Genomic DNA, 72,089 nt, shown 5'->3' on the forward strand with positions numbered 1-72,089 from the left:
AAGGGAATAAACATCCAAATCCATGAATCCCAAAGAACCCTAAATACATTAAGTATATGGAAATCTGCACTAAGACACATTATATTAATATGCTCAAAAAGTCAAAGACAAACCCAGAATTTTGATGGCAGCAAGAGGAAAGCAATTTGTTATATGCAAGAGAAGCCCAATTAGACTATCAGTAGATTTCTCAGCGGTATTATTTCAGGCTAGAAGAGAGTGAGTGATACATTCAAAGTGCTGAAAGGATAAAACCACCAACAAAGAATACTATGCTCAGCAAGATATCCTTCAGAAATAAAGACGAGATAATAACTTTTTCAGACAAAAAAAAAAAAAGCCCAATTGCTAAAGGGAGTTTTTCAACTTGAAACAAATGAATGCTACCTAACAACATGAAAATATATGAACGTATAAAGCTCACTGTGAAGGTAAGAATATAATCAAATCTGGAATACTCTCATTCTGTAAAGGTGATACACAAATCACGTTTAACTATAGTATGAAGTTAAAAGATAAAAGGATAAATATAACTATAGCTACTATAATTTAGGTTTGGATACACAAAATATAAAGTAAGTAAATTGTAACATTGACAACATAAAATGTGAGGGTAGAAGTAAATATAATGTATAGTTTTTGTATGCAGTCAAAGCTAAGTTGTCATCAGCTTAAACTCATCAGCTATAAGATATTTTATGTACACCTCATGGTAAGTATACACACACACACCCACACACACAAAACAACAACAACAACTGTAGCCCTGCAGCAGATACACAAAAGATAAAGAGAAGAAATTAAAGCATACCACCACAAAAAAAAATCATTAAATTACAAAGGAAGATGACAAAAGAAGAGGAATGAAATGAAGGAATTATAATATAATTAGAAGACAACTAAAAAATCATAGTAATAAGTCCTTACCTTTCAATAATTACTTAATTGTTGACCTTAAAGAGTGCAAGAGTGGCTAAACTTTTATCAGACAAATTAGACTTTAAGTCAAAAACTGATATAAAACACAAAGAAGGTCATTATATAATGATAAAGAAGTCACTTCAACAAAATGATGGAACAATTATAAATATATATACACCAATCATGACACACTTAAATATACATAATGCAAATGTAACAGAACTGAATGAAGAAATAGATAGCAATATAATAACAGTCAGGGACTTCGATACCCCACTTTCAACAATGGACAGACAATTAAGACAAAAAATCAATAAAGAAACAGTAGACATTAACAATGCTATAGACCACAGGAACCTAGCAGACATATACAGAATATTTCAACCAACAGCAGCAGTATACTTGAGAAGTATTATTTTTTTTAAGTGCACATGAAATATTTTCCAGGATAGGTTATATGTTAGGCCACCAAACAAGTCTAAAAATTCAAGAAAATTGAAATAATATCAGGTGTCGTTTCCAACAACAATGGTATGCATCCAGAAAACAATAACAGGAAGAAAATTGGAAAATCCACACAAACACGTAGGAATTAAATTACACACTCCTAAGCATCCAATAGGACAAAGAGAAAATCAAAAGAGAAATAAAAACATATCTGGAGACAAATGAAAATGGAAACTACATACCTAAACATATAGGATGCAGCAAAAGCAGTTCTAAGAGAGAAGTTTATAGCAATAAATGCCAACATTAACACAGAGTAAAGATCTCAAATAAAAATCATAAGTTTACATCTCGAGGAAATAGAACAAAATAATAGATATCAGATCATCAATAAATAAAACAAAAACTAGAAAAAAATATTAAATATTAATGAAACTGAGTTGTTTTTGAAAAGATAAATCAAGAAACCTTTAGCTAGACTAAGAAAAATAAAAAGAAGGCTCACAAAAATAAAATTATAAATAAAAGAGGAGACATTACAACTGGTATCATAAAAATACAAAGCATCAAAAGAGACTGTTATGAATGATTATATATATATATATAAATAAATTTGTTAACCTAGAAGAAATGGATATATAAGTCTTAGGAGCATAACACTTACCAAGCCTGAATCATAAAGAAATAATCTCAACAGATCAATAACAAGTAAAGAGATTGAATCAGTAATCAGAAAACTTACAATGAAAAAAAGTCCACAAATTGATAGCTTCATTGGTGAGTTCTAGGAAAAAAATTTAAAGAACGATTAATGCTAATTTTTCTCAAACTTTTCAAAAAAATTAAAGAGAGGGAAATATTCCAAACACAGTTTATGAGCCCAGCATTATACTGGTAAAAGCAAGATTGGGACTTTTCAGGGAAAAAAAAATTACAAGGCTACTCTCCCAGACGAACATAGACACAAAAGTCCTCCACAAAATACTAGCAAACTGAATACCACAGCATATTAAAAGGGTCACACACCATAATTAAGTGTGATTTTCCCCTGGGATGCAAAGAAGATTGACATACTAATCAACAAATATGATATACCACATTAACAGAATGAGAGAGTTTAAAAAAATCATCTCAATATATGCAGAAAAGCATTTGACAAAATTCAACATGCTTTATATGATAAAAACTCTCAAGAGATTAGGTATAGATGAAATGTACCTAAAAATAATAAAGGCCATATAGAACAAACCCAGAGGTAACATCATACTCAGCATGAAAAACTAAAAGCTTTTTCTGAAAGATAAAAAAACAAGACAAGAATGTCCACCCTCACTACCTGTATGCAAAATAGAACTGGAAGTCCTAGCCAGAGACATTAGGCAAGAAAACCAATAAAATGTATTTATATTGGAAAGGAAGAAGTAAAATTTTCTGTATTTGAAGGTGACATAGTCTTAAGTATTGAAAACTTTAATGACTCCACCAAAAAACCATTAGAATTAATAAATTATTCCATAAATTTGCAGGATACAAAATCAACATACAAAAATTACTATTTCTATATAATAGTAACAACAAAGTATCTGAAAAAGAAACCAAGAAAATAATCTCATTTAAAATAACATTAAATGAAAATAGAATACTTAAGAATAAATTTAACCAGTGAGGCAAAAAATCTGTACACTGAAAGCTATCAAACATTGATAAAAGAGATTGAAGACACAAATAAAACAAAAGGCATCCCATGTTTATGTATTGGAAGAATTAATATTGTGAAAATGTCCATACAACTCAAAACTATCTGCAGATTCAACGAAATATTAAAATTTTAATAACATTTTTCACAGAAATAGAAAACATTATTAAATTACAAGGGAAACATAAAAAATTTCAAATGACAAAAGCAGTCTAAAGCAAAAAGATCAAAACTGGCCCCATTTCAAAATTTACTACAAATCAAAACAGCATAGTACTGACATTCCATATGTAAGCCAGTAGAATAGCATAGAAAGCCCAGAAATAAATCCATGCATTTAAGATCAATTGCTGTTTAATGAAATTGCAAAGAACAAACAATGGGGAAAGGACAGTCCTCTATTCAATGTGTTGGGAAACGTAAATACCCACATGAAGAAAAATAAAGTTAAACCATTATTTCACACTATATTCAAAAATCAACTCAAAATGTTATTACTTAAATGTAGAACCTGAAACCATAAAGTTATTAGGAGAAAATATAGGAAAAAAGCTTCTTGACATTGGTTTAGATGATAATTTTTTGGATATAACCTTTAACTCACAGACAACAAAAGCAAAAATAGACAGATAGGACTACATTAAACTAAAAAGCTGCTGCACAGCAAAGGAAGCATGCATACAATGAAGGGAAACCCACAAAATGGGAGAAAATATTTGCAAACCACACATCTGATAAGGGATTAATATCCAAAATACATAAGGAACCCAAATAACTCAATAGTAAGAAAACAACTTGATTTTACAAGTGGACAAAGGACCTGAATAGACATTTCTCAAAGGAATGAATAATGGATATACAAAAAATTGCTCAACATCACTATCATCAGATACACGCAAGTTAAAACCAAGAGATATGACCTTCCATCTATCAGAATGACTATCATTGAAGAGACAGAAGATAGCAAGGTTTGGTGAGGATATGGAGAAAATGGAATCCTTGCACACCGTTAATGGTAATTAAAATTAATACAGCCATTGTGAAAAACATATAGAGGCAAATCCAAACAATTAAAAATAGAACTTCCATATTAACCAGCAATCTCATTACTGGGTATATATTCAAAGGAAATGAAGTCCATATGTCAAAAAAAACTACACTCCTATAACCATGTAGCATTATCTATAATAGCCAAGATATGGAATCAACCTAAGTGTTCATAAACAAACGAGTTAATAAGGAAAACATCATAAATATACCCAGTGGAATACTATTCTGCTTAAAACAGAAGAAAATTCTGTCATTTGCAACAACATGGATGAACCTGGAGGACATTAGGTTATGGGAAATAAGCCAGACACAGAAAGACAAGTACCATATAATCTGATTATATGTGGAATCTAAAAATAGTCAAACTCATAGAGCAGAGTACAGTGGAGTGGTTATGAACAGTTGGAGAGTGAAGTGGGTAGATATTGCTCAAATGATTCAAACTTTTAGTTAGACTGAAGGAATCAGTTCCGGAGACTTTTGTACAATATGGTGATTATAGTTAAAACAATGTATTGATTTCTTGAAAATATTTGAATATAAATTTTAAATGTTATCACTCACACAAAAATAATAAGTGTTTAGGCAATACATGTTAATGAGCCTGATTTAGCCATTCCACAATATATACATATATTAACCCAACATGTTGCATGCCATAAGCATAAGCAATTTTTATGAGCCGATTAAAAAATACATTTTAAAAATTACAGTAAGGCCAGAGCTCCTGAAATAAAATACTATCACTAACCAAAGAAAAAAATATGGAGAATGTGTTAATTTCCAACCTCTGCTCACAAAAAGCAATCTCCCCTCTAAGGCAACAAATCCTGGTTTCCAATTCCTCCATGAAGCCTTTGCTGACCTCTCCAGTATGAATATTTTTTCCCACTAAGGATTTTATATTCAGATTGATGATAAGGATAAGTGGTATAAGCTCAAATGAATGGAAATCAAAATATGGCCCTTAAAATTTGTTTATTAATCAGCTTTTGGCTTATTCTCCAGGTCTCAAAGGATATGCTAATTAATCCAATTTAGTATGTTTGTAATGTTCAGAAGATTAAGTCTCTTAGGCTATACTTTGATGTCAATGCCAAATAAATCCTCTTAGAATTATTTTGAATAGTTGGGTCATTCTCTACAACAACATAAATATTAACATTGATCTCATTGTGCATATATTCTCCTAAATGATCAAGAAGATAGTTTAATTGCTGCATCTAATTTAAAAACTAATACCAGGCAACCAACTGGTCTCTATATAACTCTTATCAGGAATATCGAGGTGAGAATTTAACACTTATTATTAAATTAGAAACTAGAAAAATTGATATCCTGAAACATGTTTTCTTTTAGTTATTTATGGCTTTCTTTTTCCTTATGTTTCTAACTTTTCAATTTTTTCATATTCTTATATTCTTTTTCTAAATCTAAAGTCTATTGTGTAAACTCTAGACAATTTACTATCATTCATTTGTATCACTTATGAATTCAAGAGGAGCCTACACTGATCCAAAAATAAATAAGAGCATACTTTTGTAGTAATAACAGAATACATTAGGGAAGATTTTTAAACTTCTTTAAATAACGTGGTAACCTCTACAATGAAATAGTGTTGAAAATGTTTGTATTGGGCATTCCCTATGTATTAAAGAAATTATATGAGCAAGGACTATAATTTCAAACCAATCTTTTAAACCTCCAATATAATTTTAGGGAGTGTTCTTGTTTCTCTTTTGATTCTTAGAGAAATCAAATACCAATATAAACCTTATTTCTGTTTAATTTACTATAATCAACTGAGAAAACTGAAGGGAATCTTATGTTATGTGACTTTAAATTGGCAAGGGTAACCAGTTAATGAAAAAGTATTCAAATTATATTTATATACATTTCAAAGTTCATTTTAAAATAATGTTTCTAAAGATATCATCCCCCAAATAATCTGATATTTAAAAGTCAGCAATATTTTCAGGAAACTAAAATAGAAGAGGTCTTCCTATGTCTCTCCAAAACATTTTCTCAGTTCCTGAAATTTGGAGTGTACTTGTGGTCAGTAACTATCCAGAAAATTATCAATCTGTAAATATCTAGAACAGTCTCAACTACCTTTTAAAGAAAGTAACAGGATGAAAGTAATCGGATGAAACAGGCATCCAATATCAGGACAATGCATATATGCTTCCAAACGTAGCTATAATAAATGAAGGTAGATCGAAATAAAACATGCTCCAGCAGGTTAGAACTCCATGTTTAAGGACATACCTAAGGGGTTAGTAACAGAAGTTTTAAAAATATTCTCAAATTTTAAAAAATGTGATCATCATAGAATCTAGGAATACCATAGAATCATGATGTTCAAAAGAGTAGAAGTTGACACTAAGGTGATACTGCTTTCATAGGTAAAGGACTGTAAGAATGCATTACCACAAGATGCAAACATATCCCTTAATGTTTTGAGATATGTGCAAGACTGTCAGCAAACAATTATTGTAACTACCAATGTCATCATCATGAGAATGAAGCAGGCACTTGTTCAGTAAGTGCATTGTGATGTTCTCCACTGTAGATTTGTAAAGTGCAGAAAACGTTAGTTGAATCCCCAATGATTTTTATGGACTTATCAAAGTATAAAACACAGCAGATGTAAGAGTACATCACTTTACTTAAAATTAAGATTGTTTTCTGAATATGAGGAACAGTTATTATAGAAAATTTAAAATAGAGAAAAATATAAAGAGGAAAAAATGACCAATAATTTTTATTACATCGCAAAAACTAGTAAAAACATTTTGATGTGCTTCTGTACTACCTTCTATTACATTTACATGTAAATATTTATTTGGTAATTCCGGTTATACTGCATGTAAAACTTTTTATTTTGTTTTTATGCAATATTTTTATGTCTGTTTTATTATAATAGATATTATAGCTAAACACCATTTAAAATATTTGTCAGTATACATTCATATGGATGGTTCACATTTATTTAATCATACTGGTTAACTAACTGGTTACCATTTAGGTGTTTAAATTTTTCACTATTATGAGTGAGATTATAATGAACATCATTATATGTACATATTTTCTGAAGTTTTAGTTATTTCTTTTTGATGCATTTATTTTTACTGATCAAAAGGTATGAACCTTAAGAGTTTCTTTAATCTATTACCAAATTATTTTCTAATGATTACACCAATTTATACATTTACCAGGAATGCAATTAGGTTGCCATTTTACTATATTCTAGATAACGCTCAATATTATCAGTTTTTTTAATCTTATTTTCATGTGCAAAATAAATATAGCTTCATAGGTGTTTCTGAATGGTGTTTCTCTGATTAGTAATAAAATCAAACATTTTTAATTTACTTAAAAAGGTTTTTTTCTTTGAGATTTTTCTATTCCTAGGCTTTACCTATTTTCTAGTAATTATTCCTACTCATTTGTATGAGATCTTATAGCAAAGGTACAGAAACTTTATCAAATTTACTGCAGATAATCTCCCAGTTTGACATTTTATTCATAATTTTTTGATACGTAGTTAGACAACTGAATATATTTTTAACTCAGGATTTCTCCAATTGCTTTTAATAACATTAATTTCTTTATGCACATAAGTAGTTTTACTCATAGTATCATTAGTAACATAGGAGGCTTTTTTGTTTTGGTTTGGTTTTTTTGAGACAGGGTCTCGCTGTGTCACCCAGGCTGGAGTGCAGTGATGCTATTATGGCTCACTGCAGCCCCCATCTCTCAGGCTCAATGAATCCTCTCACCTCAGCCTCCCCAGTAGCTGGCACTACAGGAGCATGTCACAATGCCCTGGTAATTTTATATACTTTATTTTTTTTTAAGAGACAGGGCCTCATTATGTTGCCCAGGCTGGTCTGGAACTCCTGGATTCAAGTCATGCTCCCTCCTCAGCCTCCTGAAGTGCTGGGATTACAGGCATAAGCCACTGTGCTCACCAGACTTTTTAATGCAGTGTTTTGTTTTTTCTCCCAGCTTCCATCCATAACACTTTTACTCCCCAACTCCCAGGAATATAAATATCTTGTAAATATTCCCTTCTCCCCCAGAGCATCTTATTTTTAAGTGTATATTCCACTAGTATTGGAGATAGTAATTTGCTGAAATAGGCAGATGAAAATAGTATTTTAAAAATATTTTTATTCGGGTAAATTATACACAACATAACGTTTATCATTTTAGTCATATTTAAGTGTACAGTTCAGTAGCATTAAGTGCATTAATATTGTTGTGCAATGATCACCATCATTTGTCTCTAGAACTTTTTCATCTTCCCAAACAGAAACACTGTACCCATTAAACAATAGCTCCCAGTAGACCCCTTCCCCTGGCAACTACCATTCAACTTTCTGTCTCTGTAAGTTCGACTACTCTAGCTTTCTCATGTAATTGGAATCATAAAATATTTGTCCTTTTGTGTCTGGCTTATTTCAATCAGCCTTATGTCCTCAAGGTTAATCCATGTTGTAACATGTATGAGAATTTCAATCCTTTTTAAGACTGAGTAATATTCCACCACAATTTATTTATCCATTCACCTGTCCATGAACATTTGGGTTGTTTTTACCTTTTGGTTATTGAAGGTAATGCTGCTGTTAACATTAGCATACAAAAATAGTCTTTTAAACACATTGTTAACCACTACATATACAAACATTGAAATTGGGAACACTGGTACCAATTACTGACACTTAAATTACGAATCAGCTTTACCTATACTATATAGAGAAGTTCTGTGCTCTGAATATTTCTCTCAAGACCTCAAAAGTCATCCTTGTGCACCCAATCAGATATTTTTTCAAAATATGATAGAAACATGTTCAACCAATAGCCACAAAAGTAGTAGCCTCAGGAGACTCATTCTCGCAGTGAATTGGGCATGCACCAAATTCCAGGCAACATGAGGAGACATTGTGGAAGATGCTCTCCTTCTTTTAAGCCAAAGAGACCTCAATAATTGTGGCATATTATAAATTAGTGCCTTATTCCTCTACAATTTTTTTCAGAGAGGTCAGGAATGGCTGAAGAAAATCATACCATGAAAAATGAGTTTATCCTCACAGGATTTACAGATCACCCTGAGCTGAAGACTCTGCTGTTTGTGGTGTTCTTTGCCATCTATCTGATCACCGTGGTGGGGAATATTAGTTTGGTGGCACTGATATTTACACACTGTCGGCTTCACACACCAATGTACATCTTTCTGGGAAATCTGGCTCTTGTGGATTCTTGCTGTGCCTGTGCTATTACCCCCAAAATGTTAGAGAACTTCTTTTCTGAGGGCAAAAGGATTTCCCTCTATGAATGTGCAGTACAGTTTTATTTTCTTTGCACTGTGGAAACTGCAGACTGCTTTCTTCTGGCAGCAATGGCCTATGACCGCTATGTGGCCATCTGCAACCCACTGCAGTACCACATCATGATGTCCAAGAAACTCTGCATTCAGATGATCACAGGCGCCTTCATAGCTGGAAATCTGCATTCCATGATTCATGTAGGGCTTGTATTTAGGTTAGTTTTCTGTGGATCGAATCACATCAACCACTTTTACTGTGATATTCTTCCCTTGTATAGACTCTTCCTGTGTTGACCCTTTCATCAATGAACTGGTTCTATTCATCTTCTCAGGTTCGGTTCAAGTCTTTACCATAGGTAGTGTCTTAATATCTTATCTCTATATTCTTCTTACTATTTTCAGAATGAAATCCAAGGAGGGAAGGGCCAAAGCCTTTTCTACTTGCGCATCCCATTTTTCATCAGTTTCATTATTCTATGGATCTATTTTTTTCCTATACATGAGACCAAATTTGCTTGAAGAAGGAGGTAATGATATACCAGCTGCTATTTTATTTACAATAGTAGTTCCCTTACTAAATCCTTTCATTTATAGTCTGAGAAACAAGGAAGTAATAAGTGTCTTAAGAAAAATTCTGCTGAAAATAAAATCTCAAGAAAGTGTGAACAAATGACATCTATCCTAGCTTAATGGTTTAATGCTCAAAAAACTTCTAAATAAAATTACACAGAGGAAGTGTACTAATTGTATACAAAATATTAAAACATATCAAAATACAATCAAATTAAGCAGAAATATGTGACAGGGAAAATTCATGGAAAGGAGTGAACTGTGCTAAATATTTACTCAGAATTTAAAAGCACATGCAGACATTGAATTCACTCAAGCAGCAATGTAGAAAGCCACCATGCCTATAGACTGTGTTAGTATCAATGATGATCAACACCCAAAACAACAGCAAAACTACCAGTTACAAATATAAAAAGCCATTCCATTTACAAAGCGGGCTTTGATAACCAGCCCACTCTATAGCTTACAACATGTGCATTACAGTTAAGTGTTTAAGATCATGTGAACAGTCAACCAACGAAATCACTTATATCCACGAGCAACAAAAATGGCAAGTGAATTTTGAGGAAGAAAATGTAATAGCGTGTGGGGGACATTATTGTAGTTAGAATGAGGTAGTCAGGAAGTGATTGTGCCAATAAAAGTGAATATTATATTTCCAAATAGAAGTTGTTGTTAAATGATTTAAACATTTAAATAATTAAAATCAGAATGTCAAATTTCAAGATAGGTTACATTAAGTTTTATTTACTCCAAAACCTACATGCATAAAGATACCATATCATAAAGTTGTAGACAAACATTTCAAACTTCGTGTAGATCTGAAGAGCCTTCATTGTCAGTGAGTTAGGCTAAACTTCTCTGTGCCCATTCCTGAGAGGTGAGGAAGGGGTTAAACAATGGAGACACAACCTTTGGGTATATTATATATAGACATGTAAAAAAGTGTGATTGTTGGACTGTGGACAGGGCTTATCTCAAATATTTTCTTTTATTCCTTCACCATTGCAAAACTTAAAGTTGTTTAATATGGATAGAACCTAATAATCTTATGTGACATCATTAAAGAGATACTTTCCAATTATTCACTCTACATATATTTATTGAGATTCTGCTATGTGCAAGCACTGTTCTAGATGCTGAGACATATTAATGACCAAGACACCACTCTTTTCATCTTCTTAAATAATAGAACATTGCCATTATTTTAATTACTAACTTCTGGAACAAGGAGGACCCATAACAAGTAACAGAAAAATTCTCCCTTCCACCTCCTCTCTTGATGCTCTGTGGTCACATCTAAATTTCCAGAAGGCAGTTGTCAGATTGCAGCGGGCCTCAAGCTAGCCAGCCACCAGAGGCTGGCATCACATGGAAAATCAGCATGCTGAGTCTATATAGAAAAAGGAGTAGAAAACAGATATATTTCTAGATATAATTCCCTAAATCATGAATGAAAAACTATAAAAATATAGTGTATATTTGTAACCTCCAAGAAAACCTAACCTAGTTCATTCCAATTATACTCAGACATTTCAGTATTTCCTTGCCTGTTTCAAATTTAAACCCCATCAGTTGAGTTTTTGCCTAATGCACTTCCATCAGCATCACCAAATGTACTTGGATACTTACTATGCGTCCATGTGCTAAGCTGTATATACACATTACCTCATCTAACCCTCATAAATCCTGTGAAAGAATTGCAATTATTATCCCATGTGACAGGTGAGAATATGAAGCACAGTATGGTTGAGTCACTTGTTCAGTGACCCACAGGAGTCTGCATGACCTGAACCCCAGGCTGCCTGACTACAAAAACTACATTCTCAATTATTACATAAGAAATCACAAAAGGTCACCCAGAGATTGCACAGAATTGTTTATCCCACACAATGCAGAACAGCATAGTGTTCTTTGGAAAATTAATTTTAAGAGATTTAAATATCAGGAGAATTTTTATTTAAAATTTTTATTAAAAATTTTTATAAAAGCAAAAATTGACTTTTCTTGAAAAAGTGGCAACAATTCTTATGTCACCTCCCTGGCCCCTCTGAACATTTAAATTTATAACTTTGCATCTTTGCATTAAAAACTACTGCCTCTCATCATACTTCATTATTTCAGTGCTTACTTACAGTAAAAATATTTACCAAGTTGTAGTTGTGAATTATAAAATATGCTGATTTAAACAATTTCTCAATGTTTCAGCTTATCTTTTATAGTGAAAACATTAAAAAAAGAAATGACCAAAAAGTTCCAGAAGGGATAATTTATTAATTCGTTTGCAGTCAATATATAGTGGGTTAAGAAAAAGCAAAAATAACAATAAATAAATAAGCTAAATACAGAATTTTTTGGGCACCCAATGAAATGGTGGTGTGTTTTGGGGGTGTGTATTTCTGCTAGATGCCATTTCACTATGCATTAAGTATGCAAGGTAGGATTCAACTAGTATCAGGAGGAAAGATGGGAAATTTTGACCTGTTTGTTATACACCAGAGCAGAAAAACTGGGAAGAAATACTCAACCTACAAGAAAAATAAATAGATTTAACCAGAAGAAACTTTACATTTTAAATGCCTGCATTGACTTCTTCCCTGGTTTCCTGAGTCCAGCTAGGTCAATTTTATAATAAGAGGTCCCAATTTTCATCTTCTCAGAGATTGCATCTGTTGGTTGCATCGTCCATGAGTGGAAATTTTACAGTTCAAAGAAAAAATAAGGGTTTGGAGATCATATTCACTGGAGAAGAAAAGAAGATGAAAAAAAGGATGCAGTTCATTTTAAGTTCTGAGGGTGGAAGTAGATTTGAGGGTGATTTCAGGGAAGTAGATTTGTCTTTTCCTCCAGGGAATAATCAAGGTTCTTCCCAAATCCCTACAACCTCTTTCCTCTTCTCCTACTTGGGCTTCCCTGTTTGCACGCATGCGTGTGCAGGAGTGGCTGTGTGCTTGGACTCAGCTCCAGCTGGAAGCATGCTCTCCTTTGTCGCTGTTGGAGAAATTCAACAGTACAAAAATACAGTTGATGACTTGATGAAAGGGCTGCACCTTCAAGCCATAGATGCAGCCTTCTGTCAAGTCATCAACTGCATTTTTGTACCGAAGTTAACAAAAAAAAGAGATAAAATATTAATTGTTCCTTTAAACCTTAAGAAAACCTTAAAAGAAAAAAATAAGCCAAATACATTATTTTAAAAAAGAAAATCTTTTACAGTAAACAGTTAACTGTTGAGCTGTACATTCTTTATAAAAAAATTATTCAGTTTTACTGGGCAGGAGATATAGGTATGAACTTGATAGAAATATGGTAGAACAATAATCAGTATAATTCATTTTAAGCAAATATATTTTACTAAATATGCTTATTGACCAACCCTTTTTGTTAACTATAAACTTGCTATTTTATTTGGTTTGAATTAGCTTCATCGCTGCATTATAATTTCATGTTTTGCTTATGGTGATGAATCAACATCAATCGCAGGGAACAGAGAGAACAGATACCAGTTAGTCCTGTTTAAGGTGTTAACAATAAAGGTAGCTCCCTTTTCATAAAGGAAAGAAAGCCAAATACTAATGTAGGAAAGTATGTATTATCAAATTAGTATGATAACTTTGGAGAAATGAGTCATATGCCGATATGACTTACAGGTCTATTTTGTTTGACGCTCCCTTTAGAAGATAAGGATAAAATAATACATACAAAATAAAGGAAAACGGACTGAGATAAAAACCACAAAATTTCTACTGGGAGAATAACTTACTGGGGATTTTTTTAAACATGACTTTATACAGAGATATGCATCTATGGGGAACTAGTTCTTCATAAAACCAGAGAATTAACATGAGAAGTAAACAACAGCCTTTTGGCTATGATGCCCTAATGGGCATGTTAGGACATTCTAACCTGAATGCAGGCGTCGGAGCTTACTGGTATACCATTTAAGATGGGCGGTCAGGGGTGGGGAGGAGACATGTTTTGAATGTTTGCAATCAATCTGAATATAGACTAAATGAGTTACTCTAGGTTACCACAAGTAGGGATAACAGGGCAGGGAAAATTGATTTACTCATGCCTGGAAGGCAAATATGTATAGACTAACTCAATGTGTAGGTCAAGTAATGTAATATGAGGGGCACCTAAACTATTCTATTCAAAATATTTCTCCAACTCTATAGCAAGTACATATTCCACTATTAGAATACTAAATTGAGGCAAACATGATGAGTAGATTTTATCTTTCCTGCCAAATGAGTAAGAGGATGATTGATTGGACTCAGAAATGAAATGTGTTATGCTTCCATATTTTTTAAAAATTATTTATTTTTAAAACAAACATGGTAGCACATATTCCACGTTGTTTGTGAGGGGAGGGATGCAGTCTGTGTCTCAGGGTCTATTAAATGCATGGCATTTGAGCTGAAGTGCTCAAAAACTGTATTAAGAAAGAAAGGCAAGCAGGTAAGAAGCATGAAAGACAAGAAGCAAAATATTAAGATTAAGGTCTTGAAAGTCCAAGTGTCAAAATGGCAAAAACTTTGGGAGGTGAAACTCATTGTCTCAGTAGCACAAATCAATTAATCTATATTGCTTGCTCTTCAACAAGACACAGCCCAGATGAATGAGGCACATATCAAGGAAGCCATTAATTCTCAGAGATCAAGACCAGATAATGTCCCAAACTGAGGTTTCTGGAAGACCAGGGGCAGCTGGGTTCACAGGAAGACGTAGTTCTAAAAGTGGGTGGGAGGAGGACCCTCATACAAGCTCTATTCTTAGTTTAATGTTGGGTGAACTAGGAGTGTGACTCTCCAAAAACCCCATTACCTGAGCACTCTCAGTCTCACACTGTCACACACACACACAAAAAAAGTAAGACTGAAATGTATCATGATGAGAATTCTTGCAGAGAGGCAGGCAATGAGCACCAAAGAGATGAAATCTGGTATAATTTCCTCAGTAATCTGACAGCTGTTCTCCTTTGCTGCTGCTCTTCCTTGCCTCTTCATCCCCTCCTGTAAAGCATGTCTTCTTTCATCCCAGCAAAGTATGTATTGAGTTAGCTCCTCTTAACATGGTGTTAGTCCGTTTTCACGCTGCTGATAAAGACATACTCGAGACTGGGAAATTCACAAAAGAAAGAGGTTTAATGGACTTACAGTACCACATGGCTGGGGAGGCCTCACAATCACGGGGGAAGGTGAAAGGCACTTCTTACATGGCCATGGCAGCGGCACGAGAGACTGAGTCTCACAATCACGGGGGAAGGTGAAAGGCACTTCTTACATGGCCATGGCAGTGGCACGAGAGACTGAGTCTGTGCAGGGAAGCTCCCATTTTTAAAACCATCAGATTTTGTGAGACTCACTCACTATCAAGAGAGAAGTGCAGGAAAGACCTGCCCCCATAATTCAATCACCTGCCACCGGGTTCCCACAACACGTGGGAATTGTGGGAGTTACAATTCAAGATGAGATTTGAGTGGGGAAACAGCCAAACCATATCACATGAGTAATGATGAAGGGCTACACACACAGTAAAAATAATTACATAGGCACAATCCCTGCTTCTTAGAAATGTATCTAATCAGGCTATTAAAAAAGAAAGTAAAATGGTATAGGATATTTATAGCACATTAATATAATTGACTTATAGTAAACCTAATAGAACTTTATCCTTCACAATACTTCCCTTCTCAATTTTTTCTTCTATTTAACTTCATATTTAAATACATAACCTTTATTTAAAGGGAAATTACTGTTTTTGAGATAGAAAGATTTATTACTCTCCCTCAGAAAATATACACCAAGAAAGTAACTTATTTGTTTAAGGACTGATAGAAAACAATGAAGCTCAAAATGTAATAATTATGAGTATGACTATGTACTTTTACATTTGAAAAATGTGTATTATGGATAACCAACTAATAATTAGTTCATAGACAATGAAATGCCAGTGGCATAATCTAAATATATTTATTTATTCATCCATCATTCAATAAATACTTACTGAGCATTTTTAAAATACACCACACACTACGAGTAAAGCCAGCCAAGATTTCTTCTCTCATGGGTCTTACAGAAGTCCTGGGGGGAAGATGTTAAACTAAAATCATTACAATTTAATAAATGTTTAAGATTTATGTGCAATTTCTCCTGACATCTCAATTTAGTTTTATCAGAAGCTCCACATTCCAAATTAAGACACCAGACTCCTGTGCAGGATTTTCAGAGAGTGGTTTAAAAACTTATCTTGTGACCTTTGACTCATTATCCCCCGCAACTATTTATGAGTCTTGGGAATTAATCAGAATTTGGAGAATTCAGACACAGACATTCTCTAGAAAGACTTAACGGGTTTTCCTCTAGTCCCACCCGTTGCAATGAGGAGGCTTGGCCCCGCTCACTCTACTTACCCAGTTGAGAGGGTCTTTACTCAGAGAGTTTGATACATGTCCCCTGGAGTTTGGGAAACCTATAGAAGAATATATGACTCCCCGTTGAGGGGTCCAAAAGGTGAAAGGGCTTGATTAGACAGCCCTGAAATACTGAGACCCCAAGGTGAGCTGAGAGAGACCTGCATTCCCTCTGTCCAGCTATCCATTAATCCTTCATGATTCTTGTGGGTTAAAAGCCTTCCTAAGAGAAGGAGCTGGCCTGGGGCCCTAATAAAAGAGAACTCTTTCTTTTTAAAAAAGTTTTTAGAGACAAAATCTCACTCTGTCACCCAGGCTAATATCATAGCTCACTGCAACCTCAAATTTTGGGCTCAAGCGATCCTCCTGCCTTAGCCTCCCCAGTAGCAGGGACAACAGGCATGTGCCACCATGCCTATTTTTTAAATTTTTTATAGAGACGAAGTCTTGCCATGTTGCTCAGGCTGGTCTTAAACTTCTGGCCTCAAGTGATCCTCCTGCCTCAGCCTCCCAAAGTGTTGGGATTACAGACATGAGCCACTGCGCCCAGACCCAAAGAGAATTCTTCAATGTGGTTCCAACAGAGGGGAACCAGCCTGCCAGGAATGGGATTGAGGGGCAGCCCGATGAAGGACAGATATTGATTTTACGTGTTAGCAAAGCTGCAGTCTGAAGATCTGCAGAGGGAAAGTCTCTGAGAAACTCACAGAATGGCTCTAAAAAGAGAAAGAGCCTGCATTATGCATGGGCCCTCCATGGCTCCAGGTTCAGATGACAACAGTACCAGCCACAGTCGAAATATACTTTGCCCTAATCTACTCTCCCACTGGTTTGACCATAGAGAGGTCAGAAACAGTCAGTGACTGAGGACAGAGAGAAAAGGCTAAGAAAGCCTCCTCCCCCACTGTGGGCCTCCCAACAACAGGCAAACCGAAGCTAAGAGAGAGAAGAGTTTTAACACTGAATAGTGAGTTTTTATACCTCCCTAATTGAACTGGAGTGTGATTAGTAGACTGACTTTTTAGTGCTCCTCTACCTCAAAAGGGATTACTTCATTAATTTTTTTTTTTTTTTTTTTTTGGTAATTTTTTGTAGAGGCAAAGGCCAGGCTGGTCTGAAACTCCTGGCCTCACGCCATCCTCTCACCTCAGCCTCCCAAAGAACTGGAATTATAGGCATGAACCACCGTGCTTGGCTAATTAACTATTAAATGACTAAAAAACCTACCTTAGATCTTATGGAGGTATAGAAAAAATGGATCTACAGAGTCTCAAAGGAGTAGTAGCAAGTGGAATCACTCTTATATTTGGACCTAACGGTCTACTGCAGTCAATAACTACCACATTCAAGAACTTCACAATGCGATGAAATGTAAGAGAACTAACCTAAAACAGATAATTAGGGAAACTTGACTGAAGAAGCAAATATTAAGTTTTCATCTGAAAAATAAGTGTTACCTGGGTAAAAGGAGTGGGATGCGGGAGCGTAAAGGTCAGAAAAAGCTATTTGGATAAAGGGGGAAAAAAACCATGAGAAAGCCTGTGGTAGGAAACAGCACTGTTGCAGATACTGTGGCTGCATAACAAATGACCCCAAAACATAGCGGCACAAAACAACAATTCATTTTATTTCTGTCAGTTCTATAGGTTGATTGGGCTCAGCTAGTTGGTTCTTTATTAGAGTCTCACAAGGATGTAGTAAGATAATAGCTGTGGCTGAAGTCCTCTGAAGGCTTGTTAAGGCTGGACATCCAGGATGGCTCCCACACATGGCTGGAAATGATGTTGGCTGTCAGTTGGGAGCTTAGCTTGGGATTTCAGCTGGAGCATCTACACAGGACACCGCCATGTGGCCTGGACTTCACAGCATGGTATCTGGGTTTGGAGAGGGAATGTTCTAAGACTGAGTGTTCCAAGAGAACTGGTTTAAGGACACATGATCTTTAGGACCTCATGAGAAGAGTGTCATTTCAGGCACACTCTATTGGTCAAAACCATCACAAGCCAGCCTAGATTCAAGGGGATGGGAATCTCAATGCAAGATTGATCGAAGGATTTTAAGGCCATGTTTTTAAACTACCATAGGCATGGCCCACTGGAAAAACTAAAAGGTCAGTGTGCCTTAAGTATAGAACTTGCCAATAAGTTTGTAAGGCCATTTCAAGAGCTTGGAAGCTATCCTCAGAGTCATGGGATGAAATTAAAAGATTATTGAGAAATGAGTAATTATCAAGGATAATGTAGAAGATCATTAAAATTATTCATGGAGCCAAGAATCTGAGTAATTTCCTATGGAAAGAAATAAATTATTGCTTGTTAAGAATCTACTTTTAATCAAGACAAGCACCACTATAGTAGTCAAGACACATTGCATAGTATTGGGCAGATTTGGGGGTAGCCAGGCCAGACTGGAAATGTAAGGTAAAGTTTCCTCTTCATGAAAATTTACCTTTTGATGAATGTGCATTTGAAATAAGAGCCATCTCCATTTTGAGGTTTGTTAAAGTATTTATGTTCCCCTCCATTCATCTCTTTTTTTTTTTTTTTTTTTTTTTTTTTTTTTTTTTTTTTTTGAGATGGAGTCTTGCTCTTTCTCTCAGGCCGGACTGCCATGGCGCTATCTCGGCTCACTGCAAGCTCCGCTTCCCGGGTTCACGCCGTTCTCCTGCCTCAGCCTCTCAAGTAGCTGGGACTACAGGCGCCTGCCACTGCGCCCGGCTAATTTTTCGTATTTTTAGTATAGACGGGGTTTCATCGTGTTAGCCAGGATGGTCTCCATCTCCTGATCTCGTGATCCGCCCACCTCGACCTCCCAAAGTGCTGGGATTACAGGTGTGAGCCACCACGCCTGGCCTCATCTCTTAAACTTACAACTAACAATACTCTGATTTCATTGTAGAATTTTATTTCATAGTTTAAATACAGATTAGGACACATTTATTTCATCAAACTTTGCCAACAGTGGTCAGCTTTGAATTTTTATCTTCTAACTATGTCAACAAAAATCTTTAAACATTTTCTAGTATAAGCACTTTATATGAAGTGAATAAAAATCACAAAAGCCTATGTGATTGGGTAAAGTTGTGGATGTGATATCACAATAGACAAACAACCAAACTCTCATCTTCTTCCAGCTCCAGGGCAAGAAGTAGGGGAGGTGTAAATCTCAAAATTACCTTGAAGGACCCATTACATAGCCTAGTCTCTCCAAGGTGCTCAATTTGAGCTCTAGTCTATCAATTCTAATTTTTCCCTAGTTAATCTACTTTCATGTATATATTTTACAATGCAGCTTTCTAATAATTTCAAGGATTATAACTCAGAAGCAACTCTCTCATTTATTGAGGGACTATTCTTTGCAAGGCAATGTGGAAGATGTTGGAGGGATACAAAGACTAAATAGGCAATAAGTTCTAGTAGGAAGGTTGATATGCACAACAATCACTGTTATACAAAAAGTAGAAAGTGGCAAAAGCAGCAAGAAGGGGGTTACTCCAAATGCCACAGGGATTCAGAAGAGCAAGACATTCGAGATGAGTCTTCAGTTATTTCAATTGGTAAAGAAGTGGTCATGATTTTTGAAACTGGAATTGCAGTGAAGTGGTATAGATCAAGATTTGAGTATGTGGAGAATAGCATTCCATAAATAAAGACAATATAAGATGAATCACAGATATAAGAAAGTCCAAACGTAACAATGACTGTGACTAAAGGAGAGGAATAGGAGAAAATGATCCAAAGATAGAGCTAGACAATGTTACAGCTTTGATGTTAGACAAAATCTAGACTTTATTCTAGATTGCTTTTGTAAGCAGTAGAGAGTTGTTGATGGTTTTGGGGTAAAAGGTTGATGCAATATTATCTATGCTTTAGCAAATTAGGCTGGCAGGATGTGTAAAATGGGTTTCAGGTAAGCTAGTTAGTGGCAAAGAGACCAGCAGAGAGTCTACGGTCATCATCCAGGAAGGAACCTGAACTAAGGTGACTAGACAGGAGAGTTTCAGTGACATAGGCATTACTGAAATAGAATCAAAAAATCTTGATAACTAATTGGATATAGAAGGCCAGGGAAAAGAAGGAGTCAAAGATGATGTCAACATTAAAAGTCTAGTTGATGGGAAAACATGTAAAACAAATGAGAATTGGTGCAGTTATGAGAAGACAAATGAGTATAAATTTAAACATATTACATTTTAGGTATCATGAAAATATTCAAATGAAGCTGCCTTGAAGGCACCTAGGAAGTTGGACCTGGAGTTTAGGGAGAAGGCAGGGCCGGGGATTTGAAATCATCTGAAGATTAATAACAGTTACTGTTGATTGAAAGCTTAAATTGTACCAGACTCCATGCTAAGCACTTTACATATATTACCTTATAAGCCTCACAGTGAACGTGAAAAATAGGCATTATTATCCTACTGAGACCTAAAGAATGACAGAACTTGCCCAAAGTTTCTCAACTAGTAAAAAGAATTGGGATTGCAAATCGATCTGTTTAAATCCAGAGTAGTTCTGTGGATGTTAAAGTCAGGAATTAATTACAGAGTAGCTCTACTTGTTCACCTAGAATAATGCCTAATGCATAGGAGGGAGTAAGAGGGAGAGGCCACAGCACTCTCCACTCAAAGGCTCAAGGCCTTTCCCTCCCTTTCCTTCCCCCAGGCATCTTATTTCAAATGCTTGGGGGTTGAGAGTTTTAGGTGGAGGGTACAAGGCCTGGGGTAAATGGTTAAGATGACAAATTGGGTACTGCTGCTCTAAATTAGTCCTTGAGGGCTGCATTAGGGTTTTCTAGAGGGACAGAACTAATAGGATAGATGTTTATATAAAGGGGAGTTTAAGTATTGACCCACATGATCACAGGGTGAGGTCCCACAATAGGCCGTCTGCAAGCTGAGGAGCAAGGAAGGCAGTCCAAGTCCCAAAACCTTAAAAGTAGGGAAGCCAACAGTGCAGATTTCAGTCGGTGGTCAAAGGTCCAAGAGCCCCATAGCTGGAGAACTTGGAGTCCAATGTTCAAGGGCAGGAAGCACCCAACACAGGAGAAAGAGGGAAGCCAGAAGACTCAGTCAGTCTAGTCTTTCCACATTCTTCTGCTTGCTTTTTATTCTGGCTGTCCTGGTAGTTGATTCAATTGTGCCCACCCAGACTGAGGGTGGATGTGCCTCTCCCAGTCCACTGGCTCCAATGTTAATATCCTTTGGCAATACCCTCAAAGACACACCCAAGAACAATACTTTGCATCCTTCAATTCAATCAAGTTGACACTTAATATTAACCATTACAAGGGTGTTTTAGCATCAAGTGTTGGAACTCTCTCTAGAATTTTTTAGATAATGTCTTATCTTTCATATCTTTGAATCCTCCTTTGAGTCCATGGTAACAAGTGCCACTTGGCATCTTGTTAAGTGCTCATGAATAATACCCACCATTACTCAGCAGTGGAACCATGGTGTGGATCCCTGAAATCTACTTCCACCCTCAGAACTTAAAATGAACCATCCAAATCTAATTGGATTGCATGTTGTAGAGGCTGATTTCAGGAGCCTGCAAACAAGCTGCAGGAATCCAAGTTCTTCCACTTCCCTCAATGGACCTGAGTCCAATTTTAAACAACATAAAGACAGTGCTATGGTTTGAAAATTTGCCCCTTCCAAAACACATGTCAAAATTCAATTGCCATTGTAACACTATTAGGAGGTGGGACCTTTGAGAGGTGATTAGGCCATGAGGGCTCCACCCTCATGGATGGAATTGGTACAGTTTGGCCCACTCTCACCCTCTTTGCCCTTCTACTCTTCTCCCATGTGAGGAACAGTTTTCCTCTCCTCTGAAGCACGAAGCATGCAAAGTGTTGTCTTGGAATCAGAATTGCCAAATCTGCTGGCATCTTGGACTTTTCAGCCTCCAGAACCATTAAAAATAAATTTCTATTATTTATAAATTACTCAGTCTCAGGTATTCTGTTATAGAATCACAAATGGACTAATAGAAAGGTTTTTGATGCATTTATCTCGATTTACCAATAGCACAATCATTGAAAGGCCGAAAGTTCCACCCCACTGCTGTCCTACTTGAAAAAAAGGATTAAAATGTGAGTTTTAAAAGCAAAAATTCTTCCACCTTGAGTGGCTTGTATGGCTAAAAAGCCCATGTAATGAAGCTCTGTTTTGAAACAAACCTTTACTGGAAACAGAAGACTTCCCCAATAATGTAACACCAGCCCTAGTTCTAATCCCCATTGGAGTGTAGCCTTGTGGTAAACCCCAACAGCTCAGAGTCCCGCATGCCCTAGAGCTGGACCACACAGGGCAAGCAAAGGCTGCCTCCTTCCCGTGCACTGCATTAATGTCCAAATAATAGTACCAAACACTTTTTGAGCTCTTATGTTTTCAAAGGTGTTCTAACCACTTGCACGTATACCTTCTTATTTAACCATCACAAAAACCTATTGAGGCAGATAATATCCCATTTTATAGATAATGCTATTATATGTTCATCCTCAGAATTTCTAGCTTGGGTAGAAGTTAACATCAATCACTCATGCATGCCTCTTTCCTTCCTAGTTCTAACCAAGAGTATGAACACAATGAACTGATAAGCAGACAGGGATCAGAATATTCACTTTCTTTATAGAGGCCTAATGACCTCAAATTACAGGGTCCCTGAAAGTACCGGATTAGAGAAAATAATTTGGAATTGAAGCCAAAACAAACAAGGCTTCCTATTACATCCTGCCAAATCTGAACCTGAGAACCGGGGGTGCACTGGATCTGCAGAGCAGACTCTTCATACGCATCTCCAACTATCAGAGGTGGGATGGATTGGGACCTGTCACAAAGAGCCAGTCAACAGAAGACTGTGGAAAGCACAGTAGAGAAATGGCTTTTAGAAGGCAGACACTGAGCCAGGTCTGTTTACTCCACAGCCCACTCTTTCATAATCTGCCTAGGAGAGAGAGAATCCTATTTCTTGCGTTTAAACATAGCTTTCAAATATAACTGCCCATTGGAATCACTTGGAAAGGTTTTAAAAATTTCAATGACCCGACCATAGCCCAGGCCAACTAAATCAGATTCTCTGGAACGAAAACATTTAAGTTCTCCAGGAAATTCCAATGTGCAGCCTAGGCTAAAAGCCACCACTTTATAGGCTTGGCAACCCCAACCCCTCACAATGCAGCCAGTCATAACTAGCAGTTTTTGAGCGACTACTTTATGCTAAGCAATTTACATAATCCTCATCACAACTCTAAGAGACACATGATAATCAAAGCATTTCACAGATGGGAAAAGGGGTGTTTGGAAAAAGGCTAAGAGACAAAAGATAGACCTGGGATTACAAAGCTCGCATTCTGTCTCCCAAGCTAAATACTTAACCACCGTATACCATGCTGCTCCTTGTGGATGCCCTGATTCCAGCAATCTCTCCAACCCGATAATACATTCTTCTTTTATATAGAGAAGCAAATAAGGCTGGGAGATACTACAAGAGTTGACTCCAGTATTCCCTTCTAAAAGAGAGCATAAACTCCTTCCATGGAAGTTAAGCAGGAAGAATAAAGGTTTCCAACAACTAACATTTGTAGAGACTTGGAAAATGTGTGGCAGGGTGTTAAAAGATCAATAATTAGAGATGCTTAGAATTATAAAGCAGTTGAAGTCAAACAGCATACTTTTTTATAGAATCAACTTAGTAGTTCTGAACAGCCATCCTTGATATCTTAAGATTAAGAAAACTGGACAGCACAGTCTATGAAGATAGGGCTAAGGATTGCGAAGGGAGGTGTCATAGGAAATTATGGGAGCAAGAGAACCAAAGATGTTTGTGAACATACAATGACAATACAAGCTAAGGGGGGAAAGAAACGAACAAAATGCGGAAGACTGGGAGGGGCTGAAAGGCTGCAGGGCAGGCGAGGTAAAGCTCACATACTGAGACACTAACGCTGGACCAGTAAAGATGACACATTACTTAGTAACTCAGATATTTTAAAAGGTGTACGGCAGAAAGAAAATTCTCATTTCACATTTCTAAACCTTTGCAAATATACAAAGTAATATAAATTGGATCTTGCTTTTATAGAAGTTTGCTGAAAGTATGTAAATGTTTATATGTCAAATAATGTATATTTGTATACACGTAATGCTAGTAATAGAAATTCTGGCACTGAAGAGAATGTAATCACTCTATGGTAACTTCTTCTATAGGGCAAATAATTTTGTTACTCTTTTTACAATTGAGCATTTTCACATCATGAATTTGCAGGATGATGGCATGTAATTTGGCCCCAGGGAAAAATGTATCTTATTATGATGGAGTATAAGAACACCTGATGAGCAATAGAAAAATAATTTAGATCCGTTTCCTTGTTTATTCCTCACTTTTCAAGGTATGAATCACTGTTCCCTTTGAGAAGAGTGCTGAAAGGAGGACAAAAGCCTCCACCCATCTGTGCCAGGACACAGCTGCATCAAGCTTGTGAAATAACAATTTGCATCTTCAGAGCTGCACCCATTAACTGCTCTTTTAGCTGCTAGAGAATTTCAGAAAGTTTTGCAATCAGGCCGCGTGCAGTGGCTCACGCCTGTCATCCCAGCACTTTGGGAGGCCAAGGTGGGTGAGTCACTTGAGGTCAGGAGTTTGAGACCAGCCTAGCCAACATGGTGAAACCCCGTCTCTACTAAAAATACAAAAGTTGCTGGGCATGGTGGCACACACCTGTAATCCCAGCTACTCCGTAGGCTGAGGCAGGAGAATCCCTTGAACCCAGGAGGCGGAGGTTGCAGTGAGCCAAGATTGGGCCACTGCACTCCAACCTGGGTGACGGAGTGAGACTCCATTTCACAAAAAAGAAAGTTTTTCAATCAGCAAAATTAGTTTAACAGGTTTTCATTTTTGGTGAAAGTTTATATGAAGGCTAAGTATTAAAATGACCTGATCTATATATGTTATAGTCAATTGAACATGACAGGGTCTATAGGTTTTAACTGTGCTAGTCTGCAATTTGGTGATGTTTCTGGAATGGAAAAACAAACTAAATTGATACGGTTTGTGGTCATCTCATTCTTCTCAAATCATATGACTAAATGAGTTCACCTAGGAGTGATTGTCAACCCTATCCTCTCCCTTAACGCACGTGTGCATGTGCACACACACAACTAAAGCAGGTAAAATTTTAACACATTCCCATTAGATTATAAATTTGAAATCCTAGTGTAATATGATGCAGACAGAAGGCACACTGTTATCTGAATAAATTCTTCTAGAATTCCTTTTTTGTTGTTGTGCCAAATTGTGTTTTATGGCTATACTTAATAAATTTTGAAATGAGTCTTTTGCTAAAAATCATAGAGGATATTTACCCACATCATTTAGTTAGGAGCTATAAAATCAAAGTCTTAAAACACATTTGTTAAATTGCCACAAAATTCATTCTGAGGCCGGGTATGGTGGCCCATGCCTGTAATCCCAGCACTTTGAGAGGCCGAGGCGGGCGGATCGCCTGAGATCGAGAGTTCAAGGCCAGCCTGGCCGACATGGGGAAACCCCATCTCTACTAAAAATACAAAATTAGCTGGGCATGGTGGCGCATGCCTGTAATCCCAGCTACTCGGGAGGCTGAGGTAGGAGAATCGCTTGAACCCAGGAGGCAAAGGTTGTGATGAGCCAAGATCGCACCATTGCACTCAGCCTGGGCAACAAGAGTGAAACTCCATCTCAAAAGAAAAAAAAAAAAATTTCATTCTGAAAAATCTGAAAATTAATTTTTTACTTTGGGGGTTGCTTTCAAAGATTAAATTTAATAGGGTTCGCCTTGCCACTGATTTTATCTATTAGGTTGATCAAAAATGGTTGAATATCTGCAGTTTCATATGGTTCAACCTGATTAGAATCAGTTTCACATTTAAATGAAACAATACAGCCCTATATATTCCAAAGAAAAAAAGTCTTTGCAGGAAAGATAACCTCAGCTACCCTGCAACATGCTAAAAATACCAACTACAATGCAGCACCAGGGGTTATGGTGCTAGTAGCTTCCCATGTAACTCTGGGGTATTAAGAGGCAGGGACATTGTTTAAAATAACTGACCAATACAAAAATATCATGCTGCCAAAAATTTTCTTATCCCATTCCCAAAGGTGTTTTGTTTGTTCATTTAGCTTTTCTCTTTTCCACCTTCCACAGAAGGCGCTGAAGGGTAATGAATCTTCAAGAATTAAGATTAGATAGAAACCTGAGTAACCAGTCATTTCACAGGCAATAATTGGCTACAGAGTAATGCTGACTTTGTTCTAAGTCAGAAGCTGACTTGGTTATTTACTATAGAACACAAACATCCACAGCCACTAAATGACTTTACTGAAGACTAGCCACATTAAGTATGACATGTAGAGATAACAAAACTACTTTTGAGAACATGGTTTAAAATTCTGAAAAATAAAAGATAAAGATTTTCTTATTTCTAATAGAGGGAAGGGGTTCCTACATTTCCCAGAAGATCAAACAAGAGACCCAAACACAGGACATAACGACAGCCCTGTACAGCAAGATGCACTTTCCACAGACAACCACAGAGATTGCCTCCACTTCTTTATCCTAAAGTGTTGAGATTTAAATCAATTCAGACACTCTATATACAATTGAGTCTCTTTTCATTTTTAATTTTATTTTTTAAAAAAGACATTGAGGTTATGGTAAGAAATTATGAAGTTACTTTTTTTAATCTGTCAATTGCTACAGTAGTGGAATAAATAAATAAGTTTTTTAAAGTTCAATGTTTATAGACATACTTATAAAAAAAGGACTGAATTAGAAGACATTAAATAATGTTGATACACACCAGGAAGGGATTTAGGCAAGGAAAGGCACATCATATTACCACAAGAAATAAAGACCATAGTTGGAGGTTAATGGACAGCCAGAACTTTAGATCTTGTGGTAGGTTTCCCAGCTCTGGAGGGTCATTATGGTGAAACGTTCTTTATGGTACTGGGCTGGAATAAATAAATAGCAGTTGGGGAATTTTACTTTGTAACTGTAATATAATGTAAAAAGAAAGCACACTTTTAATAACCCTGGTATGTGAAGAGGAAAGAAAAAAAATCCAAAACAATTTGGTGGTACTGAAAATCTTATGGAGAGTTAAAAATAATACTAATCCTCGCCCGGCTGAACTGGAATTCTTGCAGTTACAAAGTTAAAATTTCAAGTAAACACTGTATTTTTCACTTTTTGTAGACAGACACAGTGCAGATACAAACAGCTGCCATATCTCACCTCAGATGAAGCTGTGTGTCAATGCTTAGGGAAAATGATCTTAGATAATTTCCCAATTTTATAGAGCTTAAATCTTTGAAAACAGCACTAATACTGCTGGCTGACTGGCTATCTACAACAGCAAAGTGAACATAAAGTTTTGACGATGAGAGGTTTCCCAAAGAAACTAATATAGAGTTTTTAGTTGAACAGATACAGTTACTTTAGTTTTACTGAAAAGTCTAACAGACATTAGCACAACTTGTTTTGGGTCACATTCCTACTCCCAATTTTCTTTCATAAATTTGTGTCAAGTCTCTATCCATTTCTTTCTGTCTAGACCTAGATTAGTTTATTTGAAAGATGGCATCGCTTAAAGTAAACCACATAAATTTTAGTGGTATTAAGTGTGTATTTAGTGGTGAATGTGTATAAATAAAATAGATTTTCATAATAAAATGGTATATCCACAAATAAAATAAAAATTAAAAACAATTGAGAGGTGGGGAAAATATCAGTATTATTTTAAAAAAATAAAAATGGCAATTGTAAAGCAGGCAGTTTCTTGCTCATGCCACACGATATGCCTTCATTAAGGTGTACTCTTTCCGGTTGGTGTGAGCAGCCCAGATGAAGAGAGCAGAAGCCATGAACTGTAAGGGAGCTGAGACACAAGCCAGGCAGAAGGACCATCCAAATTCACCGGATACACTGTCAGGGAGCTCTAGTTTCTGGTGGAGTAGTTCAATTCCAGCAACATAACAACTTACTGAGCCCAGTGTACACAGACCTTGGGGGAAAATTTAGAAAACAAAACAAAACATGGCTGGGTAAAAGCACAGTAAAGAGCTTTTCAGGCAATGTGACAGGGCAGTTAATACGTGAACATTTCAGATTTATAACTCTTGGGTCCCTAAAGAGACAGGAAGAAGCTAAAAGGTAAGTATGATGACAAAACCTACCTGCAAGGAGATGGAGAATGCCCGTGGCAATGGTGGGATATAAGCTTCGGCAAATGCAAGCACAAAGTCCGATCAAAGCCCCAAAGCACATCAAACCTAAACTCACAAAAGGTAAAAGGAACTGGCAACGCCAAAGATCTGATTTTTAAAAAGAGAGAAAAGAAGTGTTACCATGATTTCAGACCATTTTCCCCGCAATGGCAATTTCTTTCATATTCTAATTAGATCTTTTCTCAAAAAGTGTGAAAGTATTTTAACATTGAGGCCTCTTTTCTAAAGCACATTATTCAAAAGGATGCTACTCTTGTCCTGATAAAAGTAAAAGGACACTAACAGGTAGTGGCAATTACTGAGGGTTCACTATGTTCCATGCTATGTTTGTCTACACATTTTCTGTATTAATCCTCCCAACCACCCTAGAAAGTAGGTACAGTCAGCCCTCCATATCTGCAGGTTTCACATCCGCAGATTCAACTAACCAAGGGTTAAAAATATTCAGAAAAAAAAATGATACAAATTTACAAATATATAGTATAACAACTATTTACATAGCATTTATATTGTATTGGGTATTATAAGCAATCTAAAGATGATTTAAAGTATACAGAAGGACTGTGTAGGTTATATGCTAATATTATGCCATTTTATATAAGGTACTTTAGCAACCTTGGAATTAGCAGGGGGTCCTGAATCCAATCCCCCATAGCTACAGCTGTATTATTATTAATTCCATTTTGTAATTAAGGAAACTGAGGCAAGAGTCATAAATAACTTGTAAAAATAACACAGTAAGTGGTAGAGCCAGGATTTGATACAAAAATCAGTCTGATTCTACCTACCAACAATATCTAGGTCTTTATATGATCTAAAGGCAGTAACAACAAGTAAATTAATGGTAATTATAAATGACCTGTCTTATAGGGCTGTTGAAGAATATACATAAAGCACAAAGCAGAGAATCTAAAGGTAGTTTTAATTATCATAAATCTCTCATCAACATGGGAAGAAAACCTGATGACCTCACAAAACATGCCATTCCATTTTCCAATAATAGTCATTATTAGAAATGCATTCATATCAATCTTGACCAAACTTTACACCTTTTGGTGCTGGTTTTGCTTTCTGGAACTTCTTATGTGTTTTTCTAACTTACTTTCTTTCAAACTCTCCTAGTAATAAACTGCTTGCTACACATTCTCTTTATAAAACTGAATACCTACCTCTTATTCAACCTTTTCTCTTACAACATGGTCATTCTTCTGGGCAAGTCCCTATAGCCCTGAAAACTGAGGCTCAAATCTGAAGACAGTATTTCATGGGCTGCCTGACCATCAGGGAATAGGCTGTTCCTAATAAATACTTTCATCTTTTTTGACATCTACCCTTTTGTTACTATCACCTAAGACTGGATAAACACTTTTGACAGGCCTGACAACTCACTGACTCATTCAGAGCTTGCAGTAAACTTTTTTCACATATACTTATCTGAACTCAAGCAGTGGAAAGTGTTTAATTCAAATATAGGAATGTATAAGTTATCTCAACTAAATTTCCTTTTATTAAATGGGCCCATTAATAACATCTTTTGAAGGTCTAGATCCCATCATCCAATGAAGTAGTTGGCCCTGTCAACTTCAAATCATTTGAAATTTGGTAAGCATGTATCTAACTTCTAAAATATCAACAGAATAGAGTTCACTGGATACTGTTAGAGATTTTATTTCACGTTGGCACAATCTACTAACTCATCTTATTCCAAAAACATAGTCCAAAAAGAGACAAATAAAATTATCTTTGTTCCCCCAACTGTCCTGGTGAAATCAAAGTACTCACAGGTCCTAAGGAGATCAATCCCGCTATTGTGGTTTCCGGGATCAACAAATTTCTCCATGAACTGCTCAGTTAGTGTGAAACTCACACATTTTGTGACCACATCAAATGACTCTGGAACAAGAACAATTGCCTGTTGTTTTAATTATAAACATTTAACAAAAATCTCTTTCAGTAATTATTCTCTGAAGTAAAAAGTAAAGGATGTTTCCAGAGGGGTCAGCAACTTCTCTGGCCCTGACTGACACACAGGTTTCATAGATGTCCAACGGATGCCACTGGTTCTCAGTGGCAGGCTGAAGAGATAGGCACAAGGAAGAAAATAAAGTGGAAGCAGTAAAATGAATGGCAGAATAGCTATGTAGAAAGCCTAGGAAGAAGGGGAGGGAACAAAGACTGAAATGAATAGGAATGTTGATCTTCTCATGCAACCGTGCTTTACCAACCATATCCCCATCTCAGGGAATGCCAAATCCACACTTCCAGTTCCTCAGACCAGAAACTTTAGAGTAATTCTTGTACATTTACACTCCATCAGGAAATCCCAGGAATTCTTCCTTCAAACTATGTCCAGAATCCAGCTGCTGCTCAGTGCTACCATTCTGGTGTGAGTCATAATCATCACTTAACCTGAATTACTTCTATAGCCTCCTAACCATAGTCTTCTAGTTTCCACCTTTGTCTGCTGCCTCTGTTCTCACAACAGCCAGGGTGACCAGATCATGGCTCAGCACTGTATTTGGAGTCAACACCAAAGTTCTCATTCTGCCTAGAGTCCTCCAGGATTTGCCCCAGTCCCACTCCCAAAGTAGGTCTTTAACAGCATACCCAACTTCCCGTCTCTCCCTCCATTCCAGCCCAGTGGCTTCCTTACTGGTCCTTGAATATTTCAGGCATGCTCCCGCCATAGAGCCTTTGCAGTAGATGTCCTTTCCAACCTAAATGACTTCCTCCCCATTTACCCATATGGCCAACTCTTTTGTCTAGTCTTTAACTACATTCTTTACTCAAGTGGTGTCTTCTCAATGAGACCTACTTTAAGTATCCTATTGAAAATCATAACCTATGGCCACCAATATTCCTTTTCCCACATATTTCCAAATCCCTTTTGTGTTCTATTTTGCCATAGCACATGTCATCTTTTAACATACTGAATAATTATTTATTCTGTTTATACTGTTATATTCTGTTCACTGCCTGTCATCCTTTATCAGAATGCTAGCTCCCCAGGAGTAAGGATTTTGTTCTTTCCTGATGTTCTCCCAGCTAAGAGGCCCTGGAACATGGAGACATGCAATAAATTATTTGTTTAATGAATGACTAAATGGTAACACTCCAATTCCAACTCCAATTTCAATATCAAGTGCTCCTGTAACCTCATAAGTCAAACTGAACATTTTACAATGAATTTTAACCAACTTTCTCTCCTTTCCTTCCAAATTATCTTTTTTTCCAGATATAGTGACATATTATCATCCTTTTGAAATTTCATAACTCAAGCCTGTTCTGCTATGATTTGAATACAATGCTTCCCCACTAAGGGGCCAACAGAAGTAGTCATAAATAAACTGTAAAGTTGTTCCTTACAAAGAGTTCTAAAGCTACCATTTTAATAACTGGAAATTAAAATCTTTAAGTGTTAAATAAGAATGCCTGTAAAATAAACCCAAAAATCTAGTTTTGGGTTTTTTTTTTTTAACTTCTGTAATACAAATTTCTTAACCTACCAACTCTGCATCAAGATTGTTGTAAAACAGTCTCATAATTACACAGATTAAATGTAGAGCTGGTCAAATTACAACCTCTAAGACACACGGGCAAATGATAGATATGTATTATAATACAGCTAACCCATAAAAGGACAATTTTTTGAGTTGATTTTCGATGGTAGTCCTTTTACTAGTTACCAAATATTTTTAAAAGTCTTTCGATGTACTTTTCCAACTATTTCTTTATAACATGTGTTAGAGTAATGAAAAGTATTTTAATGAGTGAGTAAATAAGAAAAAAAAAAAGCCATTAAGGCTTTCCCAAGATAAGAAAAGTTCCTCATCCAACCAATATTGATGAATACCATGGTAATGCAAAGAAGTTGGGGAGAGAAGGCAGTAGAAAGAGAAGATACACGATTTATTTCTTTAAGGAGAGAGAGAACCAACAAACCTGCTTACATGTAATTGGGCAATCATTACGTCGTTTTGTCTATTATTAACCAGGTGAAGAAGACAGAAGTTAAAATAAGAGAAATACCTGTCCTTTCTGGTGGGCTATACCAATGCATGTTTTTGGGTATGGTGATACACCGTCTCCACAATCCCACTGTGCCATTGTATCGAAAAAGTGCATCATTATAAGTCTTTTCATCTGCCTCATCACTAATGAATTCATCCCAGATGCTTTTATTCAAATCACTGGAATTTTCTTGAACTGGACTTCGATATTCATACCAGAAGTCTGTGCCAATGGAGGCTGCCATGTAGATGGTGGAAATGAGGCTAAGCACACAAGCAATTACAAATGCTGTAGCAAAACGGTTATCCATTCTGGCATTCAGACTGCTCTGTTTAAAAGTTGAAGAAAGAAGATAAGTTAGACTTTACGGACAAATAAGAAAGATTATTTTGAATTATTCCAAATGCACCCTTTACCCAATTCCCCATCCCTTCGTACATATAACCATTAAGAATTTTTTTTAGAAAGCAAGCATGTTTTTAATTAAGCTTAAAACAAAACTCATTCTCATAAAAGTACTTATTGAATGCTCACATACCCAGGATGCTACGGAGACAGAGGTCTTGTTCTCTAGTCTATCACCTGCATACTAAAACAGACAACACTGAAATGGACATACACATTACAGATACAAACAATAGACATGCCCATGGTCAGCAGTGTACCGTGCACACATTTTAAATTACAGACTGAATTTTTGCACGAGCTGCAGAGGATTAAGTGTTCTGGGTTTGAGTGTTAAAAAGGCACAGGAAAAAGAAGCAGTGGAAATTGGCTTCTCCCAGTTTCCTCTGAAGAGGGAAGCCTCCTAAAACAAAGGTAAGAGTCAGGAGCCATACGGAAAACAGAGTTGAAGATGTTTGTTAACCCCGAGGGAAAGGTTGTTCTAGGTGTATAAAATAGCAAAGAGAACAATAACATGTAATAATGCTAGATAGCAATCTCTCCCTAATCCATTAAAGCTAAGCCAAGCTTCTTTACGCTGCCAAATGCTTCACTCCTATCTACTCTCCCGATTCCTTATACTTCTGAACCTTCTCAACAGAAATCTTGCTCTCTCCCTAAATCCTAAGTGCAACATACGTCCGCAAAAACTAAATGATCCCTCCTCAGCCAGACAGAAAACTCTCAACATATCAACACTCCCAAGGCGTGGACAGGGCTCAACGGCAGTAGTAAATGGCCGCGGTAAAATGACTCAAGGCGGATCGCGCTGAGTCAAATACTACACGGCAAGTATACACCGTGACCGCACCAAACACCTTACAAAGGTGCATGAAAACAGACTCGCAAACTGGGGTTGCTGAGTTTGGAAAATGGGAAGTGACTCAGGAAAGATAAGAGCAATGACAACGAAAACTCAAAAAGTTGGATTTGTATTTTGATTTTTTAAAAATCCCCCCTTCATCCAGGTGCTCTCAAATGACCTTAAAGGGTCCCAGCACTGGGAACGGCGGTTTGTCCAAGCCGGACGCCTGCAGCAGCCACCTCCTGGGCCTCACGGCGGGGCCGGAGAAGGCCAGGGCTGGGGCGGGGCAGCCGTGCTCGGCCCCGGGCCAGGGTCCCCCGGTACCCGACCAGGCCCCGCCCTAGAGGGCTCGGCCCTGGGACAAATCCGCCGCTCGGAACCCGCCCAGCCCGACCACGCTCGGGAAGGGGGCTCCTCTTCAAACCGCCGGGAACATGGAACCGCGACGCGACCCCTGCCCGGCGACGCAGGTCCCGCTCACTCACCGCCCATCCTCCTGCTCCGCCAGCTTCACCCTCTAGCTCAGACCACAGCACCCTACTCTCCCCGCGCCTCCTCTGACGCACTTCCCTGCAGAGCCCGCCCCCTCCATAACTCCCGCGCCTCCGCCCGCCCCCACTCCGGGCCGGGCCGCGGCCCGGGGCCGAGGGGCCTTGTGGGAGTTGTAGGAGGGACAGACTGAAAGCTGTCTGAGGCGGCGATAGGCATTCCTGGCGCCGCGCGCGGCGCATTGTGGGAGATGTAGTTCAGCTCCTCAGGGCAAGCCGGTACGCAGAAGGGAAGTCTAGGCTGTTGGATTCTTGCATTTTAGGGAGGAAGGGAGAATGGTCCAGAAAGTAAAGCGGGCCTGTTTCCGGTCATCTCGAGTCAGTGACCGTGACTTGTATAACTTAGATCTGACTTTTAGGCCTGTGCTTTCCCTATCACACCACCCTGCCTCTAGATCTAAGTATAAATGAACAAAAATGGGATTCTACTTGTGAAACGTTGACCCATTTTATTTCCCTCTCCCAGAATCCCTCCCATTGGAGCAGAGCATCCTTCTGGTTTTATTGCATAAGTTTAGGCTAAGAAGTATGTGACCTGGCAGACAGTATCCATCAAGAATGTAATGATATTATTTGGGTTTCATAAAATGTGTTTGTAGCTGCCTTCCTTTTATGACAAGTGATACTAGTTTTCTACTGCAGCAATGTTGTTCCTTTTAAATTCTTTTCACTTAATTTAAAAACTATTAAGTTAATAATACTGAGGATACCAGATATGTCAAAAAATGAATAAAAAATTGTGGGTATAGTAGGAAAAAGACTGAAATTTGGGGAACATCACTCAAGCAGATAAGGTCATGGACAGCATTGGAGATTGCAGATGATGTGTGGCACAGGGGCAACAATGATTCTGAACCCTCAGGTTTAACACAGAAATTCATGGACAGGAAGCAGGGACATCTTAACAATAACATGAGTGGAACCATTAACGTGGCCTGGGACCAGCAAATGGTGGATTTCTCAACAGTAACCGACAGAGAAAGCTGACTCAAGGACCAGAGGGGCTCTCAAACCCCTACTCTGTCCCCTAATGCCTTGTAATTTAGCATAGGAGAAAGATGGGAGCTGCAAGTTGATATTAAATTTCTACCACTTTGACAGATTAAAGGCATGATATGTTTCTCTATCTCTACTTACATTTCTTTGACCTGAGTGGGTGAAACTGATATTCATATGCAGCACATAATAAGGTAGTAGCCAAATATATTCAAACATGACTCTGGATTTTCATATACAGCATATAATTAAAAAAAAAATTTGTCAGAGGCACCAACTAGAGAAAGTGGCGGAGAGGCACAGGCAAATTGTCAATGTGTAGTAAGACACATAAATGCCCTTATACTCCAGGAAATGTCTTCATCCATTGGCCTTCATTAGAAATCCCCTATTTTCCGCCGGGCGTGGTGGCTCACGCCTGTAATCCCAGCACTTTGGGAGGCCGAGGCGGCAGATCACGAGGTCAGGAGATCGAGACCATCCTGGCTAACACGGTGAAACCCCGTCTCTACTAAAAATACAAAAAAATTAGCCAGGCGTGTTGGTGGGCGCTTGTGGTCCCAGCTACTTGGGAGGCTGAGGCAGGAGAATGGCATGAACCCGGGAGGCGGAGCTTGCAGTGAGCCAAGATCACGCCACTGCACTCCAGCCTGGGCAACAGAACAAGACTCTGCCTCAAAAAAAGAAATTCCCCACTTTCAGATTTACCTCTCCACTGAGATCATGTGGTCAGTAAACCAGGCAAAAGATAAGTTTAAAGGAGAGAGAAGAAACAACTTCAGTCTACAGATAAAGGAACTAGAGAGAGTAACTGACTTGGTAGCAAACTTGGATATTAGAGTAACTGACTACCATGGTAACACACTTGAATATACTCATTTTGTGACTTTGGAGAATTAACCTTCTTTAAGTCTCGGTTGTCTTTTCTCCAAAATATGGATGTTGACAGTAGCATCTATCCCACATGATCATTGTGAAGATTGAGAAAAACATATAAAACGCCCAGCACAGGACCTGAGGTTTAGGAAAGAATCATAGCAGAACAGGCTTGAGTTATGATTTTCATCATTTTCACTGATGACCAGGGTATAAAGATATCTGCTGCATCGAACTTTAAACTTCACATTGTCCTTATTTTTCTTGATCTTGACAGATTCAGCATCCTTTCATCCGGCTGTGAACAGAAAGTCCTTGATTTCCTCAATTTTCGGATGCATGGCGACAAGGCACGCAGGGAGCAGGCGCGGACCGGGACAGCGAGCGGCGCCCGGGAAAAACAGGACGGAAAAAGACAGACAGCTTTTAAAGCTCCTGGATTAACCCTAGAGGCTACCCCTAAATGGAGATAAGCCATTTATAGAGAGAGGTGTTCCTGCTCGCTTCAGCAGGTTTGAGAAGCTCTGGACTAACCACCAAATGACTAGGAAAAATTTGCCAGGGCTAGTATTTTGGGCATCCCTGTTTAACCCTTCTCAGGAGATTCCCAGGCCTGGGATCGTATCATACACAAGTCGCCATGACTCAGGAGGTGGATGTTTCTGGGAAGACCTGCAAAGGAGGATGACACTTGCACCCTTCAAGTCTTCAGAATGCCTAGAAAACACTCAGGACGCATTTCACTGACCAACCTAGTGTGAACCTGGAGGTGTCTCTACGTGTTTGTGGTTTTGATCATCCTGAGAGAGGACCTGAACGGCCTCTTCACACCCAGTTTCACCAAACACACAACCGTATTTCTGGTTTATCTCTGCATCTTTGGTGTTTCCTAATTTCTATTTATGCTTGCTTGTTGTATGAGTAGGTAAAATAAATCCTTAATTAATTAATGGAGCTAAATTTCTACTTCTGCTTCTTACTCTGCTGTTTGAGAAACGGTAGCTAGCCTTATATTTTCACAAATATGAAAGATGATTTTTTGCAACCATGTAGAGATTATGGAATTTAGGTTTAAAAGCCAAGTTAAATGAGACATCTAGCTTAACTTGTTAAAGATGGTTCTAGTTTCAACCGGAAGGCATTATAGTTATAGCACATTTAAAATAAAACCGATAACTGAAAATCTAGATACTCACATGTTGTAACTTTTTTATTATGTACTTATGAAACAACCCTTCACACTAGAATTTCCATCAATACTAAATTCCCCAATACATTTAATATTTTATTTTTAATTGCACATTTTTAGGAATTAAAAGTTATATCTACATTATAAGATATATTTACATTATGTTTCTTCATGTAATTTTTTTTCTGGTTGTTTTCCTTGTGAACTTTGGAGTTCAGAAAGGAAAAAAATGGGAATATGTACAATTCTGGGTTCCAACCAAAAACCATTTTTAAAAATGTACCTATCTTTGAATTTCCTTGCACCCATTCACTGTAGAACAATAACAGAGTCAAGATCAAGGCAAATAGAAAAGTGCACCTAAAATGTCTCCTTTTTTTTTTCTAGTAATTCCTGTAAAGTGCCACATATAGTAAAAAACTATAATTTTTAGATGCCCATGCTTCTGAAAGACAGTGAATGACCCATATGTAAATGAGAAGTTTAAGTTTAAATTATCCTTTATTTAAAAATTATCAATGGATCTTTGGTTAATGACCCCTTTCTGGACCCTAGGGTCCTCTTTAGTAAAACAGTTGTACTAATGATCATTAACACCACTTGAAGCTCTAAAATTTTACAGTTTATAATTCTACTGGAAGAAGAATAATGCAACTACAAAATATGGTTTTTCATAGATCCACAGCATTAGAGTTTCATTGCAGAATTTATATACCCTATACCTCAAGCCTAGGCAATGTACTAGAAGCAGAGATAGTGGCAAATGTAGATTGCAAAGGAAAAGGAGGAAGACTATATGCATTCTGATTAGAAAAGATACCGAAAAACAGCCCTTGCTATTTCAAAGATTAACAGTAATTATGAAGGTAAAATTATGGAAGGAAACTTTTCTGATTTCTTCTAATTGACACTTATTAGTATAGAGTTATGAGTATGAATTGTGGGCCTCCCAAAAATAACTTTTCAAAAAAAAATCTTATTGCAGATAAGAAACTAATATAATCAATTAATTTAATTATTAATAAACTTAAGAGTCTTCATTGAGAGAGTCCTCTTCTCATCACTATCCGTCATACTTATTATGAGGCCATGATAATGATATTTTTCACATTTATTGGTTTGCAAGTTGCTTCTGATTCAACAAGATGTGCCAAGTGAAAACATTAGCATAAGTTGACAAAAAATATGCTGCATTAACTTAGAAACATCTCTTCATATTAGTTTATGATGTGACAAAGATCCCAGGACTGAATAGAAAATGGAAGCTGTCTAAGAAGTTTGTGAAAAGTCCCTACTCTGCAGAAATAACTCAAAATTCAAGCGTGATTCATCCCAGATCTATAATCATTTATTGACCATCTATTGCTTGCCAGACACTCTGCTGGATGCCAAGGACACCAACATAAATAAACATAATTTTTGTTATGCACAACCTAAATTCAGATTAAATCTGCTATTTCGAAGAAATCTAAAGTATATATTCCTAGAATAGTAACATCATTTCTATCTATATATTAGTTACCAATGGAAATAACCCAGTAAATTAAGTGGGGGGCCCTCATAATAATGAATACATGCCACTTAATTTGGCATGATGTGATATTACATTATATAGTACTAAATTCTCCAAGTAACTGAGAATTTAAAAATAAAAATAAACTCCTAGAGTATAAACAGTATAATCGTTTTTCTTAAACTTAACTATTTGACTTTGCACTTTAAGAAATGGACAAGATAATGTATCTAACAAGTGAATATATAATGACACCGTTTGACTGATGAGATTAATGAGAAATAATTAGTTGCTTCATGCTCTTTGCCATTTACTCTGGGACACATCAGCAGAGCATGTGTGAATCAAAGACTTCGTATCCAGGGATTTCTTTCTTCTGTGCTATATGCATGTAATCTGATGAGTCTCCACCTGATATGGTGGTTGACAGGGAAGAGGCCGAAGTAATATAATCATAAGTTCAATAAGCCTAATTGGGGTGGCTCTATTATTAAATCTTCAGCCTGCTTGTGAAGCAGAGGCTGCAAGCCACAGCAAATAATAATGGATTCACTCAAGCAGATGTTTCAGTAGAGAAAACCTTTCTCTGTCTTCATCTTCAACACCTGAACCAGTTCTGAGCATAACTCAGGAATTGGAACATAGAATAAGCAGGGCCTAGAAATCTAAATTAATTCCTCAAATTTTGTGATATTCAGACTAAAAGACTTCCACAAATTTCAAATTCTGAGGTAACTTTTAAGCCTTTTTTAAAAATTAGTCAAAATAATAACAAAGCATAATATATAATGTTGGTTAACTTATATAAATTAGAACAGTGATTCTAAACTTTGGTGTGTATAAGAATCACCTCGAATGCTTGTTAAATATAAAGTCCTAGACTGCTTCCCCAATGATTCTGACTGAAGACATCTAGAATAGGGTCTGGCAATCTACAGCTCAGCAGGTGTCCCCGATGACTCTAATCTGGGTAATACGATCTGGCATCCACAGGTTCAAAACAATGGCTTTAAGAGTCCTAAAAGAACTTTAGTTGGGTAACTTCTGTATGCTAGAGGCCAGTCCAGAGATAATGAATGGACTCTGTCTTCAGGTTGCTCATTATCAGCTCCAGGGGTCAGATACAAAGACAACTAACAGTGTGAAAAGAGACAAGTACTTTGTAACCAGTATTTTTAAAGTTCTTAGGAAATACAAAGGAAGAAGCAGTTATTTCTGCCAGGAGTCAGGGAGGAAAGTTGAGTGTTATTTTCTGAGAAAAAGAATTCCAATGATGTGGCATATATGCTCTAATTCAGTTACTAATACTTATATCTTATTCTTTTTTTTTTTTTGCCATCATTCTGTTTACATTGACTTTTCATATGTTTATGGAACCCAGTGTTGCTTTTGAGTTTTGATCTATGTGTAGGTTTCTATTTTATTGTTAGTATCTTCATGTTTATTTTAAAGAAAACTCAAAGTCCTAAAATTGACCGTTGCACCAGCTTATTTACAACCCCACTTTAGCCAGCTTTATTGTGGATTCTCTCTTGTACTAGCATTGTACTCTGAGGTACTAAAAGACTGGCACTATGCTATGTGAACGTTTTTGGCTTAAAACATTTAATTTGTTTTCTGATTTGGGTACAAAGATGCTGTTGATCCAAGGTGGGTATTCTCACATTGTAACATTCTACCATTAAATATCATACTTCAAGGTGGCCATATATGATAAAGCAAACTATTTTATCTACAACTGCTTCAATAGTTTGCTGAGGAAATTGGATTTGAGATAGTTTACATCAGCGGTCCAGCAACTTTTGAAATTTGAAAAAAAAAATTTAAGGGATACAGAATGAATGTGCAGCCAAATATTTTCCTCTACAGTATGAGCATGAACTCTTTTTCCATTTTATAATACCTTTATGTTGAATTCTTGAGACATATCAAAGGATTTAAAAAAAGAAGAAAAACCGTAGACCCAGAATCAACCTTATTTTCTCAAATGCCAAAAGAACTTATGATTGTAGGGTACAAAATTCTAATATTAAAATTTCAGTACACTTAAAGAATATATATGATTAGTACTTTAACACACAGGCACACAGATATAGATGATGTGTTTAAATATTCTATATTACCCTATTAATCTTTTTTGAGTAAATATTGTCCTACTTCAATTTTTGACAAAATGAATTATTCTATTAAATAATTAAAGCTTACCCAGTGGGAAAGATTTCTGTCCCAGAAATGTCAAAGCGGTTAATTAGTTTCTCTGATCTGTAGTCTATATTTAGTAAAGAATATGCCCTCCATGAAATTAAATGAATTGCGCACAGCAGCCAGGGACACAGGAGAAGGCAGGCTCAGGTCCACAAATCAACTCCAGAGTGACTTCTGGGACTGTCCCAGGTCAGAGGAGCCTTTATCCTTCCCTGACCTCAGCTTACTTGCCTAAGACTCAGGTGACACTAGACCATATCAGGAGGAAGAGGGAAGGAGGAAGTACAACCGGCAGGATGATTCTTTTTAATATACTAATTACTGAAGAAATAACAATTCAGCAGGGCCAGGCTTGGTGGCCCATGCCTGTGATCCCAGCATTTTGGGAAGCCAAGGCAGGTAGATTGCTCGAGCTCAGGAGTTCCTGACCAGCCTGGGCAACATGGTGAAAACCCGTCTCTACAAAGAATACAAAAATTAGTCGGGCATGGTGGTGCATGCCTGTAGTCTTAGCTAGTCAGGAGGCTGGGGTGGGAGGATTGCATGGGCCTGGCAGTGAGCTGTGTTCAAGACACTGCACTCCAGCCTGGGTGACAAAGTGAGACCCTAGTGAGACCCTGTCTCAAAAATTAAACAAACAAACACATGAAAAAACAACTTAAGAAAGGACTTCAAATGTTTAATGACTATATTTTCATCTACAAACATACATTTTTCTATGAATAGCAATATCAACCTGAAACTAGAATTCTGAAGATTAAATCAGATAGGAGAGAAGAATAGTGCAAGAGAGCCTTGAGTCACTTTGACCAGTAAAGAGCTGAAATAAATGGAGTCCGTTTCAAAATGTGTTATATTTTACTATGGTCATCATAATATAAAAGGAAACATATGAGAGAAAAATGTGATAGAATTCTTTCTGTTTTAGCCTGTTCCCCAAGTGTTTTAAATGTACTAAAAAATCTTCCCTTTTATAGTGTCCATGCTGGCACCTCCATCATGATGTCACTTATAGGTATATCTGTTGCCAGATCAGCAATCAGCAATTCCAAAAGTGATGTTCACTCATGTGTGGAGGTACCAGAAGGCCATGGCTCAGAAGCTAAAAAAATCAGTGCTACACAGGTGTGGTATAATGAAGAGAAGATCAGAGGGGATCCAGAGTCTGATGAAGTGTATTTGAGGGTTAATAGGGAGAAAATCTCCTAATCAATGATGTTAACTCTTAACAAAAGAGAACTTCACTGGTTGAATTACAATAGCAGATAGGAGGGTAAAAATAGCAACTTGAGATTGTTAAACCTGTGTTTGTAAGTTACATAAATAACAACAATACCTGAAGTTAGACCTCAATGAATTCATTTCTACTAGTTATGCTGGATAACAAAAAGAATTTTCTGAATCAAACCTAATAAACTACTATTTCCAAAGCACCAACTATATGCAAGATGCTATGCAAGTTGTAGTAGAAAACTTAAAATAATAAGAGCACAAAACGTGGTCCCAGTCTTTGGGGGATTTTTTAAAACTTATGAAACAGGATTGATTACATGTCAAATGAAAGAGCCACATAGATGGGGAGACTCTCATGCCCTAAATGGAATCATGTTGTTTGACCTAGTTGTAGACTGGTATGATTTGGGAAACTTTTCATTCACTCTTTACACAATGAAAGACTAGTTTTCTTCCTAGTTCGCCAACAAAGTAAATAAAAAGAATACATTATCATTGCCTTACAATTCTAAAAGCAGAACAATATCTTCTATGTGAAACAGAAGGCTAGATCAAAATAAATTTCAGTGTCAAAAGCAAAGGAGGTCTTTAAAGGAAGTGAAAAAATCAAGTTAATTCACTTCTTAATTACTGGCCTTAAAGAAATAAATTGAATATCTTGAAAAAAGAACTCAAAAAGCACCTCAGTTTCACGAGCAAATGCAAATAAAAAAAACCACAACCACAACCAACCAACACCAATCAGAGTGGTGCTCCTTGTGTGCCCTTTCTGAGGATTGGTAGAAACTGCATTTTTTAATCTCGGCTTTCATGTTTGTCCAAGATCTTTAAAGGGAGGGGAAAAAAGAGAGAGAGAGGCAGGCACTGTATAAAAGAAGCTTCCTTGAGGTTTCTAAAATTTATACAAAAACATCATATGTAAGTAAACTCACCAGATTTGGCATCTGCTCTTTGGTGATGGACCCAGAAGAAACTTCAGTTTATTTGGATTATTACTATGCTACGAGCCCAAACTCTGACATCAGGGAGACCCACTCCCATGTTCCTTACACCTCTGTCTTCCTTCCAGTCTTTTACACAGCTGTGTTCCTGACTGGAGTGCTAGGGAACCTTGTTCTCATGGGAGCGTTGCATTTCAAACCCGGCAGCCGAAGACTGATCGACATCTTTATCATCAATCTGGCTGCCTCTGACTTCATTTTTCTTGTCACATTGCCTCTCTGGGTGGATAAAGAAGCATCTCTAGGACTGTGGAGGACAGGCTCCTTCCTGTGCAAAGGGAGCTCCTACATGATCTCCGTCAATATGCACTGCAGTGTCCTCCTGCTCACTTGCATGAGTGTTGACCGCTACCTGGCCATTGTGTGGCCAGTCGTATCCAGGAAATTCAGAAGGACAGACTGTGCATATGTAGTCTGTGCCAGCATCTGGTTTATCTCCTGCCTGCTGGGGTTGCCTACTCTTCTGTCCAGGGAGCTCACGCTGATTGATGATAAGCCATACTGTGCAGAGAAAAAGGCAACTCCAATTAAACTCATATGGTCCCTGGTGGCCTTAATTTTCACCTTTTTTGTCCCTTTGTTGAGCATTGTGACCTGCTACTGTTGCATTGCAAGGAAGCTGTGTGCCCATTACCAGCAATCAGGAAAGCACAACAAAAAGCTGAAGAAATCTATAAAGATCATCTTTATTGTCGTGGCAGCCTTTCTTGTCTCCTGGCTGCCCTTCAATACTTTCAAGTTCCTGGCCATTGTCTCTGGGTTGCGGCAAGAACACTATTTACCCTCAGCCATTCTTCAGCTTGGTATGGAGGTGAGTGGACCCTTGGCATTTGCCAACAGCTGTGTCAACCCTTTCATTTACTATATCTTCGACAGCTACATCCGCCGGGCCATTGTCCACTGCTTGTGCCCTTGCCTGAAAAACTATGACTTTGGGAGTAGCACTGAGACATCAGATAGTCACCTCACTAAGGCGCTCTCCACCTTCATTCATGCAGAAGATTTTGCCAGGAGGAGGAAGAGGTCTGTGTCACTCTAAAGGGAACTGTGACATTTCAAGCTCTGTTGGTGGGTTTAGGAGTTAATTTTTGTCAGCAACAAAGAAAGAAGTGTTAATGATAGGATTCACATTGCTTCATAGATGCAAGGAAGAGTTCATTTTTAAAGAGAGGACTGAAAAATCCCTGTGTTGTGGATATAATTAGGCCATGTGCTGTTTTCTCAGCTGAGCAGCCTTCTTCGACCCTTGCCAATCAAGTCCACCAGACAAAATCCAATTCCCATCTGTCCTTGAACTCTTGGATAAAGGCTCCTGCTTGAACCAGTCCCTTTCTTCATGATTGTTAATGCACATTTGGGCCTTTCCTCTCTCAAAAACCATGGTACCTTCATCCTCACCACCCTTCATACTGGGCTCTAAATTGGACTACATTTAAATGATTCTGCCTACTTTCATCTGATGAGAAATGCAGTAACAATGCAGGTAACAAAAATATAATATACCTGCACTGTGCAATTAATTGTTTCTGAGTTACTAAGCTAGATTCTGACCTCAATCTTTAAAGCTTTGTATCGTGATTCTTCATCATCTTCCAACATTGTGCTTCATCCTATGCCTATTCACAATGGCTTTGGACTGGCAAAAAAAAACTCATGGGGATTTTGTATTGTGTTTATGATTTGGGACTTACTTTATCATATGGTCTTCTAGCATTTAAACACATAAGCATATGGCAGGATTCAACCTCTCTTTGCTTTATAAGATATTGATAAAAATGTATCTCATTCATAATGGTGTAGTAACTACTTTTTAATGGGGTTTTACTATGCTCTTTTGTTTTCATTGGCTTTATAAATTAGGATTTGACTTTGCTTTAATTACATGTTTTTAATTACCCAGTTATCTAGTTATCAAATGAAAATGTTATTACTAATATAATTGGAACTCATAAAATGCTTAGCTGTACCCCGATGCAGATTATCATTTTGTATTTTAATTAAAATGTTAGTGCTACACATTCCCTATGGTATCATTTGCTTGGTGCCTATAATTTCAAGATAAGATCCAGTAATATAGGGAGACAGGCTGCTCTGTATTCAGCCGAAGTAGAAAATCTCTAACAAAGATCTCACTAGTATTTTATATATATTTTTTCCATACCCAGAAACCTTCTTGAATTCCTTTACCCAATAAATATTTATTGAGTCAATTTGTACCTATATTCCTTTTGAAGACTTTGATGTGAAAAACATGTAATTAGTGGCAACCACAAAAGACTGCAGCAGCAAGCATGCTATTGTAAACATCTTTTGATTCAAGGGAAAGCGGGTTATGTTTTTACCTCCACTGTTGACTTGAATGAATTACCATTTTACTTCTAAATATTAGATTTGGAAATCAGAAAAAACTTAGAATCATTTCAAAGACTAGCCAATTTAATTTCATCTCATGTATCTTTCACATTAAGAGAAACCTCAAATATCGGACATCTCCTTGTAGCCTAATTAGAAGCTGAAAATACAGTTTTTGGTTTTATAAATTGGCTAACTTGTTAATTTTTCTTAAACTGTTATTAAATAAAAATATAATTTCCTTACATAAGTATTCTTCTGGACTGTATTAATTTCTAACAACATATTAATATTAATACTAATTCTAATAACCTTTTAGTAAATTATTATGGTTATTAAAAAAAAGACCATGTAAATAATAACAAATAAATATTCTTGGAAAACTTCAAAACTAAATTCAATGCAATTGAATAGATCTCCAAAAGTTAAACAAAACAAAATACAGAAGGTAGAAGACACACATTTCTTTAAAACAAATCGGCAAAAGCACTGTTACTAATCATGAAACTTACTGCCTTTGAAAAATACTGCCTTTAAAAAATAGCTGAATCAATCAGCTAAGTTATTGGTTGGGAAAGCAGAAAACCTGTGCTATTAATTTTAGCTTCACCCTTAATGTTGTGATACTAATAAGGTCATTTTAATCTTTCATACTTAAATGTAGTTGGTAATATCTATGTCTATAGAATTATCAAGGATACTGTAAAAATAATAAATATAAATAAAGTTTTAAATGTGGAGTAAAAAGTTACTTTATAAAGTGATTTGATTTCTATTATTAATTATTGACTACTCCTTACAAATTTTCAAGCTAACATCAAATAATACTTAATCATTCTCATTTTTAAAATATTGAGATTTTATTTCTACTTCTTCACTTTAATTTTGCTGAGAATATTTAAAATAACACCAAATAAAAATATGTATTATTGGTTTTTTAGTACTTTAAATAGATATAATAATTGTAGGCTTTAATAAAATCTGAGTTTATTTTACATTCATAATGTACCAGTTGTGAAAGAAAAAAATAGATATAATTTTATAGGTAGTATAACTCTAATAGAAAAAAGTTCAAAGCTTGATTAAGTTCACATGTTATTTTGTCATATATGGATTCTGCTGGTATGAAATGTAATTTACATTATAATAGCATTAAAAAGTTTATTACAAATTAGTTGTCTGACATTTTGCATATTTAAACCATAGGCTGGGTGCAGTGGCTCACGACTGTAATCCTAGCACTTTGGGAGGCCGAGGCAGGTGGATCACAAGGTCAGGAGTTGAAGACCAGCCTGACCAACATAGTGAAACCCCGTCTCTACTAAAAATACAAAAAATTAGCCGGGCATGGTGGCAGGCAGCTATAATCCCAGCTACTCAGGAGGCTGAGGCAAAAGAATCGCTTGAACCCAGGAGATGGAGGTTGCAGTGAGCCAAGATTGCACCATTGCACTCCAGCCCAGGTGACAGTGCGAGACTGTGTCTCAAAAATAATAATAATAATAATAATATTTCTTCATTTTTAATTTGAACAATTTCTATTTCTATACTTACCTAGATATTCTACATATACATACACATTCAGATATACATAGAATCACAGACTCATATTTATACCTTTTCATTATTTTTATTACCTGAATTAAACTAGCCTAAAGGCTAGTTTGTGATAATTTAATGTCATTAAAGAACAAATCAATGCATTGCCAAGAATTTCCAGAAAATTACTCTTTCATCCTAACACAATCATGCCTTGCCAGTTATATCCAAAGTTAGAAAAACAAAATAAAATTTTTACAATTCAGAGTAATACACAAGGAAATCACTACAGATTAACATTATTTGTTGTCATTTGCATAAGTAGTCCAAAGTTACTGCGAGGATGTAAATGACAAATATAAAAGGATAGTGATCTCTCAAGCATTTCTCAAATAACTTTTTGAAACTTACCCCAGAAAAGCTCTCCATTAAATCCTAGGTAATGTGTTGTCTGATACTTTATAATTAATTTTAAAAGAAATGTAATCAAGACACGCATAGTCGCAAACATAGTCCCAAACACATTTACTCCATTTGGGTTGTATTGAAAGGTTGAAACTAACCTGATATTCCTGGGAGTCCCTTAACCTGTCCACTCTTAACAAGTCAAAATCACTTCTGTAGTGAAAAGTTTTAACAGCAGTCTTAAAGGGAAGCTATGTGCGTGACTGAGAACCGACCATTACTAGGGGTCACAAGTTAATTTTTAAATAGATGCATAAATGCACAGTATGGTGGTAAGGTGAGTGGAAAAAAAATCTTCCTCTGTGATTCATCTTGACTCCTCAAATCACTCTCTATTCTACCTAGCGATCTCAGAAGAGAGAAATGACTTGTCAAATGTGCATGCCACAAAGAACCTGTTTTCCTACAGAGCTCATTCATAAAAGCTGAGCAAAACTAAAAGAATTACAAATTTGCTTCTAAAACCAGACCATTGGTGTAACCTGCCAGCAAGATAATGGCTCCAGCCCCATTAGAGAAAGAGGTGCCATAGGAGAAAAAGCAAGAGGGTAATTTTAACTACCAAAATATTTGCGAACAGTTACTGACTACTGCGAGTTCCTTTTGTCTTTCACGGAGTTTGATGTGGATTGGATTTTCCCCTGCAAATGCCGGTTATTATTTAAAGCTTTTTTTTTTGAGCCAATATTCTTTGTTTTTATCAATTTTAGAAGTAAACGATTATGACTAGACTTTACGTATAAGTGTACAGGGAAAAACAACCGTGCCACTGACTTGATTTTATATTGCAAATGTAAAAATCCACCCTAGGGTGAGTTACACTCATTGGTTCTTGCTATCTTTGTCATTTCCTTAATAGAGCTATATTTCCTAAACATATATGACAAGTGGAAATTGCATCCTAAGATAAACCTACAGCATTAAAAACAAAATCCAAAACAAAAAAACCCTACTTTAAATATCCAAAGTATCAAACTATTCATAAAGGTTTTTATGACAAGGTAAATGGTAGTGAAATGTAAATTTACATAAAATGTTCATTGTTCATCTAAAAGTAGGGGGAAAGTATTCTGCTAGTTGGGCAGATATTATTAAACTAAAAAATTTCTGGTTTATATACATAAGCACCAAATTTCTAAGATCCAAAAGTACTTTCAAATTACAATGAAACTTTCTGAGTTAGCTGCATATGCTTAAGGATCTACGATAAAATATTCACATTATTATTAAAATTATCTGCCAACCTAGTAAAGGATGTTCATCAATTTGATATTTTTCGGTGATTTTTCTTATTTGCTAATTAAATATATGTAATAATTAACTGGTTTTCTAACACTTCCATGTTAGAGAGAGTTAAACATCATCTATGAGTATCTCATGTTTGTCAACATTGATAGGAAATTTAACATTTTTACTTGCTAGGTCCTATCAATTCTTTTTTTTTTTTTTTTTTTTTTTTGAGACGGAGTCTCGCTCTGTCGCCCAGGCTGGAGTGCAGTGGCGCGATCGCGGCTCCCTGCAAGCTCCGCCTCCCAGGTTCACACCATTCTCCTGCCTCAGCCTCCCGAGCAGCTGGGACTACAGGAGCCTGCCACCACGCCCGGCTAATTTTTTTTTTTTGTATTTTTAGTAGAGACGGGGTTTCACCGTGTTAGCCAGGATGATCTCAATCTCCTGACCTTGTGATCCGCCCGCCTCGGCCTCCCAAAGTGCTGGGATTACAGGCTTGAGCCACCGCGCCCCGCCCTATCAATTCTGATTTAAAATATTTTATTTCTGTGTTTCTATTAGTTCAAAATAAAACAAAAAAGTGCTCCTGCCTAGCATATTTGTGATCTGTATACTATAAATGCACTCTTTCGTTTGCTCTTAATTATATACAAAACAGGAGATATAAACTACTATTGTGATGTTTATTCAGAAATTAAAATTTTATGCATCAAAAATTACATATGACTGGAAACTTTATTTTTAATTTAAAAAAATCTGTGGCAAAGTCTTCAGCAAGCAATGCTGCTCTTTTCCTTACAGAGTATATATAGACCCTTTGTATTTCATAACCATCCATTGTAAAACCTTCACAAATCCCTAAATTTGCCAACTCCAATATAGCATATAATCTACTTCATACAAATTGAATAAAATGTAATGTTTTCAGAGCTATTGCAAAATGTATAAAAAGAAAAGTTGAGAGGAGATATCTATCCTAAGTGTTTGGCCTGACTCACTAGTTAAGTGACTCATTCCGCATCACCTCATAGGTCAGTGGTTTAAATGTCTGCTTTTTATGTCATACAACTGTGGAGTTTCAGTCAAAATCTCAAACATCAAACTGTGAATGCAAAATGTCTATCGTACACAATACACTATGACAACCATAAAAATTGTTAAATCTTTTTATTGTAACTGGTGGATTCTAAAACAGGCATATTGCAGTTACACATTCACAAAATATCTTTTTTCTCTTTTTTTTTTTTTTTTTTTTGAGATGGAGTCTCACTCATTCTGTCATCCAGGTTGGAGTGCAGAGGCGCGCTCTTGACTCACTGCAACCTCCGCCTCCAGGGTTCAAGTGATTCTCCTGCCTCAGCCTCCCGAGTAGCTGGATTACAGGCATGCGCCACTATGCTAGGCTCCTTTTTTTTTTTTTTTTTGGTATTTTTAGCAGATATGGAGTTTCACCATTTTGGCCAGGCTGGTCTCAAACTCCTGACCTCAAGTGATCCACCCACCTTGGCCTCCCAAAGTTCTGGGATTACAGGCATGAGCCACTGCACCCAGCCTCTTTCTTTCTCTTATACACATACACAAACACACAAACATACCGTATACAGTTGCAGCTGAAAAGCATCTGTTGAATGTTGCTGTTAATATTCAGACTGAAGTACTTGAGATGAATATAACTATTTTATCCACTGACAAAATACAGAATACAAGAAAGGAGAAAATAAAGCAAAGAAAAAGCATAGTAAATAAAAAACAAAATAAAATGGCATATGTATGCATAAATATATCAGCAATTACAAAAAGCATATAAATGGATTGAAATTTCCACTAAAGAGTTGAACATGGCTGGACATAGTGGCTCAGGCCTGTAATCCAAGTACTTTGGGAGGCCGAGATGGGAGGATCACTTGAGGCTAAGAGTTTGAGACCAGCCTGGTCAACATAGTGAGACCCCATCTCTATGTAAAAAAAAAAAAAAAGTTGAGGCGGGGCGTGATGGCTCACGTCTATAATCCCAGCATTTTGGGAGGCCAAGGCAGGTGGATCACCTGAGGCCGCAAGTTCCAGACCAGCCTGACCAACAAGGAGAAACCGCCTGTCTCTACTAAAAATACAAAATTAGCTGGGCATGGTGCCAAATGCCTGTAATCCCAGCTACTCGGGAGGCTGAGGCAGGAGAATCGCTTGAAGCCGGGAGGTGGAGGTTGCAGTGAGCTGAGATCACACCATTGCACTCCAGCCTAGGCAACAAGAGCGAAATTCCATCTCAAAAAAAAAAAAAAAAGGTTGAACAAATATATATATATATATATATTTGTATTAGTTCACAATAAATACATATAGTGATATATGTATATCACTTTATTCGACTCTATAGGAGTTAAAAAGGTAGAAGCAGAACTTGTTTTTCATGGAGTTTAGAATCCACATAGTTGCTTATTTTTTTTAATCAAAGAATGAAATAGTGACACCCAAGAAGAGCTTGGTATATGCAATGAAAACTACAAGTCAAATAACTTTCCTTGGTCTTTTCCAATGTTTAGGAGAAGCCCATACTTAGTCCATATACAAGTCACTTATGTAATTGTCATTTTGATACGGTTATTTCCTAAACATTGTTACATTTCCTTAAAGTATTCACATTAGCATCCTCAAATGAAAATGCTATCATTGTCTTTATAGATGTTAAGACGCTCGAGTCTTAAAAATCTTTAAGACTTTAAACGTATAGACTCATTATTTTAAACACAAGAACACATCTTGAACAGTATTAGGTTTAAATTTGTTTCCAAATGACAAACTAAAAAAAGTATGCAAAGCAAAGTAGATAACTTTACATGAACCTTGCCCAGCACAGTGATTTAATGAGATGCCCTTTCATTTGCCCTTGAGTTAGAGCAAAAGCAAAACTGACAACTCAGGTGGAGAAGTGGTAAATGAGAAACGAAACTTGGCCTGTGGTTTCATGTTTTAAGCAAAAATACAGATTCAGAGCACTTGAAGATAGATGAGAATGGCTACCTTATTTCTAATAAAAAAGATGTTTATGCAATTCAGACCTGACTTGTGTATGTTAATAGAAATAGCTTAAAAATCGGAAAATCAGTAAAGAATTGAGTAAAAGTCAATTCAGAACTGTATAACTTAGTCCTCAGGATTTCAAATCAATGTGTCTTTCCTATAATAATTCAAACATAGAAAAGAATACTGCCAAAAAGTTTGTAAATTTATATTTAGCATGATACATAATATTAAAAAAAACAAAATATGGTTTTACCTATTAAACTGACAAAGAGTGAAACATTAAATACTAAGGTTGACCAGGATTCGGTCTGCGGGTGTGAGGGAAGCTTATTGAGTGTAAATTGATTAAGCTTTGTAGAAAAAATTTAGAAACCTATATCAAAAGCAATTCCACTTCTAAGATTTTGCCCTAAAAAATCATTACGGCAAGGTGAAAAGACATATGCACATGTATTTTTATTGCAGCATTGTTCATAAAAGCAGAAAAGTGAAAACAATCCAAATGTCCAAATTGACTGAGTAAATTAAAATTCATGCACTTTCTTAAAATGGAATACTATGCAGCCTTTAAAAATACTGTACCATATACTGAAGTGGAAAGACCTTAATAATAAATCCAATGAAATTAAGTGAAAAAAGCAGACTACAAAACTATATCTATAGGATGACCACATTATTTGTGACTATTTTATTCACATATGAATGCAAAAATACTGGAACCCTATACAGCAAAATGTTAACTTTGTGAAGTTACAAGTGATTTTTATATTTACTATTACTTGTATTTTCCAAAAAAAATGCATTAATTTTGTAGTAATAAAAAAAGCTAAAATTTAGTTTAGGCTTTCAATGAAGTACACAAGATAAAAATAGTAGCTAAATTTATTATAAAACATCATTTCTGAGTTGTAGGTCCTCTAGTTTTTCAATTACTGTGTTTCTGATCTGTGAGTATAATCCCTACATTGGCCTTGAGACCTCCCCTAGTAATCATCTGTTTCTTTCTAGGATGACCCTCTGTTTCCTTTACAAGTACCCAATTCCTTAAAAGCAACAGTTTTAGAACTGCTATGCATTTAAAATTTGAAAATGGTGATGAACATTTCAGCATGCAGGCAGGACCTTTATTTTCCCATAATGTCTCTTAGTACAGCAACTATTGCATCCTGCATAGTGACTCATCTGGTGCCATGTCTGTCCACCAGGTAGGAAGAGAGCTCCCTCCACCCTGGGGGTGGCGGAAGAGAAGAAGCCACATCTTCATTTTTGTGTAGCCATATGCTTGGCTTCTTCCATATCAAGCACTCATCATTGTTGAACTAAACTGAACATGCTAGAAAAATCTCACCATTGATTAAAATAAAAATGAAAAACATTTAAAATGTTAAATATTAAATTTTTATATTCATATTTTTGCTTGAATGTCTTTTGTTTATGATATGCTGTAACTATGAAGGACAGGGAGTCTATTACAGTCATCAGGAACAATCTTGCCACTGTCCTTTAACTTTTTTGATCATTCCAGCTGTACTTGAGTAGAGAAATAACTGATGCAATATCCTTTACTTCAGCCCTTTCTTGGTGTAACATTGATTTTCTATTTAAATGGAAAACTTTTCTGAATTCAGGTCCAATATGCCTAGTATTGGACCAAAAATAGTGATTTCTAATCACTGTGTGATAGTCGGGAGTTCCACCGGCTATTGCCAGGGTATTATAAATCTTTCCACAAACTCCAAACCTATATTCCGCATTAGATAATAAGTAACTTATGTGACTATGCACTTTTGAGAGAGACTGAGAGTGGGATTATGAAGTCAAACAATTGATCAGAAGATAACTTCTATAAAGGCTGTTGCTGTGTTTTGGCTCAGCCCCACTGCTCCAGAAGGTACACGCCATAAGCTTTGGCAATGCCCGTGTGGTATTTAGTCTGTAAGCATGAAGAATGCAAGAGCTGTGAGGCATGACTGCCTCCATTTAGGTTTCAAAGTGTAATGCCTGGTGGAGCTGTGGAAGTGTAGTGACCCCCAAGATTACAGAACTATAGGATACCAGTGTGAAACTCCAGCTTGGGACAGCTAAAGCATGGACTGAGCCCAGCAAAGTCATAGGGACAGGGCTGTCAGAGGCCCTGGGAGCCCAACTCCCACCTCAGTGTGCCCCGGATGCAGGACATGGAGCCAAAGGAGACTATTCTCTAAATTTAAGACTTAATGTTGCTTTCCCTGCAGGGTTTTGGACTTGCTTGGGACCAGTTACCCCTTCTTTCCTGCTTCTCTCTTTTGGAATGGAAATGTCTATTCTATGCCTATCTCACCATTGTATCGGATCTCACCATTGTATCGTGGAAGTAGATTACTTGTTTTCATTTCACAGGCTCACAGCTGGAGAGTATTAGCCTCAAGATAAATTGTAGGTTGAGTGTCTGATTTAGATGAGACTTTTGTGTTGATGCCAGAATGAGTTAAGACTTTGAGGGCTATCAAGATGGAATGAATGTATTTTGCACATAAGAATAAGATGAATTTTGGGGCAACAGGGATGAAGTGCTGTGGTTTAAGTGTCCCTGCCAAAACTCATGTTGAAATTTAATTGCCACTGTGACAGTGTTGAGAGGTGGGACCTTTAGGAGGTGATTGGGTCGGGGCTCCACCCTATGAATGAATTAATGCCATTATTATGGGAATAGGTTAGTTATCATGGGACTTTGACTGTCTGTTTCCCTTTCTTTTGCCCTTCCACCTTCTGCTCTTTAGTCATGGGATGACCCTCAGCAGATACCAGCACCATGCTCTTGGATTTCCCAGCTTCCAGAACCATGAGCCAAACAAACTTCTTTGGTTTATAAATTACCTAATCTGTGATATTCTGTTACAGCAGCAGAAAATGAAATAAGACAGATGTCAAAATGCTATTCTGACTAATTTTCCATTGCTGGCACTTCCTAAAAAGAACAGAGTTATCTCAACTATCATGATATAAAATGTTTAAATCATCAATTCATAATTTTTGTTATGACTTAACTGTTACCATTGGGAGGGTAAGATAGCATTGTGGTTAAAGAACACTGACAGAACTGAATTTGCCATTTATTAGCTATGGAAGATGAGCAAGTTTCATAACTTTCCTGAGCCTGATTTCTCTCTATAAAATAGGAACAATTATACTTGCTTTAGAAAACAGTAGTACCTCTAATTAATTAAGATGAAAATGTAAGGAATTCAGAAAATTACCTGGTACATACTAAGAGTTTAATAAATGATAGTTGAGGAAACATTCCCATTTTATAGATGAAGAAAATAGCCCTCAGAGGAATCATTTCACATAATTATTAATGTAATGAACCAGAAATGAAACCCCAATTTCGGTTAAGCTCAGACCTATGTAATCGCAAAGCTCATGGCCTTTCCACTTCACTGTATTCTTTCCTGATTCCCAGATTTTCTCTTTCTCTCTCTCCCCACTACCTTTGCCTAATTGCAATAATTTTCACTCAAATTATTTTTCTTATTTTTTCCAAAGCAAATATCTCAAATAAACAAATCCTTTGCCTATTCACAATTAATACTAAAAAAAGATGCTTCTTCAGGGAAGAGGAAGTCCATTTTATTAAAAATATAACTTTTTCTAAAAACTGTAACATGTTTTCTTTTCTGTTATATAATCTCTTAATTGTGATCTATCACAAATGGCATTTTCTATCCTACTGATGGCCACTTGAAGCCTGTAATTGATTCAAAAGTATGTTGCACATAGGAAATGGACAGTTATCTATTTTGCTCAATGTAACACCCAAGTCCACACTAAAGCACAAATGCTATGACACCTATGACAGTGTCCTTCACCAGAAAACGTTTTTTAGAAAGAGTAGATATGGCTTGAACCTGGGAGGCGAAGGCTGCAGTTAGCCAAGATTGTGTCACTGCACTCCAGCCTGGGCAGCAGAGCAACAGCCCGTCTCAAAAAAATTAAAACCAAAAAAATGGTAGATATGTACTAAATTCTATTATCTCATTTTCTCTATCCCTTAAAATTTTTCTGGTCACAGATTTCTTATATATCTATGGCGACAAAGAAAGAAAAGTAAATGTAATCCCAAATCTCACGCTCTAGATTTTGTGCCTGTGACATATGGAACCTAAACTGACATTAGGAATTTAAACTTTTACCATCTTCTTTATTAAATGTTACTTGTTAAGACAATGGGTTGCCTTGGGCCACGTGCAGAAGAAATTTGGTAGACAATGCCCTTGTCTTTCTGGAACTTCATTTACACTTTTGGAAGGCACATTTGTGTTAATAATTTCCTCGTTTTAATAGCAACTCCCAATTGTAGTTTTAGGAGATAAGGGTTTCTCTATGTAGTATATTATAAACTGCCCCAAACATAGAAACTTGATTTAAAGTTTCTTTAAGTAAGAAACAACATTTTCTGTGTATCACTTTTAAGAGAAGTTAAGGATGTTGTGAGGTAAAATAATGAGTTAATAATCATTGACCCACAACCAAAGAGAAAAATTAAACATAATTTTGAATAAAAGAACATGATACCAGAGTATTAATCCTAACATTTATTTTTAACATTAAGGAGTAATTATCCCAGCTTACTTTATTTAGGAAATATATTAAAATGTTAACAATGGCTGTTCTAGGTAGTAGAACCAAGGGCAAATTTATTTTTATCCTTAATTTGTTTTTCTTCATATTTTTCTGAATATTTTACATGTTCTATAATGAGTATGTACTTTTTTAAAATGTTAAAATAAAGGATGCTGAAATAAATGTCATGCATCACGTAAAACAAATATTATTTTATATATTTATCTATTATATAAAATATAAATATAATATTTATTGTGTATATTTATTATATTACAATAATATGTACAAGTTTTGCCTTTTCCTTCAAAGTCAAAATAAGAATTTTTTAAATGTCATGTCCAATTTTAAGTTTAACATCCATGACTTTGATATAATTTAAGTTCTGAAAAAATGATGTAAATTAAAGCTCAATCAAATAATATTTGTTCTCATATCAAACAGCAAATCATTGTTTTGATTCAAAGCTTCAATTTTACTTTTACTAAATTGACTTGTCTGTTAAATCAAAGGTCAATTTAATTTGTTTATGTAGACACAACTTCTATTTTATTTTAAAATATTTCAACTTTTAAATTAAGTGTAAATTAGAATTGGTTGGACAGAATAATACTTTGAGTTTTACTGTTTTTTCCAAATGTTCTATTCTAAAATATTTGCAAAGAGCATGATATTTTATAAAACTACAAAGATTTTTAAAGTAAAATATTTCTAGAATAAAATTTTTATTTAAGCAGACATAAGAGGAAAATGTTGACTCTGAGTGCTTTCGCTTTCCCTCGGGTTTACCTAGAAAGTTTTCTAGCTTCAAGGATGTCTGAAGATTGCTCACTAAGCAGTCAAGGAAGGAGAACCACTAGTCTGACATCAATTTTCCATTATAACGGTACAGCTTTGTTACAAGAAAAATGCACAGGGCAGATGACTTGCACCAAGTATCTACAATTCTCATTGCAATGATTTCTAAAAATTGAAATTAAAAACAAAACCTATGTTTATGGAGTATTTATTTAGCACCCGGGAACTGTTAAATCATTCACATATATTATCTCAATTGAATTCACAAAACAACCCGTGAAAAACAATCTGGGTACCCAGTTCTCCTCCCTTTCCTTTTTTCTCCCCGTGCAAATCAGACCTCAGTCTGAGGGTTCTCCCATCTCTTCTAGCTCCCTTCCCCAATTCTTGCCTAATCCCATTTTGGGGTCTTCTGTGCAAACCTGAGCTAACATATATAGAACGATTTTTTTTTTCTGAGAGAATATAAATTTTCTGAAGGTTCAAACATCTTTTTGAGAAATGCTTTCAAGTATGGCAAAGACAGAGCATACTATACAACGGAATGATAAGTGTTTTGTACATTTTCATGCTACTAAAGTCATATATTAAGCAAAGTAGAGAATTGTAAAAATGTGCCCCTAATGTGTCTCTTGGTTAACTGGCTTTATAAAATAGTCCTCAATGACTTCTTAGGCTGTATAGGTAGTAATTTTTAATACTATAAATATGACTAATATCATTACTATTACTAGTGTTTATTTTTTAAATAAACACTAGTTTAAAGTTATTGACTTTTCCACTATTTCCAAACTTTTTTCCTATTTCCCTGGAAAATTACAATGAGGAATGCCTTAAAAATAATGAGCTGGGGCCGGCCACAGTGGCTCACACCTGTAATCCCAGCACTTTGGGAGGCTGAGGCAGGTGGATCACCTGAGGTCAGGAGTTTGAGACCAGCCTGGCCAACATGGCGAAACCCCGTCTCTACTAAAAAAAAAAAAAATACAAAAATGAGCTAGGTGTGGTGGCTGGCACCTGTAATCGCAGCTACTAGGGAGGCTGAGGCAGGAGAATCGCTTGAAACTGGGAGGTAGAGGTTGCAGTGAGCCAAGATCACACCATTTCATTCCAGCCTGGGTGACAAGAGTGAAACTCCATCTCAATAATAATAATGATAATGATAATAATAATAATAATGAGCTGGGTACAGTGGCGTGTCTGTAGTCCCAGTTATTAGGGAGGCTGAAAGCAGGAGGATTGCATGAGCTAGGAGTTCAAGATCAGCCTGGGCAACATAGCTAGTTCCCCTTACTAAGAAAAAAAAAGGAGGGTAAAGTAAAAAAATATATAATATGATAGTGTGATAGAGTGGAAAACTTAAAGGCTTTAAAATTAGAAAAACTGAGTTTGAAACCATAACAGCCTACCACTAGCAAAGTCTGTGAGACCTTTGACAAGTTATTAACATTTTTCTCCTTCAGTTTTCTTATCTGTAAAATGAAAATAACATTATTTAACTTGGGGTTACTGAAAACTCAGTAAGTGAGGCGACTTATGTCGGTCTTACAAGTAATGTTTGTTTTTATTTTATATTCTTTTTTGGCCCTGTATGCACTGAGGCAGATCTATAAATACTCAAAAATGAATTTTGATTTAAAGATAATTTAATTGCGGAGACAATGTTTATCAAGCTGTTGTTGGAGGAATATATATAAACTATATATAACATACATTAGGCATGATATATATTTACCCACATATGCAGACCTATTAGAACCACAGCACTCATCTGTGACTAATAAATTTATTTTAGCCTCTGGGCAACAAATTTTATAAATTATATTTCAGAACTATTTTTGTAAAAAGCATTATGAACGCATTTTATCTATATCCAGGGCTATAACAGAAAACACATTTAGAAAGATAAGATCATTCATCCCTATACCTGTGGCTCTTTTCCCTTAGAAGTTTCTCTTAGTAAAGTTTTTCATCTGAGTTGATTACTGTAGATGTGTATATACATACAACTATATCAGAAATTATATATAAAGAGAAGGAGGGGGACTTAGGGATCTACTTAGCCACTGGTTTTGCTCAGAAGATAGGAGAAAATGCTAGCTTTAGACAAGAAGTTCTCTCTTCAAAGGTCAAGAGCTTTTCTTAATTTTGATAGCTCTGGCAACTTGTTCAGAAAAATCTACAAGTCTAGATCTGCAAATGTTTGAAATGCTCCATCGGACAGACCAAAAATTCAAAATACTACAAACACTCACGTCTCTGCAGAAAAAGATAATCTATATTACTCTTTCCTCTTGCCTATAATTTTAGTGCCTGCAACCCTGCCCTCTGGGACAATCAACTGATTTGGGCGAGATGGGTAAAGGAGGACAAAGAAAGGGGAGGGAGGTAGGAAACAGCATCATCATTGTCGCTGATTTCCCATTTATTTTAGTAAAAAAATTTGTCCTCTGAGGTTTTTGTATCTAAGATGACAAGCCAGGTAAAAACCTAAGAGATTGGGTAGACTTCTCAGGAAGTGTTATAGTAGCAGGTGAAACCCTGGAGAAAAACCCATACCTGTGAGGGCATTTGAACCTGTGGGGGTGGGGAAGTGGGAATGACCTGTGTCTACTACTCCCTTCCTCTCTCTCCATCCTTGGGTAATCTGGCCAACGGCAGCTGCCAGAAATGAATGACTTCAGCCACTGAACCATCCTTAGGCGAATGAATGGCTTCCATCTTAACTCTAATTTTCCTTTAGCCAATTCTGTTTTTGTGCCTCCTGAGTTCTCGTTAAGGTCAAAACAACATTAGTGGTTTTTAAGGTGTTAAGTTGGTTGTCTTTTTCTCACATTTTACATGCAAAACACAGAAAATGAGAAACAACAAGAAATCCCTCATGGTCTTAAAAACAATCTATTTGAAAATTTCAGCATGCAGATCCAGTTAAATTTAAATTCAGTTAAATTTAACGTGCCAAATTTCAAATGGAAATTTGGTTCTCTGCATTTTAAAATGTGTAACAACTGCTTACGATATTCTATTTGAAACATATCACAATGTACATGATAGAATTAAAGGGTCATTTATATAAATTGTTATAGACTACAACACAAACATTGTTTTCAGAGGAATTCTTAAAATCATCTAATCCAATCCACTCATTTTTAAAATGAGAAAACTAAGAGAAATGGAGAGTCTATTCAGAAGCAAAATCACATTGTGGTTTTAAAAAAAATTTCAGCTGGCACACATGGGTACAAGTATAAAGGTTGTTAAAATATATTGATATATTTCTGCTTCAGTTGGTAAATTGCCACTGTCCTGTGTCCTCTGAGTGCCCCACTCTATCATGGTCTTCTGTCACCTTCCCTAGTAGCTTTTGGACACTTCAATATAGCAACTAAGGAGTTAACACCTTGCAAACAAGAGACCCTTGGGAGCCAGGCTTCTCCACTGAAAGCCAGGTCCTTTCAGATTGGTTGATTGTATAAACACGCAGACAGATAAATAGTTTTTGGCATCTCCCCTGCATGCAGTCAATGGCAGAAATTTAAATAATCAACGGTGGTGGAAACTTGCCAGTTGACCCAGCATCCATTCTCATGCTTTCATTTTTCTCAAAATAATTCAGGACTCTCTACTCTTATGCCTAGGCAGTCATCTATCTGGTCTTTCCCATGCAGCTCATGTGTTTTTGTAAAAGTTGAACCCACTCTTAGCCTCCTGGCAAAGCCTTGATAGACTTCACTATAAGGTGGGCATGTGACCAACCAACCAGGCTGTTTGGAATGCCAAGACAGCATTGCTCTCTCTTTCTCTGTGCCCTATTGAAGCCACCCTATTAAACAAGAGAGCCAGACTTAGAATAAAGTTTACATGGTTGACTGTAAAAAGAAAAGACAAAGTCAAAACTAAGCAAAATGAAACAAAACAAAACATAAAAATGGAGTCCTTGTTGGCATGACTGAGCTTCTAGATTAACCAGCCTACACCTGAGCCTTCCAAATAACTGAACCTATACACTTCTTTTGTTATTTAAGCCTGTTTGAGTTGAATTTTCTTTTACCTGAAATCCTAAAGGACTTACCTTATAAACTAGTTCCCCACCAAAGCTTTGCCAAGATTCTCTAATACAATCCTTTAGTTATATGATAAGGTAAAATTTCCCTAAATATGTTCTGAAAAGTACTAATTCCAAGAGAAATTAATAATTATGGTCCTGGAGAGGAACAGCTCAATAAACAGAGGTAGACAGACAGACCTGGATTATTTAACAAAGATTTGTGGTATACGCAAAACATAATTTTTATTTATTATTCCCATTCTAACCTTTTAAAATTTATTCATTAGGGCACTCTTCTTCTGCCCTTGCCTGAAGAATTTGGCAGGTCCATTGACTTTTCTTCTTACTCTTTGGGAAGAGCTTTGAAGCATAAAACACAGTGTCAATTTCGTTCTTTCCTTCCTCTCACTATTCACCTACTCACCAGCTGCTCAAAGAAAGGTGGAGTGGGGGTAAGGTTACCAGATTTAGTCAATAGAAATACAAGATGCCTAGTTAAATTTGAATTTAAATGAATAGTAAATGATTTTTTAGTATAAGTATGTCCCAAAGATTATTTGTCCATCTGAAATTCAAATCTAACTGAGCCTTATATTTTTTCTGATAACCTTAGGTGAGGCAGAGAGGAAAGGTAGGGGGATTTGGTTTGTTGAGCAACTTCCTGTTCTTTGGGCATGGCAGATAGCGAAGGTTATGCAGTTGAGCCAATTTTATGGGTTCTTTGAACATCCCATCATAGGAGACATCTCCAACATCAACTCTCAAGACTTAAGTGATACTCCTCATTCCCCAGGATGCCCACCCCTCTTTAGCCTCTGGTCCACCAGCAGAGGGACTATACACCAGTTACTACCCCCCATCACCAACCCTTGGTTCACAGGCAACAATGAAGCATCTTTGCCCCCATGCAAAGTGAATTCCTGGCCTGATCATCTTTGCCCCCATGCAACATTGCCAAAGCATCTTTGTCCCCACGCAACAGCGAATTCCTGACCTGACCATCAAAGTCCTAATGAACCAACTTTTGCATTTAGACTTTTCAGGAGAGAATCAACTTGTCTAGAGTGCTCTGGCATACTGCAAACACACTTAAGCTCTTTAAGAGTAGTCCCACGGAAGCCCCTCCCGGCTTGCTGGGCTTGGTGTAGGAGACAGTAACTTTCCCAAGTGGAAAAAGCTGAGGCCCCATAGCACAGCTACTAGTCACTTTTAAGGAAAGCTCACAAAAACCCTCTCTTTATTCTCTGACGGGATCCAAGAGTTTGGAATCCATTCCCAGATATTATGCTTGTACCATCTGCATATAGTGACTTAGCAACAACTTACTTGAGATTTTTGCATTTATTTTATCTTTATGCCTTGTTGAAATTTCAATTTTAACATTCTGTTATATAGCTTTCTTTTCTGGGAAAATTCTCACAACTTTTAATATAGCATGACTAAAGCAAACCTGAAGGAGAGCTGAACTGCCTTCCTAGACTGGCTGTCTCATGCATGACCTCTACTCCTATTTGCCGAAAATATCCTCCCTATAACAAAATAATGGCAGGAATTTTAGGGGACTGGATTATTGTAAGATTCCTGGTGAAACCACAGTCCTCAAACCATACCTTGAAAAAATTCCTGCAGGAGTTAAAAACATTTCCCTTTATTGTATTCTTCTAATCTCCCATCTCATTCTACAAAACTCCTCCACAGAGGCCTTTGCTCCTCAGGCTTCTTATCTAAGTAGTGCCACGTGTCAAGTCCAAGGTCCCTGAATAGAAAGATTAGACTGGGTAAAGCAGGAGTATGGCTTTCATGGGATCTGGGACCTATAATAACCTCTAACTATGAAGTTTAGGTGAGAGGCTTCCTCATCCAGCTACAAAGACCTCAGTTTCTTAGGTGTGAAAGGAGGAAGTTGAACTACATAGTTTCAAATGACCCCTCCAACCTGAAAAACAGATGACTTTGATTCTAAATTCTTCAGGGAGTAGGACATGGATGCTGCAATAGTCTTACACCTTTGGTTAATTCTAAGAATTAAAAGAACCTTCACTGAAAGGAGAGTGACACTGACAAAGGTAGAAAGTTTTCGTGGTAGCTTCCTAAGGAAAATGTGGCAGAATTAAATGATCCTACTTGGAAATAGAGAAGTAAGATTTGTAACTACAGCAGACCAAGCCATTCCCAGGCAGTGGATCTCACTGGGCAAGCAGAGACCTTGGCGTCTCTCACTGTACCTGGGCCACTTTCCATAGTCCATGCTCTGCCAGTGTTACTGAAACACCAGGGGTTTGGTCTAGGTCCTGCTGCTCACAGCACAGAAAGTCAATCACTGAAATAATGGTTATTGCCAAGGAAGAAGACTTTAATCAAGTGCTATAGCCTAGGAGATGGGAGGTCAGTCTCATATTCATCTCCCTGACTGACTAAAATTAGGACTTTATATAGCAGGAAAGAAGTGTAACTATGTACGGAAAAACAGGAACCTGGGAGGGATAAGCGTGCAATCATGATGAATGAGGGGCCCTGAGTCTCAGTGTCTGGATGCTATGATCTGGTGAGTTTCAGTTCTTTCATACTTTTTGAGAGGGCTAGGGGTCCTATCCTCAGAAAGAAACACAGATAAAACAAATGTAAGTTTCAAGCTTTAAGAAGAGAAGGGACAATTTCTGTTTATCCAAAATAACTGTCTATGAAACTATTGGGTGAGTTTCACCAAGTTTGAGTCCAAAGCCTGTCTCAAGTCAGGTAATCCATTAATGGAAATGGAATCTCTCTCTCTCTCGCTCTCTCTATCTAATTGTACAAAATTCTTAGATTACACTAAAAGTGCCTCATATTCTTTCGTGATACCAGGTGATGTATCAGGATCCCAGGAGGAAACAGACAGCTTGCCAAAATTAATCAAAGGGTGCTTTCCAAAGGGGATCACAAGGCATAGTGCGGTAGCTTGGGGTTTGTAACAACAAAACTTTTATCTATGTCCAAAAAGAAGAAGAAAGAGCTGTTCTAAGCCCCTGAAAGAAGACAGTGTGCTGCTCTCTCCACATTTCTCTAGAGAAGGCTTCCAACTTGAAGCAGCCCCACAGGGAAAGTGCCAAAATAAGTACCCGTGAAGCCAGTAAAAGACATTTTGAAGTCATCCCAGTTCTTGCTAGTTGAAGTACTTTCCAAAGCAATTCTCTTAATGCTTACAGTTCGTTGAAAGTGTATCCTCACTGAGGAGAAGCCAGAGGCAGAAAATTCTTCCGGCAATGCACATGCAAAACAACACTGACTTTCTGATGTGGGTTAGGTGTGAGTACAATCTTAATCTAAAATGACTCCTTAAATATGCTCCTCTACCTGAGATTAAGGTACTGGGGAAAAAAACGTTCTGAAAGTTTGCTACTTGTTATTCTTTCTAATGAAATACAGGAAAAACTTATTTTTCTTTGGATACACTCAGTGTGAATAAAATTAACTCATGGACCAAATTCCTAGATTTAAACTGGAAGGAAGTAAGCTCTAGAGCCCTATCTTAAATTCCCAGCATTGTTTCAGAAGGCTACTGGAGTCAAACTTTCATAGCCTTAGCATAGAGTTGTTTCATCTGAGGACCTTCTCGTGTGTCCTGCTCTATCCAGTATATTTCTTCATTTAAAAACTTCAGTTAGATCTTTTCTCTTAATTGCATTTTTACCCAAAAGAATAAGCCAAATTCCTGCAAGGTTTAGGAAATATATGGCAAAGTACTGGACTAGCGAATATATGGCAAAGTACTTCCTCACTTCACACCCATACTCACAACAGATGTGGCTAATCAACTGCTTCCAGTTCCTGGAAATTGTAAAATATGGTAGTGAGTTTCTCTGTCAACAAAGTCTCTGTTGGCCAAAGGAAGTAGCTTCTGTGTCCTTCCTCTTTTAGTCCCTTCAGGCCTTTCAAAGTGCCATTAATATATACTATAAAAGCTTTGTTAGGATCTATGTAAGAAATCATTACCTCATAGAAATAGATCATTCCCTGTAATTAACCTTTTACCAGCATTACTAATCAATTATGCTTCTCTTTCTTATCTGCTCCTGTTAATCTTGTAACATTCCATATGTTAAGAAGAAATCATAACTAATTAACATTTATCCTTTAGGTAGGCCAGGCTACTTACTAAAAATACTCTGCAAAACAGTTTGTCTTCTTATGGTTTACTGTTTACAACCTGAGCCAGAATCCTTCCACTTCCAAGTAAGACTGGGGTTCAACTGGGGTGGGGAGCACATCAAATGAGGGGGGTACGTCATTCCCTCCTTGTCTAATGCTTTAAGACTAATCAAATCAAATTCTGTAACACTAAAGTTGGAAAAGAACTCTCTTGATGCTTAAGATAAGTAATTTTTAAGACAATGTAAATACACTTTAACGAAAGGAAAGAAAAAAGGGAAAAAAGACAATGTAATACACTTAGAACAAAAGACTTGTCATACACGATACATAACACAAAAGATTAGCTTCAGGAGAATGTAGATAATTGCATGATGGTAGATTTTTATCTTTCACTCATTTGTTCAACAAACATTAACCATTACCAAGCCAAACACTTGCCAGATACTGTTTTAGGCATTGTATATAGACTCATCCTAGACTTTAAAAATTGTCTGGAGAGTAACCACCAGGTCGCCATACATAATATCCCTGGATTGGTCTAAAACAGGTAGGATTTGGGTGGATGAATTGTGAATCTGATCCAGTTTGGCATTTCTTATAATCTAATAACAATTCATTGTGTATATTGATTTAAGAAAATATAGAAACATAATACTACCTAATGCAAACTCTTTGATCTGAGTGATAAAGAATTTGTATAAATAGACAAAAATAAACACCCAGACTGAAGTCCTACCTGTTCACTTGATTAAAACTGTATCTCTTTAAAGGATGGATACTTTGGCCAAATAGTTGGCTTTTTCTGTTCTATGTTCTGAGCTACACCAGTTTCTCCAATATCAAAGTTTCCTTTTTCACCACCTTAATTCACCATCCTTCTGTCCAAAGCTCATAACTTCAGAGCTTCACTTTGTCCCCAGACTTATACACTGAATTCCAGTGAACCAGAAAGAATGCTCATGGAATACAATTAGTGACTAAACAATTCCAAAATGCTATTGGTTTGCTTTCTTTCTAGACGATGTACTTAGAAGAACAATAATAAAATTTCAAAGGGACCAAAATCTTTCTTCCTACTCCTCTCACATGAATCACCACCTCCTTTGTAAACAAGTGATTATTTACAAAGCTTGTTTAAAAAGTAGTTTAGGCTTGCATTTCATTTAGAATTGCTCTATTGCTCCATATTTTGTTTTCTCCTATGATTTAAGAATAGTTTTATTGTACATATGTTTACAAATATTTAAAACAAAGAGAATTATTGTAGTTTAAAAAATAGAAAAACGGGGCCAAGCGTGGTGACTCACGCCTGTAATCCCAGCACTTTGGGAGGCTGAAGCGGGCGGATCACCTAAGATCGAGAGTTTGAGATCAGCCTGACAAACATGGAGAAACCCCGTCTCTACTAAAAATACAAAATTAGCAGGGCATGGCGGCACATGCCTGTAACCCCAGCTACTCGGGAGGCTGAGGCAGGGGAATCGCTTGAACCCAGGAGGCGGAGGTTGCGGTGAGCCGAGATGGCGCCATTGCACTCCAGCCTGGGCAACAAAAGCGAAACTCCGTCTGAAAAAAAAAAAGAAAAAGAAAAAGAAAAACAACAGAGGAAAAAACACGGCATGGGTTATGAAAACAGTTATCGAAACAAAAGATTATCTCAGGTGAAAAAAGGAAATTGACAGCGCTACGTAAGCAAAAAGATCTCAGATTGTACTTGTTGACCAGGAGGTAACTGGTAATTAGGAGAGTAAACATTTCTGCCCTCATCTACTATGCAAAACTACATTGCCTTTTCATAAAATTTTGCAGAATCTTACCTTAAAGGGGAAGATCACAGGTTACTACATCACTGCTTTTTTATTCAAACTAAAAATCATACTTCAGTGTTTTTAAAAAGTTAAATGAAATCCAGAAAGCCAAATAAAAGGCCAATAGAGAAAAAGAGAAGGAAGCCAGATGCATGCCTGTATTTCTGGAAGGAGAGTTTCTCAAAGGCTTTTTTTTGAAACCTCCTAAGCTAGAGCTAAGGTTTGAGGTTAGCTGAGCATCGCGTGCCATTCTTGAAGGGTCCTAGGCACTGACTCATTTGCTTTATCATTTCTCATGAAAACAAGAGGTGGCAGCCATCACCAGAGAGCAAAGGGGTGACTTGGTGACTGATCTCATTACTGAACTAAGGAGAGCACTCTCACGCAAGGTTCAGAACCTCCCCACACCCAGAGAAACTCTGCCAGTTCATAGAAAAGAAGTTATTTCCACCCAAGAAGACAAGTGGCAACTGGAAACAGATGTGAAGAAAACAAGAATAAACACCTTTTTCAGAAATATAACAACTGTAACAAACAATCAGTTTTTCCAGTTCCCACCTGTACACCATGCTCTCAACTATATACTGCAAGTTAAAACAGAATTGATCATGGTTCTGTATTTTTAAATTCTCTCGCTTTCTAAATACATCACTTCACTTTTAACAGTCCAAAGAGCTCTTTATAATTTACTTCCTCTAAGGTAAATTTAGGTGCAATTTTAAAAGACTGGTAGGGGCAAATGCCTCATGCCCACCCAAAGGGTTGAGGAATGAGTGATGGACACGGTGAGCTAGGAGAAGTAGAAAGTGATCAGTGCCCTGTGGGAAATAATGGGAATGTCACAGGTTTCTTCTTTTCTGGGTCACTGGGGCATGCCTTTTGATTGAGCATAACACAGATTAATGTCATTGCCTGTGGATTTTGGAAGGAAATTGCAACAACTTTGGTTGATCACTTACTGGAGTAGAGACGGGGAGAGACAGATACTTTTCTACTTTACATGCATTTCTATTTCAATCCTTTAAACAACCAGGAGAGTAAATATTTTTATTCCAATTTTAGGATGAGAAAGTGGACACATGGAGTTAATAGAAAAGGAGAGTAAAAATGATGGAATACAGGCAGACTGGCCCCATTGTCAATCCGTAGTCTGAATGTTTCAAAAGCACATCTGCCTTTTTTGTGACCAATAACCAGCATTTTTGTATAACTACAATTAGTGAAGCGTGTCCTCATATATTATCTCAATTTATCCTCATTAAAGCACAGATAGAATGTGCTGTTCTTAAGCTTGTTACTCAGGTGAGAAAAACGAGTTTCAGGGAATTCTCAAGATCACTCATCCAGGAAGTGATAGAGCCACCACCAGAACCCAAATCTTGTGCCTTCAAATCAAATCCTCTCCTCTTTCAGTTTTGCCTCTCACCTCTCATCTCCACTCCCATCCTCTTATGATTCATGGGAAGGTTGTGAGCTGCCGTAGACTCTCACACCCACTTGCAAGCTGAACTGGAGCTTTAGCCTGTCAGCTACACAGCTTCCTTGTAGCACTTGAATTTTTCATCAGTTATTTGCACCTTAATATGACAAAGGATATGAGATGAGGTTTTTTTGTGACACATTGTAATAACCCAAAGTTGTTAGTTTACATTAGGGCTCACTCCTGGTGTTGTATATTCTATGGGTTGGGACAAATACGTAATGACATACATCCACCATTACAGTGTCATACAGAGTAGTTTCACTGCCCTAAAAATCCTTTGTGTGCCACCTATTAATCCCCCCTTCTCCCCACAACCACTCATTTTTTTACTCTGAGATGAGTTTTTAATGGTAGGAAAAAAAATGAAAATTGGAACAAACAGAAATACCGAAGATGAGGGCATTTAGTACTTAAAATATGTGGGGTTATGTGGGTGGGAGAATTGAAGATCTAAGGAGAAACTGCAACTTTGTAAGTGAATTAGAGACACATCTCTCTCTTCCCCACCCATCCTCACGTCTTGATAAAGACTCAGCTCAGTGGTTTGCAAACATTTTTTTTAATTTAATTTAATTTTATTTTAAGTTCTGGGATACACGTGCAGGATGTGCAGGTTTGTTACACAGGTAAACGTGTGCCACAGTGGTTTGCTGCATCTATCAACCCATCACCTAGGTATTAAGCCCAGCCTGCGTTAGTTATTTATCCTGATGCTCTCCCTCCCCCGACTCTGACAGGCCCCAGTGTGTGTTGTTCCCCTCCTTGTGTACATGTGTTCAAAAACCCTACCTTGAAGTCAAAGCTTACATATATATACATCACATATTAGGTAAGAACATAATTGACATAAATTTGTGTTAGAATAAAAGCATAGCTATTTTAATCAGATTTATAGTCCTATATGTACTTCAGCATTCACTTCAGCTGTTTGGAAAAAAAGAACAAAATAAGAAGCTGGATCTCTCTCAACCCTTATGTCAAAATACATTTCTGGTGCAGTGATGTGCTAGAGTTGGCATATATCAGCTGGCAAGAGCCAACTGTGCACATCTTTTCCTAACTCTGTGTTCAGCGAAGTCACATGGGCAGCTTGAAATTGGACATGATGGGAGTATTTACACTTTGGAAATTGGCAAATACTACAATTCAGAGCTTTTTGTTGTTGTTTTGAGAGCCAATTTTGTAGTCATTTCTACTGGTAGGAAAAAACTAGTATCTTATTAACTCAGAAGATAATATGGGAGTTTTCCTTTGAACAATTCCCAGTGTGGTAGGGAAAGCTTTATAAAATCCAAAATCTTTTTCTAAAAGATACATTTTACACAAACACATAGACCAATGGAACAGAATAGAGAACTCAGAAATAAGACTGCACACCTACAACCATCTGATCGTCGACAAACCTGACAAAAACAAGCAATGGGAAAAGGGTCTCTATTTAATAAATGGTGCTGGGAGAACTGGCTAGCCATATGCAGAAAATGGAAACTGGATCCCTTCCTTGTACCTTCTACAAAACTAAAACTCCAGACGGATTAAAGACTCAAATGTAAAACCCAAAACGATAAAAACCTTAGAAGAAAATCTAGGCAATACGATTCAGGACATATGCACAGGCAAAGATTTCATGATGAAAACACCAAAAGCAATTGCAACAAAAGCAAAAATTGACAAATGGGATCTAATTGAACTAAAGAGCTTCTGCACAGCAAAAGAAATTATCATTAGAGTGAACAGACAACCTACAGAATGGGAGAAAATTTTTGCAATCTATCTGATGGGCAAAGGTCTAATATCCAGAGTCAACAAGGAACTTAAAAAAATTTATAAGAAAAAAACAACTCCTTTTAAAGGTGGGCAAAGGACACGAATAGACACTCCTCAAAAGAAGACATTCATGCAGCCAACAAACATATGAATAAAAGCTCAATATCACCTATCATTAGAGAAATGCAAATCAAAACCATAATAAGACACAATTTCATGCAAGTCAGAATAGCGATTACTACAAAGTCAAGAAACAACAGATGCTGGTGAGGTTGCTGAGAAAAGGGAACACTTTTACACTGTCAGTGGGAATGTAAATTATTTCAACCATGTGGAAGACAGTGTGGCAATTCCTCAAACATCTAGAAGCAGAAATACCATTTGACCCAGCAATCCCACTACTGGGTATATACCCAAAGGAAAATAAATCATTCTATTTTAAAGATACATGCATTCATGTGTTTATTGCAGCAGTATTCCCAATAGCAAAGACATGGAATTAACCCAAATACCCATCAATGATAGACTGGATAAAGAAAATGTGATACATATACACCATGGAATACTACGCAGCCATAAAAAGGAACAAGATCATATCATTTGCAGGGACATGGATGGAGCTGGAAGCTGTTATCCTCAGAAAACTAATGCAGGAACAGAAAACCAGGCACTGCATGTTCTCACTTATAAGTGGGAGCCAAATGATGAGGACACATGGACACACGGTGGGGAACAACACATGTTGGGGTGTGTCATGGGGGCAGGGGGAGGGAGAGCATCAGGAATAATAACTAATAGATGTTGGGCTTAACACTTAGGTGATAGGTTGATCTGTGCAGCAAACCACCATGGCACGCATTTACCTATGTAACAAACCTGTATATCCTGCACATGTACCCCAGAACTTAAAATAAAAATTGATGAAAAAATAAAAGATACATTTTACTACAAAAAGTAAACATTTTCTGCCCTAAAAAGATGTATTAACTATGTTACAATAAAAATTTCAAAATGGGGAAAAACATGCATACTCATAAAAAAGGGCTAATTTTCTTATTATACAAAAAGCTCTAATAGCAAAAAGATCAATTCAATATAAAGCGAGTAAAGATATAAATTGGCAGTTAACAGAAATATAAATATAAATTGTCAATGAATATTTTATAAATGCTCAACCTCCTGCATAACTAAGTCCAAGTTGGAAAAAAAAAAACTTTTTAAAAAGTTATAAAATGGCAAAATTATAGTGTGAGCTTCAATGTTGAGGGTAGGTATGGAGAAGCCCACTCATTCACTGTGGGACACTGTTAAATTAAATTGC

The 72,089-nt window shown here is 36.8% G+C and overlaps 3 protein-coding genes across 9 annotated transcripts; 2 read left to right on the forward strand and 1 right to left on the reverse strand.

Moving 5' to 3' along the window:
• The first annotated feature begins 7,172 nt into the window (after window positions 1-7,172).
• LOC100976142 (olfactory receptor 5K2) lies at window positions 7,173-10,993 on the forward strand. The gene is given in 2 exon segments (XM_063602875.1): window positions 7,173-9,728; window positions 9,730-10,993. Coding segments are annotated over 2 exon segments (951 nt in total). The 5' UTR covers window positions 7,173-9,167; the 3' UTR covers window positions 10,120-10,993.
• Window positions 10,994-27,079: 16,086 nt separating this feature from the next.
• Window positions 27,080-34,678, reverse strand: CLDND1 (claudin domain containing 1). Of its 7 annotated transcripts, none has more exons than XM_008975374.3 (6): window positions 34,449-34,638; window positions 33,253-33,303; window positions 32,733-33,042; window positions 30,486-30,596; window positions 28,653-28,790; window positions 27,080-28,480 (listed from the first exon to the last, which is right to left on the reverse strand). In XM_008975374.3, the coding sequence occupies exons 3-6, from the start codon at window positions 33,022-33,024 to the stop codon at window positions 28,260-28,262; spliced, it is 762 nt and encodes a 253-aa protein (XP_008973622.1). In that variant the 5' UTR covers window positions 33,025-33,042; window positions 33,253-33,303; window positions 34,449-34,638; the 3' UTR covers window positions 27,080-28,259. The 7 variants fall into 7 exon arrangements, with proteins under 7 accessions (XP_008973622.1, XP_003821945.1, XP_008973623.1 ...); XM_003821897.4 differs by having other exon boundaries at window positions 33,253-33,296; window positions 34,449-34,597; XM_008975375.3 differs by having other exon boundaries at window positions 33,253-33,318; window positions 34,449-34,550.
• An 8,746-nt stretch (window positions 34,679-43,424) lies between these two features.
• GPR15 (G protein-coupled receptor 15) lies at window positions 43,425-46,126 on the forward strand. The gene has a single exon (XM_003821899.6). The coding sequence runs from the start codon at window positions 43,481-43,483 to the stop codon at window positions 44,561-44,563; it is 1,083 nt and encodes a 360-aa protein (XP_003821947.1). The 5' UTR covers window positions 43,425-43,480; the 3' UTR covers window positions 44,564-46,126.
• Window positions 46,127-72,089: the final 25,963 nt, after the last annotated feature.

The sequence above is a fragment of the Pan paniscus genome, chromosome 2 (assembly GCF_029289425.2).
Source record: "Pan paniscus chromosome 2, NHGRI_mPanPan1-v2.0_pri, whole genome shotgun sequence".
In the NCBI taxonomy this organism is placed as follows: Eukaryota; Metazoa; Chordata; class Mammalia; order Primates; family Hominidae; genus Pan; species Pan paniscus.

Bases quoted from the DNA above. Each gene is read 5' to 3' on its own strand.
- CLDND1 (XM_003821897.4), bottom strand. The intron at 30,597-32,732 runs GTATTTCTCTTA...TTCTTGTTCCAG, and splicing joins TAGCCCACCAGAAAGGACAG to AGTCATTTGATGTGGTCACA. The intron at 28,791-30,485 runs GTGAGTACTTTG...TTTAAAAATCAG, and splicing joins GATTGATCTCCTTAGGACCT to ATCTTTGGCGTTGCCAGTTC.
- GPR15 (XM_003821899.6), top strand. From the start codon at position 43,481: ATGGACCCAGAAGAAACTTCAGTTTATTTGGATTATTACTATGCTACG.